The following is a 72,089-nucleotide window of genomic DNA, read 5'->3' as shown; positions in this document are numbered from 1 at the left end:
GGTTTAATTACAATGGCAAAAGAAGGATCCATCCCTACTAGCGGCACATCTGCAAAGTCACTGTTATCTTACACAGGGAAATTGCTGAGCAATTATGGCTTGTTGGTATTACATTGTAATGATACATCAGAATGGTGGATATTAGGGTTTGACTGCTCTGTCCAGTCACCATCAATGGGATCCACTAGTATGAAATATCGCATTTGCCAGAATAAGTTGGTGTGCTTCTATCCTATACATAACTTGTACCATAGGGCTCATTTACCAACTTGGAAAAAGATACAGGTTACAGGTGCAAAATGACACTGCCCACAATGCACCTTGTCCATACTCTTCTGACTTTGGGTTATTGGGTAGACAACAAGCCAGAAAATGCATTACAGTATCATAGCGAACATATACCTTCTCTATAACTGACTCTTTTGTGCCCCCTAGTCCTCCAGGACATTTCAACTACAGGTACAAAATATAGATTCATCCCTACTACTCTGTCAATTCTGTGAGCTGTAGTCAAACAACAGCTGAAGAGCTACAATTCTACAAAAAGTATATGTTCCCTTTAAAAAGTTACTTAAGGGACCCAAAAATTGGTTAAGAACAAGTGAGAACCCCCTAACCCTATCTCTACTCCTGTATTCAAAGAGACCAGCCCAAAAAAAACATGTGGATGCCATTTTTTGAGTCCTGACCAATATGTAAAAGAGCATCAGTCAACAGACTATATTTTGGGAAATTGGTCAATATATATATATATATATATATATATATATATATATATAATATCAAAACAGGGGGGTTGTGGGAGCACTCTAAAGGCTTTAAAGTATATATATAAGTATAATAAATGCTATTGCATATGTACCCAAAACAGGGGTTATTTTGTTACAAAGTTATGATCATAAAATTGATAAGCCACCATACCACGTCAAGGTAAACCCCGAATGGCGGTCCCTGACTTGTTTTATTTGTTATGTGCATTTTAGCATTACCTGTAATCAATGTCCATTGAACGCTGTTTTTTCACTGAGGGCTTAATCCACCCCAGCCAGCAATCAGGCTTTTAAAGGAGAGATATTCCCAAAACAAACGCCCAATTTTAAAAGCATAGGATCACCACTAGTTTAAAGGGGGGTATGGGGTGCTACAACCACTGAAGCTATGCCACAGCTTCCGGCTAAATATACAATATCAAAACAGGGGGGTTGTGGGAGCACTCTAAAGGCTTTAAAGTATATATATAAGTATAATAAATGCTATTGCATATGTACCCAAAACAGGGGTTATTTTGTTACAAAGTTATGACCATACCACGTCAAGGTAAACCCCGAATGGCGGTCCCTAACTTGTTTTATTTGTTATGTGCATTCTAGCATTACCTGTAATCAATGTCCATTGAACTCAGTGAAAAAACAGCGTTCAATGGACATTGATTACAGGTAATGCTAGAATGCACATAAAAAATAAATAAAACAAGTTAGGGACCGCCATTCGGGGTTTACCTTGACGTGGTATGGTGGCTTATCAATTTTATGATCATAACTTTGTAACAAAATAACCCCTGTTTTGGGTACATATGCAATAGCATTTATTATACTTATATATATACTTTAAAGCCTTTAGAGTGCTCCCACAACCCCCCTGTTTTGATATTATATATATATATATATATATATATATATATATATATATATATATATATATATATATTAAAGCAAATGGACCCGCACTCCTTAGTAATCGTTAAGAAATAGATTTGCTTAATCAACAATGCATTTCCAATGAATAAAGCACATCTTTTTCTTCACGATTACTAAGGAGTGCGGGTCCATTTGCTTTATTATATTGGAAAACGTGACCTACGCACCCATTTATGTATCTGAAATCTGGAAAGAGTGCGTTCACCTGTTTGGACATATATATATATATATATATATATATATATATATATATATATATATATATATTTTATAGGCATCCATGTTTAAACCAAATGCGGTAACAAATGCTTTATACGCCAAACTGCAGTAAACATTTAAAGAGTCAATGAAATAACCCCTTGTTACCATGGAAATGACACAATATGGGCAACAAAGATGACGTGATCTCTTTAAAACAAAAGGAGACCCAGACAAAATGTTTCTCTCCTAACAACCTGTATTGTAATGACAACACATGATTATTACCCTAAAATTATTAATATGTTAATCTGCCCCATAAACACTAAGGTGTGGTATAATAATAATACCTAGTTAAATTATATCCTTGGAAATTCTATGTTCCGTTGCATGTCATAAAATAAATTGGAGCCATTATTCAAACCCTGCGGGAGCAGCATGCCGTGCTCTTTGATCCATCCGATTTCCCTTATTTTAAAGAGGATGTAAACCCTGTTTGTGTAACCATATGTGACTGTAATACAAATCCCAGCATAAACTAACACTCAAAATTCGTGGTTTAGACATGTTGGGAGCTGTAGTCCAGCACCATCAGGGTTGTATGTTTAAGGCTATATTGCACAATACAACTTCCCCAGTTCTTCAGGGCCAGCAAGACATGTGTGGGAATAGGGTTGAATAGGTTCTTTTAGTTGGGTGCCTCTGGGCCTGGGAATCCCAAGCTTCACCCCAGTTCCTTCTGTGTGTTGTTGGTTATAGCAAGTTAGACTGTCCTGTGCAATTAATCAGGCTGCAGGCTGGGCTATACAAAAAAATTTGAGTATCACTCATTTATTATAAAGGATAGTGTACCCCCTTCTGTAAATGATAATGATATTAGAAGTCACTGAGGGGTTCTGTGATCATATAAAGGCACAAGGCTGCAGACTGAGTTATATAGGTCCCTGTGATTTTCACTCATGTATTATAAGGGATAATGTACCCCCCTCTTAAATGATAAGGATATTTGATGTCACCTAGGGGTTCTGTGACCATATAAAGGCACAAGGCTGCAGGCTTAGTTATACAGGGAATTCTGAGTACCACTTTTATTATAAGGGATAATATACCCCTACTTTAAATGATAAAGATATTGGAAGTCACTGAGGGGTTATGTGACCATATAAAGGCACATGGCTGCAGGCTGAGTTATATATGGAACTCTGAGTATCACTCATATATTATAGAGGATAATGTACCCCTACTGTAAATGATAAGGATATTACATGTCACTGAGGGGTTCTGTGACCATATAAAGGCACAGTTGAGTTATACAGGGAGCGCTTAATATAACTAATGTATTGTAAGGGATAATGTACCCCTATTGTAAATGATAAGGATATTAGAAGTCGCTAAGGGGTTCTGTGACCATATAAAGCACAAGGCTACAGGCTGAGTTATACAGGGGAATCTGAGCATCACTTATATATTTGCGATGATGTACCCCCTACTTTAAATTATAGGGATATCCGAAGTCACTGAAGCGTTGATGAAAATTTAATTGCCTGCTGAGGGGTTACCAGATTGGCACAAACTGTACCCAAGTTCTTTGATTTTTAAGACACATTTTCAAGTAGTTTTTTTTCCCAGACAATTATTGTTTTGCTGTTTCTCTGTTTACTATCACAGAATTGTGGTCTTCTCCAGTGACTGCTACTCGGTAAGAGGTTATGTTGCATCAGAGCACGGCTTCATGTATTTCTCTTTCTCCAGCTTGAGATCTTGGTTTGCCATGGCAGGAGGCAAATACTGCAAATTTAACAGCATGCCTAGGCTGATTTGTTTCAAATGTCCCCACTCTAATTGTATGATTACCATAATTATCATTAGAGATGTCGCGAACTGTTCGCCGGCGAACTTGTTCGCGCGAACATCGGGTGTTCGCGCTCGCCGGAAGTTCGCGAACGTCGCGCGACGTTCGCCATTTTGGGTTCGCCATTGTTGGCGCTTTTTTTTGCCCTCTCACCCCAGACCAGCAGGTACATGGCAGCCAATCAGGAAGCTCTCCCCTGGACCACTCCCCTTCCCTATAAAAACCGAAGCCCTGCAGCGTTTTTTCACTCTGCCTGTGTGTGCTGAAGAGATAGTGTAGGGAGAGAGCTGCTGCCTGTTAGTGATTTCAGGGACAGTTGAAAGTTTGCTGGCTAGTAATCGTTTTGATACTGCTCTGTTATTGTAGGGACAGAAGTCTGCAGGGGTTTGAGGGACATTTAAGCTTAGGTAGCTTTGCTGGCTAGTAATCTACCTTCTACTGCAGTGCTCTGTATGTAGCTGCAGTGGGCAGCTGTCCTGCTTCAGATCTCATCTGCTGACTGCTGCAATAACAGTAGTCCTTGTAAGGACTGCTTTTATTTATTTTTTTGTTGTTTTACTACTACTACTACTACTACTACTACTACTACTATAAGAGCCCAGTGCTATTAGTCTAGCAGTGTTGGGGAGTGGGACTGGTGTCCCTGAAATCACTAACAGCTCTCCCCCTACACTATCTCTTCCAAGCACACACAGGCAGATTTTTCAGATACATTTTTGCCCTTGATCCCCCTCTGGCATGCCACTGTCCAGGTCGTTGCACCCTTTAAACAACTTTAAAATCATTTTTCTGGCCAGAAATGTCTTTTCTAGATGTTAAAGTTCGCCTTCCCATTGAAGTCTATGGGGTTCGCGAACCGTTCGCGAACCGCTCGCATTTTTGCGCAAGTTCGCGAATATGTTCGCGAACTTTTTTTCCGACGTTCGCTACATCCCTAATTATCATTAATAATATTTATAAAGCAGATTCTACAGTGCTATGCAATAGAAGGGGAAACACATTAAATATAATTATTATTTACAAATACTGTCTGAAACAAGAGCTAAAAATGGTCCTGCTGAAAGCATATTATTAAGGTTTAAAGCATGATAAGAACTCTAGTCCATCAAACATAAGACCTGGATTATTAAAGGGGAACTATACCCCAACCATTAAGCTGTACCACTGTGCCCCCTAGTTCTCTATTAGAATATCTAAAGTATATCAATGTTATGTGCAGGTTGACCGCATGATTGGGCAAGTTCGGGTTGAAATTTGGGCAACCATTTCAGCTTAAGTTTGAGTGTGGCTCAGACTGGTGAAGTATACTTCTCCTCTGCTCCCCAAGATTCAGGCCTGGATTTGGACTTGGGCACCCCTAGGCCACTGGATATTAGCACCCAGCACCCTCGCTTCACCAAAATATTACGCACTGGAGGTGCACACAAACAGACCCAGCACTCCGGATAGGGGAAACAATAGTATACAGTGAGCTGTGCCCAGTTGAGGACACCCTAAGCTAAAGGCAAGCCCCCTGCTGCCCCTCCCCCATTTGCACCCAACTGCAGAACCAACCCCCTTTCTGCCTTCTGGAACGCAACAACTCACCATAAGAAGATCACATCCCCACTCGTCTGCTCACTAATTTACTGATGGCCAGACCAGAGTTACATAAAGGCCAGAACTAGGGGCCTATGACAAAGTGACCCATGTCGGCACAAAATGCATCAGGCTTCTTTACTCTTTGTTAGAGGTTAGTTGAACTTTTTAATGAACTAATGACAGCATCTACAGTTAAATCAGTTCTTTTCTTCAGCATATACAACAGAGGAGTCAGAGTTCTAGGCTCACTTCATAGCTGCACTGATGGCTCAGCTCAATCTAGTCAGTGGCTGACTCAGGATATGATTCAAAAAGCTTTACTAAAAACTAATGTGAACTAGTCTCCAGGGCCAGATGGAATACACCCTCAGGGTTCTTAGTTCAGTTTTAGACTGGCCCCTATTTATGATTTTCTTTCATCTGGTATGGTACCAATTAGCAATGAGCAAATTTTTTCGCCAGCCAAGGATTCACGTTGAAATTCCGCATTTTGCCATCTGCAGATCTTTTAGCAAAACTGTGGCAAAAGTTCACCACAGGAATTTTTTCCCCCTCTGAGGCAAATTGTTAAGGTTTAAGATGGGGTTTTTTGCCTTCCTCTAGATCAACTAGCAGGTTATATATAGACTTAAAAGGTTGAACTTGATGCATGTGTGTGTAATAAATAAAACTCACCCTGGTGGTCCAGTGGTGCGGCGGGGCCGCCCGCCGCGCCACTCCGTGTCCGGCGCCATCTTGTCTCCTTAAGGCGCGCCTCCGTGTTCTTTATAGGCGCAGGCGCGCTGGCGTACAAAAGCCCAGTTTAAACCACAGGACCTTGCCCGTGATAGGATTGTTATCCTGGTGCTTCCTGAGCCTTGTGCTTTCTGTCCCTGAACCTGTATCCTGTTTTGATTATCCGTGTTTGACCCTGCCTGTATCCTGACTATTCTGAATCCTGACCCAGCCTGAACTTTGACTACTCTCTTGCCTGATCCCATCTGTCTGTTTGATACCCGGTTTTGACCCTTGCCTGCCTGACTATTCTGATATCCGCTTGCCTCGACCCAGCCTGTCTGACCATCCGCTTGCCTTGTCCTTTTGTACCGTGACCTTCAGCCTAAAGACTCTGCTAACAGCTGTGCCCCTTTGCCAGCCAGAACATCTCACCTGGCACCCCTCGTTAAGTCCAGGTGGCACCCAAGTAAGCTGAGGGCTCCTCCCGCAGCCCAACGGTGGTCACACTACTGATGAAGCTGAGCCGAGACCAGGGTGCTTGGCACTTGTTCTGGTATTGGGTACCGGCCGTGACAATGTGTCTTTTTTTCAACATAAATTTCTATATTACTATGTAATTAGAACCTCACGGGGCCCCTTATACCTCCTACCTCCCCCTGCAGCCGCAGGGTCTGCTTCTTCTGTAGTTATGCCCCTGGTGGCACATGCATGCATATATTAAGCAAGGGTCCCAGCTTACTCAATATGCTCTTGGGCAGAGGTCCCCAACCAGTAGCCTCTGAGCAACATGTTGCTAACCAACCCCTTGGATGTTGCTCCCAGTGGCCTCAGAGCAGATGCTTATTTTTGAATTCCTGGCTTGAAGGCAAGTTTTGGTTACATAAAAACCAGGTGTACTGCCAAACAGAGACTCCTGTAGGCTACCAGTCCATATAGGGGCTATCACACAGCCAATAAAAGCCCTTATTTGACATCCCCATGGACTTTTTCATGCTTGTGTTGCTCCCCAACTATTTTTTACATTTAAATGTGACTCACGAGTGAAAAAGGTTGGGGACCCCTGCTTTTGGGAATGACAGAGAACTGGATAATGGGCATGCATGTATAGTCACCAGCACCAGGACTGCATCCCTGAGGAAAGCAGCAGTAATTTATTGGCATTGACAGTATTGGAATTGACCATATTGGCATTGACCATAAGCCAGTCATGTAAAAATACCCCAATACACTGTATGTAAAACTTAAAGAAATGAAAAGGTATAATAAGAAATAGAATCAGTTACCCATACCAAAACCACACCCTGCCAATATTACAGACATTCAGACTTTTTTTTTTACACTAAGTTTAGTGTTGAAAACTTTCAGGGCGTTTAAAACTATTAATTATTATAAGGCACTGAGTAATTGCAGACGCCACCTCTGATGAAGTGCCAGAACGAGGCATGAAACTCGTCAGGTGACTGCACATGTCATACGTTCAGTAGATAAGTCTCACAAATGATACCTGTTAACTGTTTTTAACATAAGCTTGGTAATAAAGTTTTTTCAATTTTAACTCGTGACCTAAGAAGACCCTTTGCTTATCCTTTGTCTCTTTTATTACACAGCTGCAACAAAACATATTTACCTGTACATATTTAAATTAAGAGTTCAGGAGGGTGTGAGGATAAACAAATAAAGAAAGGGCATTTTGGCTTCACATGCTGGGCCCATTGGGTGCCACTTCTCTTTGCCATTTCTGGAAGTAATGTTAAAGGGGTGCTTCACCTTTACGTTAACTTTTAGTATGTTATAGAATGGCCAATTCTAAGCAAATTTTCAATTGGTCTTCATTATTATTTTTTTTATCATTTTTGAATCATTTGCCTTTTTCTTCTGACTCTTTCTAGCTTTCAAATGGGGGTCACTGACCCCTTCTAAAAACAAAAGCTCTGTAAAGCTACACATTTATTGTTATTGCTACTTTTTATTACTCCTCTTTCTATTCAGGCCTCTCCTATTCATATTCCAGACTCTTATTGAAATCAATCAATGCATGGTTGCTAGGGTAATGTGGACCCTAGCAACCAGATTGCTGAAACAGCAAACTGGAGAGCTGCTGAATAAAAAATGAAAACCAATTGCAAATTGTCTCAGAATATCATACCTCCCAACTGTCCTGTTTTCAGCAGTACAGTTCTGCTTTAGACAGCTTAATTTATAGGGGTTGTTCACCTTCCAAACACTTTTTTCAATTCAGTTGTTTTTAGATTGTTCCCCAGAAATAAAGACTTTTTTCAATTACTTTCCATTATTTATTTTTAATTTTTTTCCAAAATCTAAGTGTAAAGTTGAATGTTGGTGTTTCTGGTGTTTGAGTCTTGCAGCTGAGTAATTCATGCGCAGACTCTAAACTGTTACAATTTTGCAATATTTAGTTGATACATTTCTCAGCAGCATCTCTGTAGTATTAGCAACTATTGTATCAAGTCTAACAGCTGCCTATAATGAAACCCAGAGATTCTGCTCAGCAGGGACAAAGATAAGAAATGTATCAACTAAATGTACACATTTAGAACAGTTTACAGGATCGGCGACCCCCCCTCCCAGAGCTGCTTTAGAAGGAGAGAAATGGCATTTACACTTCAATATTAGAAAAACCGTCACACATAGAAAATAGAAAGTAATTGGAAAAAGTCGTTATTTCTGGTGATCTATCTGAAACCAACTAGTTGTTTGAAGGTGAACCACCCCTTTAATTGGCTTTTGGCAGAGGGCCCAGAACAGCCACCAGATGCAACTACAATACTTTTGTAACAATTTTGAGATAAGTAATTGTAACAATTAAGATAAACAGGTCTCTTGGGAGAACTTAGGGGCAGATTTACTAAAGGGAGAAGTGGCTAACACTAATGACTTTTCAAAGCATTGCTGATTCACTAACAGGCGCAGACGACAATTGCCTAGTGTAAAAGACAGTCGCTAGTGTTGGTTTGCACTCTTTTGCCTGGCGACTTTTCGCTCAGGTGAATTGACGTTTCTCCGCATATTCACTAAAGTGCGGATTTTACTGAACCATACCTCTTTCGCCAGAGTTGCCTTCGCCACCTCAGACCAGACGAAGTGGTCTAAAATAGCTATATCTTCCTCAAACTTATGTTACTTACATCAAATCCTGTGTGCCAAAAATGCATTCAAAGTAGGGATGCACCGAATCCACCGAATCCTTCGCAAAAGATTTGGCTGAACCGAATCCAAATCCTAATTTGCATATGCAATTAGGGGTGGGAAGGGGAAAAATGTTTTACTTTAATTTTAGCTAGGCACAAATGAACGCTATTTTATTTCCAAAATGTTGGTAGGTATGGAATATCACTCTCTACATCATACTAAAAGTTAACTCAAAGGTGAACAACCCTTTTAAACACACCTGACAATTGGACAGGTGGCACCTCCGTAATGGGTGAAGCTGGGCATGTTGCTCTTGGTGCAGATGACATAACCTGAGTTCTTTATAAATCATGGAAATAAAAATGTCAGTGGTAAAATAAAATCTGTCCTTACATGAAAATTTGTGATGTAGCAATAAATTAATTTGTAATATTTTTTACAAGGAGTTTCATCACTGTCAAAATTTTGATTTTCACAGGCACCGTTCATCTCATTGCCAACCATCTAACCTTGAAGTTTATTTTTCCCTCTCACAATCGGCATTCCTCTTTATATTTCTACTAACCCCCCCCCCTTCCAAAAAATTGGAATTCTAAAATACCCTCCGAGCCTGCTGCCTTCTGACTTGCCAATATATGGAGATAAGAACAGGAAGTGTTGAAGGGATGATGCCATGGAGGGAGGCCAGAAAAACTAAATTATGATTATTATTATTATGATTATGTATTCAATTTTCCTCTTCCCTGGCCATGCCATGGTTGCATGTACACCTCAGGGGAAATCACCTAAGGAGACCAAATACAGGGAGGGATGTGTATCTTTATTACACACATTGCAGGATACAGATGCTTCTCTGGAAACCCAAATGATGAAGATGCATTTACTGATGTTAATTATATCTGTGGAATTGTCCTGCAATGCCATCCACGATTGGTTGGGTAATAAGAGCTTTAAAAGAAAATGTTAACACTGTTTGCTCAACCAAACTTTACCTAAATTTTCCCAGACTACAAAGCACGGTATCCATCAACATTTTATCAGTGGTTGAGGCATTCTGGGAGCTGTAGTCCAGCAAAGTTGGGGTTGTATTCTTAAGGCAACATTGCTCAATAATATTTTCCCAGCTCTACTGGTTAGTGTAACAATTTTTTTGAGCATTTTTTTTTATTGTCACGGCAGTTTTATGAATTTATTCGATTGCAGCGAAACGCGGAAATACACTGCAAATTCGTGTCTGTGATTTTATTCGCCCATCGCTACTTCTGGAGCCTCCACTCCATGGAATATATTTATCAAAGAGTGAAGTTAGAGATCACCACAGTCCACTATAGTGAAATTCCTCCACTCTCCATTATTTTCTATGGGATTTTGAAAGGCGTATTTATAAAAGGGTGAACTTTCACTTTCATCCATTGATAAATGCTCATTTAAAATCCCATAGAAATTGGAGAGTGGCGGAATTTCACTCTAGTGGACTGTGGTGATCTCTAACTTCACTCTTTGATAAATATACACCCATGTTCTTTGTTCCTGCATTTGGAGTTGGAAGCATTAAGCACAGTTTCCTAGCAATGAACATGTCTGTCCTTCCTCCCCATGTCGGATTCCATTGTAATATAATGGCCCCCAAAGAAGAAAAGTTTTTGTCATCTTCTATAGAGAACTAGGAGGCACAGGGTCAGTGTTACAGCTGGGTTTAGTGTTCCTTTAGGCTTTTGGTCTCATAAGTGAAATTTCTAGTAATATAATTCAATTTTTGGGTGTCTATGTTAGAGAACTAGGGGTTCTGCAATAAAAGGGACATAAACATTCTTAAAACTGTTCCACTAGCTTCCTCTAGCTCTCTACTATAGATATCAAAATCATTATTACAGGTTATCCCATGAGGATCATCCTTCTAACTCTATGGCAGTTATTAAAGGTACAATAAAATGTTAATGTGCTCTGTTGCTATTCATGGTAACCTGCTTCTGACCTAACCCTATCTATCTATCTATCATCTATCTACAGGGCTGGATTTACGTAGTTGGCGCACCTAGGCCCATTGTCGTTCGCCGCCATGTTCCCTCCCCTTTATTCGTGCATATTTTCCATCATCTGGACCGGAGCAATGGGGATTGGTGCATGGGAATTTAAAAAATTATTGTATCTCCAGCACATCCCCAGTGTTTTTAAACCAATGTGGGTGTAGTTGGGCAGCATGCCGCAGCCCCTAAATCCTGCCGCCCTAGGCCCGGGTGTAGATGACCTTTCCAAAAATCCAGGCCTGTCTATCTATCATCTATCTATCTATCTATCATCTATCTATCTATCTATCTATCGATCTATCCATACCTATCATCTATCCATCTATAGCTATCTATCCATATCTATTTCTATCTATCTATCTATCTATCTATCTATCTATCTATCTATCTATCTATCTATCTATTGATCCATCCATATCTATCCTCTATCTACAGCTATCTATCCATATCTATTTATATATATCTATCTCTATCTTTCTATCTACCTATCCATATCTATCTATCTATCTATCTATCCATATCTATCGATCCATTTATCTATCTATCTATCTATCTATCTATCTATCTACCCATATCTATCTTTCATCTATCTATCTATCGATCGATCGATCCATCGATCGATCGATCGATCTATCTATCTATCTATCTATCTATCTATCTATCTATCTATCTATCTATCTATCTATCGATCGATCTATCTATCTATCTATCTATCTATCTATCTATCTATCTATCTATCTATCTATCATCTATCTATCTATCTATCTATCTATCTATCATCATCATCATCATCATCATCATCTATCTATCTATCCATATTGATCTATTATCATCTATCTATCTATCTATCTATCCATCTATATCTATCTATTTACCTATCCATATCTACTATCTATCATCTATCTATCTATCTATCTATCTATCTATCTATCTATCTATCTATCTATCTCTCTTCTATCTGCACAGTCTGCGGAAAACTATGGGTATAAGGTCAAACCGTGCATAACTACTGACTGTATCTCGAAGTAGACATTCATTTTTGATAAAATATTGGATTATGCTGGCAGCTGTAGCCCTGAAGCATTTGGGTGGAGCCGCACTTCCATGGAAGATTTATTTCCACTGTTTAATTCTGTGTCTATGCTGGTATCATCCATGATCCGTAGGTCATCTGACAAACTCCTATAAGCATTCAGTTTCCATTGTGCTGACCCCTCTTTATCTGTCCCACTCCCTAACACCCATCACCCATTTTGTCACCCCTAGCCACTAACCATAAGTGTTAGACTGTTACTTGTAAGTCACCAGGAAACATTTTTACAGCCCACAAAAACAAGCATAAAGTACATAAAGCCTCCCAATGTGGTCAGACCTGCTCCTATTTAGATAAATGTGTTTGTAAGCCTTTATCTTGGCAGTGATCTTGCTCCTGTCTCCCCCCATTTATTCCTCCAATATTTCATATCCAAATATTCTATATTCCTTTTTCTCATCTCAGAAAATGATTGTTTTCTCTTTTTCTTTCCATTTCAAACCCCTATTTTTCACATTGCTGTCTGCTGCCACCCACTCCAAGTGTGAACTTCTCCCTCTCTCTCGTTCCATCTTCTCTCTCCTCCCGTCCTTCTCTTTCCTCCCTCTCTTACCACCGCTCTTCCTCTCCCTCTGGATTAGTGCCATATTCCCCAGTCTCTCGCGGTAAAGGATGCCAGTGGCACAAACCAAGTTTCTATATATAGAAGCTGAAGGTTTATGAATTAATAGCTGATTTCTTTACCCTGCAACAGAAATTAGTCACTTTAGAATGTCTCCCAGATTCTGAGAAGCAGACACGGATTTGGCCAGGATTCGGCAAAAAAAAAAGCTCTCTGAATGCATTACAGTGATGCTGGATCCAACACACAGAATAAATGGCAGGATAGCATAATGATCCGGTCCTGGTGTTTTACAAGCTTATTCCATGTTAACATTTCGTGGACCGTGCAGTAGGGTCATTATCTTCCTGATGACAAGGGGCAGTTGAGGTTTCTGCTAATGACAGAACTTACAAATACAAATTATTAATACAGAGCATTGCAGAGTAAATAATAGTAAATCTGTTAACTGTCTTAGCCATATCTTTCTCTTTCCAGGCAAGCATAAAATTGCAAATTTAAGCCATGTTTTCTTACCAGGCACAGATTTGCTATTCAGTGTGCAAGTTGAGATAGGTAATTTGTAGGTAATTTCCACCTAAATCCCAACTAAATCCCTACCATTGAAATACCTAGAAGTGTTGGCCAAATTTTTAGAGAGCTTTCAGGGTGTGGCCTGAATTAAATGGGGTGTGACCCGGGTGGGGCAGGGGTGGGGTTAAGTCATCCTGAAAAACATATGACATATATTTATAGTCCAAATTAAGCAGGGATCCATACCTACACTATATAGTGTTCAGACCTACTAATTACATAAAGCATCAAATACACAATTTAAAAGGTACATCAAACCTCTGACCCACAGAGCTCACAGTTTAAATATCATGGCTAAAAAACACTTATCAACCAGACAGAAAATGCCTTGCACAATTGCCTCCAATTAAGTGCAAGCACAATTGTGTTTAGACACCATGTCCCCTTGCCACTGTGATGATGCTGGAATTCTGGGGGAAAATGCTGCATTGTGGGAAAATATGGCTAACTGCGTTTGCAGATGAAAATATGCTCTAAAACGATTTCTTAAGAGATCATTAACGGCACTGGGGTGCAAGGCAGATGGGAGCCCTGGAAAAAAACAGATGGGCTTCAGCCTTCATGAGCCCCTGCCGACCCAGACCCTGCCCCTTGTGGGTGCTGCTGATGTTCCCTGCTCGCCCACAGGTGCAAGCTAAGCAATCGGAAAGAGGTGGGGCCCTTGACTGCACACTGTGCAAGAGCTGAATTTTGCACTGGGTAAAATCAGAGCCTTAGGGGGTGGCAAATAAGGGCAAGGGGTTCTGTACCCCAAAACACATATATAAGTGCTTCCCTTTTAATGCCATTCTCTTCGAAGACTTTCATCTAATGTAATACATTTGCCCCCCCCCAATTAAGTATCTGTGTTGCCTCAGCATCTCTATGGGCTGGAAATTCCCTCATCAAAAGATTCCTATGATACAGATCTTCCCTTTCGATTTACTGTGTGATCAAAGTTCTTTATCCGGCGGCAGCAAAAAACACAAGAGGATCAATTGGTCGAAATGGTTGAAGAATTCTGGATAAAATCTCCATGGTTGGGAGAACAGTTTCTTACAGTTTAACCACAGTATATAATTGGCTGGAAGGAAGCGTTTTCTTAAACAGAATTCTATGTAAAACTTTCCATACATTTCTCTGATCACCCCCCCCCCCAAAGAAAGGAAGAATCAGTAGCATTACGTCAGCCATCTTGCTATTATCTAACATAAGGAGATTACTGTGCAGTTTAGGAATGCTGATATTACAGTGAAATCAGACATCAGAAGGGCAGACATGGTGCTGTCATGGTGTTTCGTGCCAGAAATCAGTTTAATGAACAAAGAAAGAGGAGCCAGGTGTAGACATTGGTGATTATATAAGGGGGCTGGGGCAGTGACGTGGGGATTTGGGGGGCCGTTGCTATTGGCTGCAGGATAGGCTGGTGGTTGGACAGGTCAGGGGTAGAACAATTTGCAATTAAAAATTTAACAGCAAGTACATTCCTTGTAAATAATGGTCCAAGTCTTGTCTGGTATTACCGGCCAGGTACCAATCTTCTACACTGTTGTTGTTAGAACAAAATAAAACTAAGCCTATGGGGCATTGATTCAATTACATGGTGGTACTGATAACTTTTATTTTGTTACAGAATGGCTAAATGAATCAACTATTCCCTTGACCTTCATTTTCTCTTTTTTACAGTTCCTGAATGATTTGCCACCTTCTTCTGACTCTTTCCAGCTGTCAAACGGGGGTCACTGACCCATCTAAAAAACAAATACTCTGTAAGGCTAAAAATGTATTGCTGTTGCTACTTTTTATTGCACAGGCCCTGTTCTATTCATATTCCAGTCACTTATTGAAGTCAATGCATGGTTGCTAGGGTTATTTGGACCCTAGCAACTAGATTGCCAAAATTGCAAACTGGAGAGATGCTGAATAGAAAGTTAAATAACTCACAAACCACAAATAATAGCAAATGAAAACCAGTTGCAAATTGTCTCAGAATATCACTCACTACATCATACTAAAGGTTAATTTATAGGTGGCCAATCCCTTTAAAGGAGAAGAAAAGGCTAAAATACAGGAGAGTGCAGATGTTGGGCATCCCACAATAAGTCATATCCATAAACTTGTGTTTGGGTCCGATTGGCATCTTCCATAAACACTTTACAGGCCATGGTACTTTTTTGAAGAGTGCCGTGCTGACCAGAAAATAGTAGTGCAGGCACTCTAGTAAAGGCAATCTTCCACCAGGCAGTAGATATATGTAAAAAAGTTTATTATGTCACATATAGATACACAGCCTTCCATGTTTTGTGTTTCCAACACTTAGTAATAGGCTCATACCATACTAACCTACACATGAAACTTCCCAGTGCTTGCAGGGAATACTGGCAAAACTAGATCCAATATGGCTGACTGTCATTGTGCCACCTGCCCATTGTTTTAATCCGAATTCCTCCTGTGCAGAATTTTTTTACCTACGATTTTAAATCAGATAAAAGAGACACCCACATACATAGACAAAGTTATTCCGAAACACGTTTTCCAGTTTCTCCTATTGGCTCACTTTACAGTGGAAATCCCATGCTTTTTATTCATGTATTTAGTGTCTTTCAGTTGCAGCCGGTTCCATTGACTGACATACAGTCCCCATGGGATTTGTTTAGGCTTGGCCGTGTTTTCATAGGGATTTATCACTACAATGGAAAAATTTAAAGAATTGGCCCTATCTCCAGATCTGTGTCAGTGCAATACTAATTGTTTTAATCCCGAGTGATTGAAATTGAAACATATCCCTTCCTCACTACACCCCCCCTCCTCATTACATCACTCATCATTTGACATCATTCTAAGTTTTTGTCTAAGTGTGGGCTTGTGGTGTTAAACACGTATGTGAGACTGATTAGAAGACGATTATAACATCGTCCAACCAAGCATGGTAATATAGACTGACACAAACCCCTGCTAACGGCTTATTCAAATGTTACACAAGTCTGAACATCTTTCTTAAAGGCACTAACAGCCTAAAATTCAAGAGTCCTACAAGCCCATTGTGAAGAGCAGTTGGGAACGTGGAGATTCTGTGTAGGAGACCTTCTGCATAGCTAATGAATACTGCCGAAACTGGCAAGAAAAAAAAAGAAAGTTTAAAGGCATTATAAATCTGTCCAACTGCGTCCACTTGTTTTTATTGAAGCCCAAGCAAAAAATTATCTAAATTGCAAACGTGCAGAAATATCACACACAGTCCATCAAGGATGCAACAGACCAGTCTCAAAATAGATAGGGCCCCCAAAAAACCTCCATATCACCCAGCCATAAGGCCCACATTGAAACAGAGCCTTCAGGCTCTCCTCCATCAAAAGCCCCTTTATCCCTGAGCCCCCCCCATCCAAAAGACCCGCAGGGGGCACAAGGGTCTTTAGAACCCCTTTGCAGCAAGGCTAGGGGCTCCCTTTATCCACCAAGCTCCAGCTAAAAGGCACATATGGGTGGTAAGAAATTAGTTCCATCAAATTCCGCACCAACAGCAGGGCCAGGTTCAAGGGGGAAGGAGCCTAATGGCTACACTTACCCCCTCCCACTAAGATGAGTGCTGGGACCGTTAACAGATCTTTGCACCAGAACCTTGTAAAAAATTACATATAAAGTGAAAATGTTCTTTTAGGTAGATGACCAAACATATGACTAAAAGATTCAAAACAATACCCGGATGAGAGTGCTACTAACAAGCACTATGTCTCTTGTTTAGGGAGATTATTGCATAACTGTTGTGTAGTACACTGGAGTGTAATATATACTGCTGCTTAGTTGTTCTGTTCCTGTTGCAGGAACAATGATCTTGGAGCCAGTTTTACACAGATCAAGTGGAATTCTCCTTTGCATTTTAATTGGGCCACTGTAGAAAAGCCATGCTTAATTGGTGAACTGTTGATGTATACTGTGAGTTGCAGCCCTGCAACATTTGGGTAAACCTGGTTGAGCAAACCATGTTGTATTCCTTTTAAAGGTGTGTCTGTGGGCAAATGTTTACTGCCCCTGAAGCAACATTCTTCCTTTGATTGCAGATGATTGTGTGTGCCCCATGAGTACAGAGCTGCCCGTGATCAGCAGCTCTGTATTCATACCACCTCCTGCCACCCTGTGTCAATCAGACAATTGTAGGCTGCAATGGAGCCATGTACTGACTGCCTGCCCTATGGCTGGCAGTAAGGACAGGTTTGCCTTGGGTGCACCAGAACTGCACTCTGCCCCTATATCCATTTCCAGTCAGGTGCAGAGCACAGCCAGACCCTTAGTGCTTTAGCACCCGCAGCTATAGTCAGGGTTAGACTGGGGTGTACGAGGCCCACCACGAAGCAACATAGTAAGGCAGGCTGGGATCAAGTCTGGGTTGATGGGGCCCAAAGGGTTTTTTCCGGTCTCCCGCCAGCCCAGTCCAACCGTGGTTACTGTCCCCTCTTACTGACCACTCTTATGATCTAAGGATGCTTTTACTGTTCTTTGAAGGACTTTTTGTCTTAAAGACCACCTGAAACATTTATTCTCTTAAACCAACGGTCTAGATGACTAATTTTATTTTAAAAAGTGATGCAGTTCAGTACTAATTACAGTATGTTTCAGCAATAATTGTGTTTTGCAAATCTAAGAAGAAAGAATAGCTCATACTTTAAAAATGAACAGAATTTGGGTTTTTGTATTGTGATGCTTACTAGGCTGACATTCAAGGCGAGGTCGTTGTTTGGAAAGTCCTTGTAACCAATGCTGGGGCTCAATCCCGGGGTTTGAGCAGTAACACAGATTAATAATTAATCTTTCACTCTTTTTCCTACATCTCAATGGGTTAGGGCTTGGAGAAAGGCAAAGAAAGCCTTTATCCCGATGACAATTTGTTAGTGAAACTATTATGGCATGGGCATCCATCTTGTGTGAGTCATATACTTTGATTATTTTCTGTATGGGATCATATTTTGTTAGTGGAACAATTATGGCATGGGGTGGCCATCTTGCATGAGTCATTGAATTTTGATTATTTATGCATGGAAGCATAATTTTGTTATTGAAACTATTATGGGTAACTTGGTGATATGTTGCTAAGTTAACATCACACCCAAACAAAACCAAGTACATATTTGAATTCAATATCTAGGATACACTGGGGGTAACACATTTGGGTACACAGCTCTGGATGTTTTACAGGCAGGGTTGGACTGTCCTACCAAAATTTCAGAAGATACTTTTCCCTGTTGGGTCCCAGCCTTGAAGAATACGCATCAGCCTGTCAATATTTCCATCATTATAATATATAAAAATATATACAATTTGGCAAAGCCATCCTTGGGAATCCACTTCTCTGAAATCCACGAATTGAAAAAAAAAAGAGGGGACTTTTCACTGATGGAAACTCAGAATGGAGGGAGTGGGTACCATTAGGGGTCCCTGAGCAACTACGAACTGCCATGTCATTTGACTTTATTTATATCTGGTTGGGTTTTCTGGTGGGCCATAGGTGGACCCGTCCAACACTGTTTACTCAACTAACAACAGTTAATTATTTGATGGATTCTCTTGTATCTATCCTTCTCTTGTATCTATACTTGTTTTTGTTCGATAGAATTCTCATTTTTAAATTGTTTTCCATGTGTAATTAAATGTGTTGTCAATCTTTAGATGGCTGGGTTTGATGTCCGCCACAAAAAAAACCAAGCAGAGGAATGAACGGGAAAGGTGGTTGATTCTTTAAGTTCTATAGGAAATTATAAATTTGTAAATCTAAGGGTGAGTGCTTGGACTATAGATGGAACATTTCTTCAATGTATTAACAATGTAGAGCAGGAATAAGAGGTTAAAAAATATTGTGCTGATAATTAGGATTATTTAAATAACCCCAGAAAGCCATGAGCTTTTTCCATCTGCTGTTTTTTTCACCATTTGATAAATCTGGCCCTTGGATTCAATGCATAAAAGAATTGGCTTGCATTGTTGGCACTGCAAAACCTCTTTTCCTAGATTTCCAACTAAGCCTTGTTAAAGGCCAAGTAAGTAATTGACAAAGCATAGGAAAAGACAATTCATGCTTTCACGTTATTGTTTATGTGTTTGGGGGGAGGGTCTGGTTCGTTTGTACCCAAAGACCTAATGCCATGGTGCCAATTAACATTAATTAAAAGTAAACTTTTAATAGAAAAAAGATTAACAGTTTGTGCCCGTTCAGTGACTGACCTCAAACCGCAATAAAAGTTAGCCAAACGCAGTCGTACTATGACAGGAAATGAGCTTCTGGCACACCGAGAGAGAGGACAGGAAAGGAAATATGTCACTTGGTACAATATGAAGTGTTAGCCAGTACCCGTGGAGCATTTGACCTGTATGCGGCCCAAATGAACCAAGTCCAGCCCTGTAAATACTTTTAATTCCTTGCTGGTACATTGGCTGAAGTTTTATGAAAATGACTTTGTGCTACAAGATGAGTGTAGGCTTATATGGCAGAGAACAGTTTCTGCAGTGCCCAAGCAGTGCCAATATAAAATGAGGTGGCCTGGACATATGAGAGGTGCCATATTGGAATGAATTTGACAAACTAATTTTGGCCAATAGAAGGAGCCTTAACTTTGAGCCCTGAGTTAGAAAGAAACAGCCACCAGCAGTCCATTTCTTTTTCCATTTCTAATACACAGACAGGCTCGGTGACGTTGGGACATGATCCTCCAAGCATATTACAATTCTGCATGCTGTCCAGACCCCTGAGCACCAGCAACTGAGAATTGAAACTTGCAATCTACATCATAACTTTGTGCTTCATAGGGAATCAAAATGTGACCAGAATAAAAGGGGTGCAATCTACATTATACATTAGTGCAGGAGAACAGGATAAATACAGCACAAATTTCATGCATAATACCCCAGAAAACACAGCAAAATAAATACAGGCCCAATTTCATGTATACCCTAGAACACACAGTAGGATAAATACAGTGTCAATTACATGTATAATACCCCAGAAGACATGGCAGGATAAATACAGTGCCACTTCCACGTATAATACACCAGAAGACATGGCAGGATAAATACAGTGCCAATTCCATGTATAATACTCCAGAATACATGGTAGGATAAATACAGTGCCAATTCCATGTATAATACCCCAGAACACATGGCAGGATAAATACAGTGCCAATTCCATGTATAATGCCCCAGCACACATGGCAGGATAAATACAGTGCTAGTTTCATGTATAATATTCATTGGTGTTGGTTTAGAGAGACAGCCATCCAAAGCCTTTATTAAAATCTGCTTGTTTAGCGTTGGTCAGTTTTTGGCAATTTACAGTGGTCAAGAGGCAATAACCCATGTGCTGCAACCTTTATGCTTGCACATCTGCATGGTTCACTGCTTTCTGTAGATAAAAATGCACCCCTTGGTTATTTCTGGTCCTGCTTCAGCTTTATTTTTAAAGAGACGTCAGCATCCCTTTATTGCTATTGTAAGCAGCTCTTGACATTGCCATATTTTTTTTTCTATGTTTGATTTGGCCTTGTTTTTTGCCAATCTCTGTGTCTGGGATGCTAAGGAAGCCTCATGTCTGAGGTTTGCTGGTGGTCGGAAATGCAAGGATGGGAGGTTTTGAGGAAAGGTTTCTTTGAATGTGTCATGTTATGTTATTACAGACTGCAGGTCTTTAATTAGTTGTGTTTGCATTTCTTCGTCACGGGGCCCCTAGCAGGACAAGAGCACAAGAAGGCTCCTGCTTTTATTGCTAGAGGAGAATGTGTCAAGCATGGCCCTAGGCATGGCGTTTATATGTTGTTGCATTCGCTTGGTGAACTGCAACTGTTCTATGGAGATGATTCATTTCAAGCCTAGAAATCTAGTTTCCAGCATACAGGCATTTTTGTGGTGTCTGACAGCTTAGCAGTTTGAAATGTCTCTTTCGCAGGAGTGGGTTAGGCTCCAGATACGCACAGATAAACACAGCTGACATGCTTTTATCTATAAGGGTGTTGTGGGTCTTTAAGGACAACTCTGCTAATTTATGTTTTCATTCTAATCCATCATGAAATATAATAATTTTAAGAGTGAGAACCAGTAGTTAAGGAAGACACAAGAAAAAACTTTTTTCATAGTAATGACATTTACAATATAAAAAACATTAAAATATTGATAATGTCTATTGGATAGTTGCCTCGAATTAGGCTATGCAAATAATTAAAAGGCATGTTAGGTGAGTTCCCCTTTACTCTTTACACAACTGGCAGCTATAGACCCTACAATAAAATACTTTAAATACATCAAGTAATGAATGCATTTTAAATCTTTTCTGACATAGCCATTACATCAAATGTTTCTAAATGTACACCAAATGAGCTTATTAAAGGGTATATATTTGCACAAAAGGAGAAATAATGGTAAGTATCATAGCTATATTAGCTTGCAGGACTAAGCAAGTTAAATAGCTCTTCCCTCAATTATTATTATTTTCAAACAAAAATCCTTCAATTGCTTAACTTTGTCCCTGTTTATAGTAATGGTTATTGACATTTATACATGATATTCCTGTTGGGAGTTTTTCCATAGTCATGCACTGTCAACAAATTCTATGCTCGAACTGCATATGTCTGATGTCAACAGTTGGGGGGGGGGGCGGTGCCAATTTAATATAAAATAAATAAGCAGGCCAGAGGCTAACATAACTGAGCTGGGGGTGTGGCAATGGAGAAAGGGATGTCACTGATGGGGGGGGCATTGTATTAAACTAGGGCAAGAAGTAATCCACGACCCACAGGATAAAATATTGGTCGGTCTGAACCCTCCCAACCTGGGGGTTTAGGGACTGCTCATGCATCATAATTCTCCTGTGCTACAGACTGCCTAGAAGATTCCTGCATGATCCTCCTGTTGGGATCCTGTATGAGCTCTCTCGTATTACAGGCTGCCTAGAAGATTCCTACATGCCCCCCCCCCTTGGGATCATGCATGACTTCTCTTGTACTACAGACTGCCTGGAAGATGCCTACATACTAGAGCGCATTTATCAAAACTGGGCAAATTTGCCCATGGGCAGTTACTTGTAGCAACCAATCATTGATTACCTTTTTAAAGCCAGCTGCAAATAGAACAATGAATGCAGTAATTTGATATATTCCAACCAAGCTGGCCTGAATTATTTGTGAGGTCCCTTCCAAATGATTTCTCTGAGAAAACTGAATGGGAATGAAACTGGCAGGTGATTTTGCCAATTTTGGACTTTCAGAAATCCTCTCCTTTGGTAGTTAATTATTTGGTTATGAAAAGAGCTTAAGTACACGTTGTTCTGATATGAAAGGTTGCTTTGTGGACACCTCATGTATATGTGTAAAGTTTCCATAATTCAACACAATTTAAGATACATGATATTATCTATGCTGTTTTTGAGCAAGCTGGATGAAATCAACATTTCCTGAGTGGTTTTTTTCTCTGCCAGATAACTCCCTGGCACCAGAACGAGAAAATAATCATTCAGATCTTAGATCTGAGTTGTACTTGGATGGGACTTGTCACCTGTATTGGGTTATTTTTCCATTCATGCCCCTAGAAGTTCAAGATAAGTTAACCAGTTTTCTGTAAAAACTGTAAATACAGCTTAATTACATAACTAGGGCTCTTTACCACCAGGAAGGCAGGGTGCAAAGTACAGGCACAATGCCCCATATTTGCCTTCCTCCCTTGATCTCAGTACCTTGATTAAGTACCTTGACTGAAGTGTCCATAGTAAATTATCTCCTACACCACCCACAGGGGAAAACAGTCACTAAACTGGGATAGGACCCCAAAGAAGTGATAAAAGAATCCAGTTGTTGACACCAAATCAGCAGGCAAAACCAGGGTCAATATGGCACAGGGTTAGCAGGGTCAGCTGAGTCTCAAGATTCAAAATGTCTGTCCGAAGTCAACACACACAAAAGTAAATATTTAATGGCACATGCACTAAGTCGTCTGTGACTACAAACATGCATAAAAACATACCAATGCTTCCACCAAACCATAAGCAGCTAAGGACTCGAAGTGGAGGATACCTGACAAAACCTGCCTGTCCAACACCCCATTGCCAAACCACGGGGATAAATATGAAGTTGCTCCCCCTTTTGCTGCTTTAACAGCCTCTACTCTTCTGGGAAGGTTCACCCTAGAAGATGTTGGAATATTATTGGTGGGATTTCCTTCCATGTTGCCACAAGATGATTAATGAGCTTGGGCACTGATGCTAGGGATTTGGGTGGCTCAAAGTCGGGGTTCCAATTCATCCCAGAGCTCTGGTCAGACCAGACAAGTTCTTCTTCGCCCAACTAATTCTGTATGGACTTTACTTTGTGCTTTGGGATAATAATTCAGTGATAAAACAGGAATAAGGATCTTCCCCAAACGTTTGCCAAAAATTAGGAAGCACAGAATTGTCAAGAATGTAATTGTATGATGTAGTAGCACCTGTGTCAGTAATGATGGGTGTATCTTAAGAACATACTTTTGGCGATACCATCAGATGTCACCACAGTCCAGAATTAGATATCTGTTGGTGCCCTTTAACCAAACCCAAATCACTGAATTATATAAAGATTTATGGGGTCAACTACAGAAATAACTTTTACTTGTTCTGCACAATGTATTTCCAAAAGCTTCCATAAATTCCAAACCTTCTCTGTGTCTGCAAGGAAAAAGTCAAACAAACAGCAACAAATATCAGATTTCTTTTTTTTTTGTTTGTGCATCCAAGCCAAAAATATCATTTCACACAACACACCCCTAATGCTTCTGGCTCAGACAGACCTTAATTAGTTTTATCTAGTTTGAACACCAAGTCACTGGCAAAGAGAAGGCCACTTGTTCCTACTGCAAATTCTGTAACACACCCGTTCAATGGAGTGAGCATGTCCCTTCCTTGTAGACTAACCACATCATTAAATTCTTTATGTTGGCTTCATTTACTGAAATCTGTCAGGTCTAAGGTAAAGTGGTGGTTTCCAGCTACATTATATGGCCAAACTTACTCTGTGTAGCTAGAAAAATGTGGACACCCCTTCTAATTATTGAAGTTGACTACCTGAGCCACAGCTATCCTACGATGCCATTTCTGAAAATGTGGTTCTTCCTACTGTGGCAACAGTTTAGAGTAGGTTATTTCCTTTTTCAGCTGGATACAAACAGAGCTCTGACTTCAACCCAACTCAACACCTGTGGGAGTAATTGGAAGAAAGTCCTGATCCAACCTCTTACTTATGAATAGATAATTCCACCAGCAATGTTCCAACATCTACTGGAAAGCCTTCTTAAAAGATTAGAGGACCACTTTCAAATGAATACCCTTGGTTTTGGAATGTGATATTGGCCAGTCAAGGGTACACATACTTTTCAACATTTAATGTATGTGCTGCATTTTTAGATTTGTAGGAACTCTTAGCCATTGGGTGTTGACAACCTTTTTGTCTGGAAGTAGTGGATTAAGTAGATTTAGCAGTTATGGCCTTTTGATGCTAAAAGGTGGAACATATGATGTCAGGAGCATAAGCGAGCCAACACACATGTACCAGTCATCATTCAGTTGAATTCTCTTGATCAACCTGGACAACCTGGTAGATGCTTTTGTATAATGTTAACGCAAAGCATAGCATTTGCTTAAAGCCAACCATCATGTGTCTGTAGATTCAGACTTCTTATCTTCCCCATATCCAACACTGATGTCATGTCTAGAGAGCATAAACACTACCACGAGCCAATAGAAATGTTTGTCTTTCAACGGCCCCAACCTACTTTGGATTAAAGCAAGGGCATTTGTAAGCTAGGGCTTCATTCCAAAACTAAATAAGGGCAACCGCTAACATAGACCTCAACGCCAATTTCTGTTTTGTTTTTGAACCTGCTTTAGAAGTGGAATGTAGGAACATGCATGGCACATTTGCATTATGTACACAAACACCAGTCTCACGAGGGGTTGGCGTGTGAAGGAGTTTATTTTGTTATGGAGAAAGCAGATATCGGATACTGGGCTAGCGCTTAGCTTCAACAAAGAGCATGGGTTTAGAGTCTTTCCAAGAATATAGTTTCACTAGACAGGTGGCTTAGTAACCAGTAACAAGGCTAGAAAAAGATTGTGTTTAATTTAAAGAAGAAAAAAAAAGCTTTTCTATTTAAATATGTGATATGTTACTCTCAGTTTCACCTTACAAAGGCACCTAATATCTGTGGTTATATACTGTAGGTGTAATTGTATACATACCTATAGACAGAGGGGGATTTTTGTGTTTGGGGAGGCTAATTAAAGATATTCTATTCCATAGCCAATTCAGTGTAAAATACCCCAGACAGGGTCAGACCGGGCTGGCGAGACACAGGGAAAACATGAGCCTCATGGGTCCTGAGCCACCTGCCCTCCACTGTCGCTCCCACTGACCTCTCTCTGCCATCGCTCCCTGCTGCCCACCCAACCCCAATCGCAATAAAAGTAAATATAAGGTTCCCATGGGGGGGAGGGGCTGGCAGTGGGTGAGTGGGCAGGAGGGAGCCCAAGAGAGGGTGTGGGGACTCTAGCATAGCAGCCCCAGTCATGCACACCCTAGTCCGACCTTGACCCTAGAACACATGAAGAGGGATACAGCACCTATTTCCTTTAGAACAGTAGGGGGGGGCACTGAAGCCCAAATAAGGTAAAAACGGGATTTTTTTTACAGCATGAGGAGCTGGTAGGAAGGGGCCTGGGTGCACATCCTGCACCCAAGATTGAGCTACATTAGTTACAATACTAAGCACATGGCAGGACAAAGGCAGTTCCAATTCAAGGTATAATGCCCCTAGAACACATGGCAGGATAAATACAATGCTAATTCAAGATAAAAAAACAAGCCCCCCAGTACACATGTCAGGATAAATACAGTTCCAATTCAAGATATAATGCTCCCAGTACATACTGTATGTACCAGTTCCACATATTATATGTATCACGACAGTGAGGCAAAACTCTAAGGAGGAGGACAGCTGTAGTGAGTCTCTCCTGTAAGTAGAAGAGCCCCTGTAAGTACAGGTCCTCTGAGCCACCATCAAGGTTGGTACAGGGGGTACTGCAGTTGAGGGGCCCCATGGCAAAGGGGCCCCTAAGGTGTGGTACTTTCAGAGAGTGGGTAGGGTTACTAGAGGCGATCGGAGGCAGCGCAGGCCATAGGCGGGTGCAGGTCCTAGACAGGTTTTTGGGATTACTACTGCATATTTGAGTGTGACTGGGGTGGATCAGGGGTGCAGTCATGCATCCAAGAACCTTTTTTATATTGGGACACATTATACATGTTGGCAGGGCCTTCCCCAGCTGACCAATGGATTAGTCATCGGGACCCCAGGGGGGAACTGTTCTACTAACTAATTGGTACCCCTGATTCATAATGGCAACACTGAAAGTCTTGACCAGTGCCTTTTTGGCACCCTGTAACTCTCTGCTCTGCTACCAGCAAGCTCTCCAATGAGAATCCTCCCTCTGCTTTGTACTCCCAGTTCCCTCTTCTGAAGATTGATTACAGTGTAATATTAGCTGCTACTCAGTGATCTCCCTATTTAAATGGCTGAAAAGTAGGAATTGCTTTTATAAAGCCACTTGCACCTGTAATTAAAGGGGTTGTTCACCTTTAAATTAACTTTTAGTATGATGCAAAGAGTGACATTCTGGGACAACTTGCAATTGGTTTTAATTTTTTATTATTTGTAATTTTTGTGGGATTTAGCTTTTTATTCAGCAGCTCTCCAGTTTCAGTAATCTGTTTTACGTGCTCTAAATTACCCTAGCAACCATGCACCGATTTGAATAAGAGACTGGTTTATGAATAGGAGATGTCTGAATAGAAAGATGAGTAATAAAAAGTAGCAATAACAACAGAAACGGAACTAGAGGGGGGCGGGCCCTGGCACAGGACGCGCAGCCGGGCCCCCGCCCCCCTCCGTACACCCGGAACTGGCCCGGGAATATGCGCCGCTAAGCGGCGCGCGGACTGCCGGGGGGCCCTGAGGGGGTGCGGGCCCTGGCCCGCTCGCACCCCCTGCTCCCCCGGTAGTTACGCCCCTGAATAACAATACATTTGTAGCCTTAATGAGTATTTGTTTTTAGATGAGGTCAGTGACCCCCATTCAGTGGCGTAACTAGTTGTTACTGGCCCCATAGCAAATTCAATTTAGGGCCCCAAAATATTTATAAGTTGGCCTATTTTACCAAGATATATTAAAATTGCTAATTAATTAGGGTCTCGCTGGGCCCCCTACACTCCTGGGCCCCCCTGCAACCGCAGGGTCTGCTTTCTCTATAGTTACGCCCCTGCCCCCATTTGAAAGCTGGAAACAGAAGAAGGTGGCAAACAATTAAAAAACTATAAAAAATAAAGGCTAATTGAAAAGTTGCTTAAAATTAGACATTCTATAACTTACTAAAAGTTCCACCCCTTTAAATTTAGTACATCAGTTTTGGAGAACTGTGCTCATTTATCTTACACAGTCACAAGGCCAGAAAAGGTATAAAAAGGGTTTTACGTACCTTGCAACTGCACCACGAGTTCCCAGCCGAATGTTTGGAATAGCACTTTAGACCCCACATGGCCTATATTGCCCCTTTAAAGTGAAATTTATGTAAATCTATCCCAAAACACTAACAGGCTATATTTCCTATTTACGGTGTATAGACGAGCAACTTCTCCCTCCTGCAAACCAACGCATTTCAGAGCTATAATATCTATTTGTAATTCACATTAATCCTTGTGCGATGGTTCCTTTTACAAATGAAAAGCATTTCAGCATGTCAACTTAATGAGATGCGCGTGTGTGGTTCACTTACCATGCCCTTATATATATATTTATATGGAGATAACTAGCCAGTTAACATTTGGCCACTTGAGTGTTTGCATGCATTTATCACTGATTTAATAGGATACATGAATGTGTTTCTTTTATGTTCACTTCTTTCTCTTTAAAGCTTATCCAGCTTTTTCTCAAATAAACTACTTTCTGCTTTATATGTATAACTGATTTCTTTTTAAAGGCATCACTCTAACAAAATTCATACTTCCTAGTGACATGTTAAAGGGGAAATAAACCTTCCATTTAATGCTCCCATCTTCATCCCTAGTTCTAAAGAATAACAAATGAAAGAAGTCAAATGTAATTATAAAAGCAAGAGCATTATCCAATGATATTCTAGCAATCATTTGGCTTTTATAGTATAGATTAACGTGCACATATAACACCGTAATCAAACAATATAATGGGTGTTAGGTAGGTTTTCTGAGCTAGAAAAATAGTGGAGGGGGTGTAATGCCTCGAGCCTCAACATTATGAATAAAAATAGGGATCCATGTGTATTCATGTGCATGTGAATGCATTATCATTGGAGAATCCTCTGGGATTAAGTGGAAATAAGGAGGATTGCTGAATAGGTTGTTATTTTAAGAATCTATCTCTGATAGTGCTGAAATACAGTTCCCTCTATGACAGAGTCCTGCACAGGCCTAAAAAAGTCCAATCCTATGGTTTGACCGAGCTGACAGTACACCACGTAAAAACCTGATGGGCCTGCTGACCATTACCCACACCCATCGACTGCCCGCATGGGCCCATGTTTTCCCCCCTGATTACTGCCCCCAGCCCCAATCGTGACTGCAACTAGAACACAGGTGCTGGGGTGGGATGCCTGGAGGGGGTTGCAGCTGCTGTGGGGGAACAGACCCTCCAATCCGATGCTGCCTGTGCCCAACTAGACCCACTACCTGTCCCTACCCGCAAAGGGTCAACTTTTATCCCAAACCAAGAAAACCAGCAAAGCCAAGTTGAACCAGTGACATCACAATGGGCAGGAAGTGATGCTGCTAGAGGTGGTTGAGCCTTAGGAAGGAATTGAGGTCAAATTCCCCCGATTAGATCCCACACTTTAGAGACCACCTAAATGGTCAAGAAATCAAGGATTTTCTCCCTTTAACCAGGTATTCTGCAGGTACCCAATCCATTGCAGGACTTTCCAGTTTTTCCAGGAGTTACTCATTTTCAACCCCTTCCCCTCAGCTTCCTTTAGAACTCCCCGTCTAATTTAGAATCGTGCATGTGCAGTGAGTATGCACAGGCACATGCTCAGTGATGTCATTGGGGCAGTCCTCCAACAAGCCACACTCACAATTTTCAGTGCCACAAATTCCTCTGTTATCTATTGATGTCTCTGCTTTACACCATGCCTTAAACTTATTTAATATGTTATTAAGGGGATACAGGCCAGGAATATAGCTGACAAAGCAACACTGTTGTAAAAATGTTATGTCCCCTTTAAATAATTTGCATGACATACAGTACACAGTAGGTGGTGGCATTTGAGGGGGGAAGGGTAAGTGCAAACTGTGGAAAGAGTACTTACTTGATTCAAGAATAAAAAGATAAGCTGTATGGATGTGGCTGTTGCACGCACAAACACAAGAGCACAAAAGCAAGCGTCTGCATTGTTGTGGTCACATCTGGCCAGATTGAACAGGAATGAATATCTCACCAGTATATATGGAAACAGCATCCCAGGGAATCCAGCATCACAGGCTGGGAGAAGAGCAACATTCAAAGTAGTGCAGAATCCTGGGACAATACCTGGGACCCCAAAAATGATATTATTAATCTTCAAATTTATAAGGGTCGCAACTTGTATGTTTCAAGGAGATATTTGATTGTCACCCTGGCAAGGTGTGTTTTGTTGAGTCAGCAGGAAGACATTTTGGGTTCTCTGCAGCCTGAAGTGTAAACATCCATTAGAATAGATTAAAAGGGAAGTATTGCCCACTGTTACTGATATCTTCAGTATGCAAAAGCAATAGTCTAAGTGGATATTATTTGTGCTCCCATCACAGGATAAATTACCCTTTATCTAAAGGTTGTTATTTAAAAAAGAAAATGTTTCTTGTAGTGGGACTTACGGTATGCCCTGATTATGCCAGTTATATACATAAGGCTGACTGGCAAGTAATACGAGAATGTTGGTGTGTGTGGACCCAAACTTACAAACACATTAGTGGGGTCCTTAAAGTTAACAGGAGCAGAATAGAAGAGTGCAGAAAACAGAACAGGGTCCTTAAGGGTTGTAGGGGTTATCCTCTTGGATAGTGATTCCCAAATTGTGGGCCTGGAGCAGTGGCTGGGGGGGGGGTGCCAGACCGATGACATTTAATATGAAAATTGAGGAAATGCTTATCTGATCTATCAGCTCAGCTTAAAGGACAGTTCAAGAGAAGTTAGGTTAGATAAAGATTTGGGGAGACATGCAATGCCTGGGGCTGTGCTGTGTGCCACAGCCTTAAGACATTATATAGAGGCAATCTACTTGAATGTATTTTTGTTACATGGGAATGGCAAGAATGCAGAGAGGGCTGGTTTCCGTGATACCTGGCAGCCCTTTCCCAATGGCCACCTAGTGGCAGAATCTGTTAGTGTTTCAATACTGGTTATTGTTTATTTAAATATATACACACAGGTAGGAACAGCTCTAAATAGTATGAACAATAGAATAAAGAAATATCAGTGGAAAATAAGCTGACAACATCCAAGTATACTTTACTATATATAACTTGTGGAACCCTTCTTCAGGAATGTAACTATAGAGTAAGGAACCCCTGCAACTGCTGGGGGGACTCTGAATTTCAACTTTTGTTTTTAGAAAATGTCTGTTCCCAATGTATTTTCCTAAAATGATTTTGCTATAGAGCCCGGTAACTTCTATTTGTGCCGCTGTCCTTATTGTCAGATAAATGTTTTAACTAGGAGTCAGGCAACCAGGGAGCCTCAACCTTAGGCACAAGTTCAGGGTCTCCAGCATCTTACATCCCCCAGGCTTGCCAAGCTTCCCAAGGTTCCAGGGGTCACCCATTTGCCAGCCACCTCATGCCCCCTCTGTATGCCGTGCTGGGGAACACAGCCATAGTGAGGTTCATCTCTGTTCTTGGAAACCAAAGAGTTGTGCCCTGAGATGCCACATGCAAGCCTCCGTAGACATATGTCTTTGCTGCCCACTCATAGTTCCCAGTCCTGACCCAAGTGGTCTGAATGAATGAGCAGGATGGGTTGATGGTGAGCAAGCAGGGTAGCGTGCCTGGTCCAGCTCTGCCTTTGGGCAATGTGCAAAACCCAAGGAGCCCTTGCTGTATTTGATGTAAATGAGCCCCAAAGTGTCTACCTACCTCCTTGCTATTGCCTAGGTGCATAACTTCTGTATGATATTCCTAACCCGAGTTTATAAATACAATAATCTGTCAATGTTACAACATGCACTTTAACATACATGCATACCTGGGAATTTAGAACTTGCCCTGGAGTCTCCAATTTTAGGTGTATTTGAGCAAGAGGATTGTTTTCCCTGGCTAGGGCCCAAAGAGGCCACGCTAACCCAACTGACCCGGCTGCACCACTCCCACACCACACTTGTTTTTACCCAAGCTACGAAGTGTCATTTGCCAGTCTTTATGCAAATCACATTGTTCCATCTTCCTGCACAGACCCACGTGTATAGGATAATCCCAAATGTACAGAGAGCAATTGTTTTCCTTAGGAATCAGCATTACTAAAGGCAGCATTCAGTTTGCATTGTATTATTTAATTGACCTATTTTAGCCAGTGTTGCAAGTATACAAAGTTGCTCTCACCGCCCACAGGTTTCTGCATGTAGTCATTGTTTTATATATATATATATATTTATATATATATATATATATATATATTTGCATGCATACAGGGTAACCAGCTACAAGCCTATATGCATGCTTCATTTGCAATTACAGCCCTATGCTGCTGCCAAGTGCAGCCTACAGAGGGTCAGTGCTGCCATCTGTGTTGCACAAGTAGAAAAAAATGGACTCTTGTTCCTTTAAGCTATTTTTCCTGCAGCCGACAATGGAAAAGGCACAGGTACAAGCACTGGTAAAACAGGCTCTTTATAAGGGTACAAACATAACACATAAGGCAGGTACCAGGAAATCTAGGCATGGGAGGCAGGTTTAGCACTGACTGCAGCCAAGGAAGGCAAAGTTCAGAAAATAAACAAGTGTCTTACAACAGGTATCCAGGAACACACAGGATCAGGGCACTGGTTCAGTAAATGGGTAATGATACCACTAGGCGCAGTGATTCTGCTGCAATGTGCCTTTATTAACAAAACGACATTTTTCGAGCTCAACAGCTCTTTATCAACTTGATAAAGAGCTATTGAGTTTGAAACATGTCGTTTTGCTAATAAAGGCACCTTGCAGCAGAATCACTGCGCCTAGTGGTATCATTACCCATTTACTGAATTTTTGATTACATTGCCCTGGATGGAGGCAAGGGTTCTTGATACCTGAACAATACAAAGAAGGGTAAATATACCGGTGTACATTGACTTTGGATCAGGGCACTGGGAGGTCCCTAGCAATGAGCTGCACCAACTGGATACTGCAGTGCAACTAATTCCAGATTAACAGAACTGTATGCATGGAGTACATTGATAGGTTTTCTACATGGGCTTTCTATATGGAAAAAGCACCAAAGCAAGGGAAATCTTGGGTTCAACGTGCAATGAATGGGGAGTGCAATTGAAGATTTTGAAAGAAGTAGGGTTGCCACCAGGATAAACTTGGACCAAGGAGAAGGAGCAAGGATGTTGAGGACACAACTGAGTAGATTTCTGCCTGATTTTCGGAATGTTACAAGTTTTGAAACAGACATCCCCCTGAAAAAACAGCCTGCCCGGCCAAAACTGCCCTCTGCGCCTTTTGCCTACATTAGATGATAAGTAAGGGCTCCATTAAGCTGGTTCTCTGGTGCTCCTGCCTTGTTTGTACCAGCTGACAAACAAGGTAGGGACATGCCAAGGTATGCCTACCTCCTGCCAATCTTTCATTCAGTGTCTGAGGAACGTTGTGTCCTGTTATCAGCTTGCAGCTCAAGATAAGGTTATGCCTGGAAAATGTGGGTTAGTGATATAATTAACAGTTTCAAGCAAAGGTATAAAGACTGGTGAGGTTAGGGCGTGTGCCATATTGTTAGGGTGGAGTTACTGGAAGTACTTACATCTGAAATTACGAGAAGCAGTTAGGTAAGACTCCTGTGCTATGGTTAGGACAGCATTTAGGGGAGAAGAACTAATGATAATTTAGGTGTGGTTTTTAGTAATCAGTGAAGTGAGGAACAAGGAGAGATGATGAAAATATCAGCAAGGGGGTTAGAGAAAGGGCGGAATGGAATATAAACCTTCCTTAGCAGTGTTGCTCAACCCGTAAAGTTGCTTGACTAGTTCTTGTATTCTTCAGAAGTTTATCAGGGGTTAACGCCTTACTTGAAAGTCAAACTTTTGGCCAGGGCTCACCTTGAAGGTCCAAACTTTGGTCTTTGTTCCCTTTCAATTATGGAATGAGTACAGATAAAGGAGAATATCAATGTATCTGTCATCCCACCATAGGGATAAAAATATCTACATGTTCACCCCAAATCTCACCTTTATTGACCTACAAGCTGGGCTTTTATGTGTTTCTAGGAAAACAAATAGCTATTCTCTCTAATTATCATCGGAACTGGCCTTCAGGTTGAGTATCTCCCACCACTACTTCAAGCCCCGCCAAGGGGATGGCGGTGGCAGCACCAAAGTTTGGGAATAAATAGTTTAAAGAATGGTAGGAACTGTAGCCCAGTAATCATACAGATAGATTCTTCTTAATAGCAATAACCTTAACAGCAACCCTGGACAACTGAATTTATCTGCATTGTTTACACTCTTTTCTTGGTTTCATATAATCATCTCCAAAGTCGGCATTTTATTGATCCATGTATTGGTTTCTGAAGGTTTCTTGCCTGGCTGAAAATTGGCCAGATATCTATAGAGCAGGTTTGGAAATCCATGTACTCCCAAAGTATGAGTCAATCATTGGTTTTGATCATTGACCCCAAGAGAAGAGCTGTTTTTACGCGGATTAAAAGGGCTCAACTCTTGGAGGAGCCACACAGAACACCAACTGTAGGCTATAGCAACACAATAGTGTCACCCAACCTGCAGGCCTTGTAGACAATAAAAAAGTACAGCTTCCAACAAATAAGTGAAAAATTGGAGCAGGCCACTTCATATTGATATCAGTGGAAAGCTAATAGGTCAGCATGTAGAAAATGAAAGCAAAAATCTGTTCCTATGGGCAACTGAACTGGCACTGCATTTTAGTATATCACCTTTATTGAGGATAATGTGGAAGACAAAGTGCCTTTACAGGAGGAAGTATTTTTAGTGATTAGTAGAGGAGGAGTTGGATCATTTAGTGACGAATTTTGAGTTGTATACATAATTATTTAATACATTCCATGAAGGGAAGTAAAGGGAATGTTTAGACTGATCGTAATTTTCTACACAGGCTTGTGGAGAGTAGATGGCAAGAGTATGAGGAAAGTACAGAGAGTTATTTGGTCCTTGAACTCACTCAAGTTGGAAAAGGAGCAAAGCTGATAATGGGGCAAATATTATTGTGAGTGGTGACCAATGGGTTTTTTAAAGGGCACCTATCATGGAAGACTTGTATCCACCACCAGAGGTTAGGGCTAATAAAGCCAGGACTTCAACTGGGGGAACAATAGTATTTTGGCAAGAAAACTTCTTTGGTGAGGGGCACATGTATGTGCATAATGAGTGGGAGATGGTTCCCCCAATCCTACTGGGGCAATCACTCATATATATGTGTGCCCCTCGTGTGCACCTCTGGGGAGGGAAACCATTTTTGCCTTAACTGGAATTGGGGAAGATGCAATCATTTGTCTTACACATTGGAGTGGGAGCTGCCATATTGTTTGCATCTGCAGAGGCATCCTTCATATAAAGACAAATGGCAACAGAGTTCTGTAGAAATGATGAAATAACATTTCTGATGCTGATATTTTATCCATTATTTATAGCACCAATATATTGTACAACATTTCACAGAGATGATACCTCAAATCCCTGCTATTGAGGAGTTTACAATCTAAGATCCTAATCACATTCCAACAGACACTGTTGATTTTATTAGGATCCAGTGAGGGTCATACCAATCAGTATCATGTATTTTGCTCTTTGGAGAACTTTCCTGACTGAATTCAGCAGCTCTGTATTCATGAGATGTGGGTGAGGGGACATGCATTCAGACATGCATTAGGGGGCGCCAGTGGGTACAGGCCACAATATACTTACTGCCGCCATAAGGACTGGACTGCCAAGCAGAGATGCAGAGAGCCAGATCTGGGGTACAATGAGAAGTTGGGGGCAGTCAGTGGCATTTTGTGCAAATTTAGTAAATGAGCACCACTCTTCCTCTGGGTATCCACAAAAACCCGTATGGTAAAGAATGTGTAACACCACTGCAGCTATAGTAACATAGTAAGTAAGGTTGAAAAAAGACACATGTCCATCAAGCTCAACGTTTTAGTTTTTTGGGTTTTTTTAATCTGCCTAACTGCTAGATGAAGCCTCTCCTATTTGCCTCAGAGGGGGAAAAAATTCCTTCCTGACTCCAAAATGACAATCGGACTAGTCCCTGGATCAACTTGTACTATGAGCTATAGGCACGGAAAGAATTATGTCCAGTCCTCAACATTTTTTTTAAAAACACCCTGTCAATTAAACGCAGCTGCTTTGCGTCATAACGACTTCATTTTCATCTCAGCACTGAAAATTCCTGCCTGCGGAGTCAAGGAAACTCAAGCCTGGTGGGGTGACATAGTGGAAAAAATGGTCAGGGGCAGGTGATTTATGTGAGTGGGAAATAAATATTTGCCTGGTGGTCTTATATGGCAAAAATCTCTTTGTTTTACCCTTTCAGCAGCCTTTTATATATCCCTATAGGGCAGAGGTCCTAGATTAAATTTAGGGGGCACCCTGGAGTAGACAGCGAATTAACTCCACATTCATTAATAGGATACTAAAGCATATGGGGCCCATAGGTTAAATGTTCTGCCACAGCTGCTGGTGCTCCTGTCGGAAGGATTTCTCCTAGTACAGGGTTCGGCTGTTTGAAGTAGTGTGGTGGAGTGGTTAGATTATTGGTCTTAAAAATACAAGTTTGTGGTCCAAGCCTACCCTCAGCCACTTAGCCTGTGTCTGACCACCCCTGTGCCACAACGTGCAGAGCTTGGTTCTCTAGAAGCCTTACCTCATTTAACACCCCTATTACCCTGTTAATAAGGTGGGTGTGAAAGTGACAGGTGAGTCCTCCCAGTGTGTGTGTAAGTGTGTGTGAGTGTGTGCAGTGTGCATGTACAGTATAAGGGGCTGGTCACATGTCATGGTATCAATGAACCTACATGTAGTAGGGAATGTAGCTTATGATGTCAGACAGTTTTGTCTTTATTAAGAGCTCAGGCAGAAGGAATCCAGTTCCCCTCACATTGAGCCAAAGGACACATCTCCTTCCTGGAGTCCTGCTCTGCTTCATCACAGGAGCATTGGGATTATTACACACACAGACACACACTCCAGACAGAACTGCAACAGCCCCGGGAGCAGCAGCAACAGGAGCCCAGGACTACAAGTAAGAGCAACTTTTATTGTGCAGCCCATTGTGCTCAGCAATCCACATGCTCACCCCAGGGTGCAGGGACCTCTCCCTACCTGAAAAGGTGCACATTTTGCTTTATTCATTTAATAAGCACCTTTAGCTGGAAACTTGTCTTTTTTCAATACATAAATATAATCAGGTTTAGGTGGGGTTATAATGCACTTTTTAATCCACTTTTTTTCTCTAGACAGCTTTATTATTATTATTATTATTATTATTATTATAATTATTATTATAACAGTTTTGCTAAGTGCTTTCAGAACTCTGATTCAGCTAGAAAGTTTAATAAGGGCTTGTTTTATTATTATTATTGTTATTATTATAGTTTTATAAATATTTTTTCTAATGATCCACAAAAAGGCTCAACAGAAGAAGGAAGAAAAATGTATATTTTATTTATTTAAATTATACATGACTGCACAGGGCGTTGTTTATTCTGTTTATAATGAAGTGGCTTTTATATATGCATGTGTTAATTATGCACATTTTATTTCAAATTAAGATACACAATTAATTTTTTCATTCTAATCCACTATCAGATAGTTTGCATGTATTTATAATCTATATATATATATATATATATATATATATATATATATATATATATATATATATATATATATATATATATATATATACTATTGGAATGTATATTTAGTTAGAACCTTTAAATTATATAAGTAAGGGGTACATAATGCCCATATGTAATGCAAATAGAAACTTTTTTTGGGGGGTGTGTGATCAGTAATACAGTACAGGGAATGTGTCATGTGTTTAATGTGTGTGTTTTAGTCCTTCTGTCAGTCTCTATTATAATGTTTTAACTAATCTGCTGGTAGGTCTTTAAATATATCCCATACCTATATATATAGTCACATGTGCCTATTTATACACACTAATGATAGATCTTGCTGTATTAATACATAAGCTCCGAGCGAGAAAGGCTCATTAGGTGTCATATATGATGGGTGTCCCCGTGTGTATGTGTGATCTGTTAGGGGGTTACAAAAATCCATGGAACACAAGCAAACTTCTGCCGGATTCTGTTGCAAATGTACAGTATAGGGCATCCAAGATATTCCTGTTTTCCAAGTGAAAATAATTTGTTTTACAAGCAGAGATAACTGAAATATTCAGCTTTATTTCCCCCCCCCAGTGTTTCTCAGTATAAAGTTGCACCGCTGAAGGGTCAGAAATTTTATATCCTAATTAATGGGGGGGGATACGTTAACATTGCACATCGGGTGCTTCTACGGCGATACATTTCTGCTAATTGTACACGCTTGTTTATTTGTTCTTCCAAAACTTTTAGCTACTGAATGGAAAAGCCATTTTCTTTGCGCAGTATCATCTGATCTGGCCAGCAGCCTTTTTCAGGGTAAAGGTTGGGAATTAGGGGGGTTTATTTGGAGATCATTTATAATGTAATAGGATAATGTTGCCTCGAGTGAATGAAAAATATCTGAAAGTTTTTCTAAGTGCAATAATCTTTGGTGGTCGGAGGCAATAGTGAGACCCCCTATGCAGGAAGGAATGTCCATAGAGCAACACACTGGCATTCCAGGGGCAGCTTGGGGTGGCAGCAGACAAAGCGGATTAATGGAAGGGAGAGACAGCATAGCATTCTGCCAGGCAGGTGCAGACACCTAGGAAGAGCTGTACCAATATAGGCAGGATAGGACATGGATAGCATTTGAAGGCATCAAGACTCGAGAGATTCCACCGGAGCAGACTGTGGGAATGAAGCTGTCTTTGTTCCCAGTGCTTGTCTGTGGGTGGCACAAGCATGCTGCAAGGGCGCCCCCTGTGGGTACACTTTTAAACTTAGAACAGGCTAGATAGCTTAGATATAATGACCATATACCGAACTATACACAGCATAGACAGTTGGCAGACAGCCCTCTTTAACAAAATACCCCAACTAAACTTAAAATACCCATGATTCCCAGGATGGTGGTGCTTTCATTTGCCTTGAGAAAGAGAGAATTAGGCAACATTTGCTTGTTTTATTAATGGAGAAACCCATATAGATAGAAGAAAATAATAATCACATTTAACCTTCCATTTATTAACATTTCAGTGCTGCGGGGCAACATTTCCCAGTAGCCTCAGTGCTGATTTATCGCAGATTTCTAAAAGAAGCACTTTATTTTGTACCGCATTCTTTACTCTAGAACTGTCAGATTTCACAATATTATGAAAGTTGAACAACTGGGACAATGACACTGACATTTCAAAATCCTTTTTTTTCTTTTAACTCCGTGTCTTCCAGGGTCATCATATTCATTGTTTATAAATACAGAAAGCAGAAATCGCACAGATCAGATTCGCCGGGGAGAATACAGTAGGCAAGTGTCTTTTCCTTTATAAGTCCAAAGACATCTAATTCCCTCTGCTAGACTTCCCCTCCTCCGTGTACTCTTCTGGCTCCAGCGGCTGATTTGGATGGTCTCCTGTGTCGGTGGTTCTAATGGAATTCTGTTTCTGGTTAAAATACTTTTCAGTGTTTGATAGATTTCTAAATTCTCTCTCTGGCTATAATGTGTTATAACTCTGTCTGGGGCGAGACTGATGTTTTCTAAAGTTGGCTCTAATGTGATTGGGTTCAGCCGTTAGTTTTTTTGGTGGCCCTCAAATTTTGATCTTGATTTTCTGGTCTGATTTGATGCCAGTGGATTCAGATAAGACTCTAATTTGATAATGAATTGTTTTTCCCCTTATTATACAAGCATTTATTTGCTTGGTCCCTCGGGTAGCTGTTGACACTACACACCTACGGCAGTGGAGCCATGGCACAGGGGGCTCAGTGTGAAGGCCATTAGGTTGAGAACTAGGGGAGATGGTCATTTGCCTTGCTTAGATACTCTTCAAAGCACTGCTTGAAGGTCAGTTAAGATAAGATTTTGGTTGGGAACATATATGTGGTGCCCTCAATAGTCTTATAACCATAGCTGAATGATTGATACACCACTATTTTCCTATAGCAATAATCATCTCATGAACTAAGGAAGGTCCTGACCAAGCACAGGGCCTTCAAAGTAGGGCTTGAACTGAAAAGGTTTGAAAAGCACTGCACTAGAGTTTAACTGCAGCATGATCAATAGTCTGGTAGGTGATCTATGTCAGTGGTTCCAAAACTGTCCCCCCCCCTCCAAGGGATGGGCTGAGCAGTGTAAATTGGTGGGCCAACCGAATAGCCATATAGAGTAAAATTTAAGGTTCAATGTATATTTAACATGCTGGGTATCCCTGCACCAATGGGGAGTGACTGTGATAACCATGGTTTCACATACTCTATCTGTAACCTTGTTATGAGCTATTTGGGTTCAATCAAAAGTTTAACTGAAAATTGGAACCTGAACCTAAAAAGTCTGAAGACTCTGGTATAGTAGGTGTAGTAGGTATCTCATCATTTGACTTGGGTTGCAATTCAATGTACATTCAGACAATTCAATCCATTTTATGCCATTGGACACAACCTCAATCATTGTGAGCGTAGCCTACACAATTGTTTTGCCCATTGTTTAGTTGCTGGATAACATTATGCCCATTCCCTAATGATACAGGAATTGGTGAACCAGGTTGTGGTATATCTTTAGGCAATCCGATATCCAATTCCCAGACTTTATGTCCTAATATAAAGTAAAGTTGCAATAAAATATAATGAATTTGGGAATGGATACTCCAACGCAGAAACTGTGCTGCTACTTTCTTTATTAACATGACATGTTTCGAGCATGTTTCTCAAGTGTTAATAAAGTAAGTAGCAGCAGCACAGTTTCTGAGTTGGAGTATCCATTCCCAAATTCATTATATGTTATTATGCCCAATCCCTATTGGTCTTTGGTCTCTCCAGCTCTTACCCTCTGAAGGTCCTCCTGACAAAACATACAATGATAATTTCTAGAGCTTGTTCAGAAGAACTTGTAGATGTTAGATAATATTTTATTGGTGGGGTGGACCTCTATAAGGTTGGTTTCAAAAGTAGGCATCCCTTCTTTTTGTATCTATAACTGTTCTTATCTTGTCCTTGTCCATGTTGGCATAAAGATCAACTCTATTTCTTCCCACTTAGGTCCATGTGTATCTGGTAACGAAGAGCTTTGCTCAGACTCTTTCTCTTAGATGATGAATGAGCATTAAGATATTGCTGAACTATAGTCTACAGTTTTCCTAGACCTCGTAGAGGAACTCTACATAAATGGCTGGAGGCTGCTCGGCCCCAATCTAAGACAAAGAGACTCTCAATCACTTTGTCTGCATATGGTCCTTGGGTTCCTCTTGCATTTACTCCGTCCTCTTGTGTTTTCTCTGGCTCTGATGGAGATTACTAAATTCCATTTCTTCTCTTTGAAGTGGTTACAATCTGTTGTTGTAAATTTTATGTGACCCTACATTCAGTGCTATTTTCTCTCTATTAATCTGGTGAGCCCGTGGTCCTGGTGGAGATGTAATTATTCTGTTTCTTTCATTCTGTTTTACTTCTGATAAACCTTGTTTTTTTTTTAGTTCCAAACCTGGGCTAATGGTCCTTGAATTAATGCTGGGTTCTGAATGTGCTTTGTCTATATATGATCCTTAAAGGACAAGGTTAGGCTAGTTCACTGGGGATGGTGCACCTTTTCCATAAAAAGCACTGCCTGGTGGACTTGATTCCTTCTCTCCTAAAGCTCAAGTTAAGATGCCCTAAAGGTGACCCATAAAAAACATAATTGTAGGCATCTTGGCACTGGAAAATGCTCAAAAAAGAATTTTAGTGTTTCTACATAACAAGGGGTGCAGAAAGTCTTATATTCAGCTTTATTTAGACTTTAGCCCCATGGGAAGTTGTGGTTGACGGATCTTTCATTTACTTATCTGCAGGTACCTTCCCAAGATGTTTCGAACACTATTCCCACATTGCAGTTTGGCCATGTTCATCCTTAGCTGTTCGTTGCCAGTCCATGGGAGACCAGCACAGGGGATCAACGGCAGAGTGTAAGAGAGTTGCTCCATCCTCACTAACATATACGTATATGTGTATATATACATATGTGTGCGTTTTGGTTCGCTCAGGTGTGAAGATGAACACCAGATTGTGCATGTGTAACAGCTCCTTGGATATTTGTGCCTACTTCCGTTTGTGTGAGTGCAAGTGAGTGGGGATGGATATGTAAGTACACGTCCTGTGCTTGATACATCTCAAACAGTCAAGCTTGGAGACTTAATATTAGACATAGTTATTTGAAGAATCAAGTTTCCACCCACATAGCAGGATTAATCTGTTTCTTAGGAGACACTTACATTAAATATAGAAGGAAATAAGACGGATGGGGGCAGAAGGTACAAGGCAGGAATCAAGTGCTCACACGCAGCCCATGCGGGAGACATGTAATTATATCTGCACGGGAGAGAGCGTCTCGCTGACTTTACGTGTATGTTGTGTCCTGGGGCCAACTGAATCGTGGGCTTAAAGGGACACAATCATTCAATAATCAAGGAATGTTTTTTGCATGATTTAGCTCAGTGTAACCCCAGAAAAATTGGATTTATATGCGGGTGAATATAAGATGCTGACTCTGCCCCTCCAGACTGAGTTGGCAGCTTAATGGCCTGCCATGGAGTCTGTGCACTAACGCCTACGGCACCAAAGCAGTCACAATTTACATTCTTTGGCAGTCAAGCGGTTAATGAGTGCTGACAGCGCTGGTTCAAACACAGCAAATGGACCCAACATGTCGACTAATTAGGCGCCCACTTGAAGTCGGCAGTCGGACACAGCAAGTGCACTGCATGCCCATATTAATCCCATGCAACACATTCAGCACCCAGACCTTTAACACCCACTGAATGCTAATTTCTGAGCAGGCATAACCTTGAAGCCAGGGAGATTTATTGTGTCTGCTCCGTTAGCATTAAGACATTGCAGCTAAATTCTTTGGGATAGGCTCGTGCCCTGGGGAGACGTTTTACTCATGAGTGGGTTTTACAAATGACACACCACGTCCCATGCTGTGCTGCTATTCCAGTATGCAGCTCCTCCCTTGGCTTATGTGGCCTCCAGCCAGACCTGTATTTATTAAACTGTATCAACCAGGCATGGCAAACTTGCAACCCTCCAGCTGTTAGGAACAATGACTTCCAGCATCCCCTGCCAGACATCAGCAGAGGAGTTTGTAGCTTTGGGACAGAAAGTCAAAGTTGCCTGTACCTGTGACTTATTAGTTATAGAAAGCTTGTTGCTTCCATCTTCTCCCATGATCCTCCCTGCAGGTTTATTATATAGGGGGTCCCTGACAAAGGCAGGGGTTCCCATCCATTCCTATTAGGGATGTTCAACCAGCAAACTTCCAACTGAGAAAAAATATTATAAAATGTCTTAATGATATGATCCCTCCCAAGTGGCCCCTGTAATGCTGGGGTGCTCCTTTCTGCCCCACTCTAATAACAGCCCTGTTAATTTCCCCACAGACGGAGGGCAGTATCGGAGCACCAGTATCTCCATGATAAAGGCCGGGCAATCCAAGAGCTGCGGCGCAGGATATTCCTCCAGAACCTAATGGGCAGAGTGAACACGGCGGGACTGCAAGCGACTCCGGACGAGGCCTTACTCCCTGCCACCAGTGTGAAGAACTACAACACCCTACGTGTGGTGGGAGAAGAAGAGGGCGTCACAACACATCTGACTCAGGAGACACAAAAATCACTGAGCTACAAGGAGCCCTCACTGAAAATCCATGGCAAGAAGAAAAAAGGGAAGCCTGGAAAGCGCAAAGACCAGGATAAGAGGAAGAGACAGGAACGTTCTGCGCTAGAGAGTCTGCAAGACCCGCCGGGATCAGCTTTTTGGTTGGAAGAGTTAGATTACAGGTCAGTAGTTTTCAGACACCCAATAAATAACCTAACCATGTTCTTGGACTGTTGTAGCTGGGGGTGGTTTGTTTCTTAGTCCTATCTACAATAATTGAACTATCCTTGGGCAGGCCTTGGTGTAGAATTTGCAACTGGGCCCCGTTCTAAGGTCACCAATTGTTTTCTTTCCTTCTGAGCCTCCAGTGGGCCCTAAGGGGGTGCACACCTAATAGTTACACCACATCCTAGCTAGTAGGGTTGCCACCTATCTGGATTTCACCCGTACAGGCCGGTTTTGTAAGGGCTGCCTACCCCTAGTTTAGGCCCTGGCTGCCAGTTCAATTTTGAACCGGACAGCCTGGTTTTTGGAAGTGGCTATTCAGATGAAATCCAGACAGGCCATTTTAAAATTGTTAGACCCCTCCCAATAACTCTTATGTCTAGTCCAAACACTGCACCAATTTCTTCCTTAATTTTCATTTTCTCCCTTAGGGTTAGTGGTACGTGGCCCACAGTGCTCTGGGATTTTATCCAAAGTGTGACCGGATTTTTTATGTCCAGCCTACAAACAATGTATTCCTATCTCTTTAAATGCATTAGGGAAATATTTCCAAAACATGGGAAGAGAGTAAAATAAGATCTTTTTCTGTAACAATGCTTATACCTTAGCGCCACCTGCTGGCAGATGAAAGATCGTAGAATATTCATAAATACACACAAATACATATTGCCATATTAAATACACTTATTTACTAAGGTTTGAATTATTTTTTTTTTGTCAAAACTCACAAATCCAAACTTAAAACCACCAACTCGAATTTGAATTTGAATGTGAGATTTATTGCATCTAGACCTAAATAATTCTAATTTGACTATTCTTCACCTATTCTTCACCTTAATAGTCAATAGCAGAGGTCCCTTGAACCATTTGAAGATGTTAATAGTAGTGACGAGACAAATTTATGCCAAGTTTTGCTTCAAAAATGACGTCCCATAGACTCCAATAGGAGAAAAAATGTTGACACTCAAAAGTCAAGTTTTTTTTTCTGAAAAAAAAAACACAATCCGATTCAAGATTTCGGGACTATTTGATCGAATTTTAGATGATAGAAATTCAAATTGTGAATAAAATTTCATTTATTAGACTTAAAAAAAATTCACATTACTCTAAAATTCAACCTTTGATAAATAACCCCCTAAATATGAAAATCCAAAAATTCATTTTTTGACAGTTAATGCAGATCAAAAGATCATCATTTTTTGCAAAAGAGAAACACATTGCCATTCTTGGGCATGGCAAAATTGTTTTTCTCCCCCCCCCCAAAAAAAGTAAATTCAATTGCCATTCAAATTTACAAATCTCATTTTTAAATATTTTATTTCAACCTGTTTTTAAAAGCCACAAGGGAAAAATTTTTGAAATTATAAAATGTGCAGGTTTTGCTTACTGCCTCCGTGGATTCGGTGAAACTGACGCCTTTTCTTCTCGTTCTCTCTGAGCAGGATGCAGTGAACATTTGACTGGAGAATACTTGTATTTTGGAGAAAATCTGAAAGAAAAAAAAAAGACGTGCGTCAGAGAATATTCTGGAGCCGTACATATGAGCTGTATTTATTATCATCCACGTGCGCTGACCCTTCCTGCCATTTGTAAAACTGCACAGTCGCATTTCAGCGGCACAACCCCTCCCTCCCCCGTCTCTTATTTATTGGTTGAATTATGTATTTATTGTTTGACCCTTGTGCTGCTGCCCTCCTTTTTATAAACGTTGCACTTTACGTTCAGAAACTCGCAGAAAATCCTTGATTTTTTTTTCTATTTTTTGATATTGAAACTGATATAACATTTTGTGCATGTATAAAAATGTGGTATAATTTGTACAGAATTGTGTAATAAATCCAGTGTAAAAACCAAAAAAAAAAAAATGAAACATTATCCCGTTTGATTTCGGACGCCCAGTGACATTCCAGTAGCCCGATATGACTTCTAGTCAGCTTTGCCATATCTGAGATTGAAACATCTGGATACAGTGGCCTCTGTCCTATAAATAAAGTTCTTTGTTGTCGGGCCCCTATGTTGCTTTGTTTTGGTTTTTTTTTTGTTCTAATTTACCTTGAAATAAAGCTACATCCCCAGGACTGTGTTCCTCCTATGCCACAGTTTCATTTTTATTTAAAGGGGTAGTTCACCTTTACATGAACTTTTAGGGGGTATTTACTAAAACTTGAATTTACTCATTTTTTTTACTAAAACAACCTAACTCCCATTTGCAAATTTAACTCATTTATCAATAATTGACACTCCACTCCGACTTTATTGGACAAAACCAGCTCAGATCATGATGTCAAGAAACATCTTCAGGGACATCAGCTATTGACTTCAACAAGATTTCGACAGGTTTGAGATGGAGTATTTACGGATTCGGGTTTTTAGCAGCTTTAGGTTTTAATAAATCTCTAAAAATGCAAGGTTTTTTTTTTTGTTTTCCCCAATTTGAGGTTTAATAAACAGGCCCCTAAGTGTGTTAAAGAATGATTATTTCTAAGCAACTTTTCAATTGGTGTTTATTTTTTTTTATAGTTTTTGAATTCTTTGCCGTTTTCTTCTGACTCTTTCCAGCTTTCAAATGGAGGTCACCGACCCCATCGAAAAAACAAATGTTCTGTAAGGCTACAAATGTATTGTCATTGCTACTTTTTATTACTTATCTTTCTATTCAGGCCTCTCCTATTCATATTCCAGTCACTTATTCAAATCAGTGCATGGTTGTAATTTGGACCCTAGCAACCAGATTGGTGAAATTGCAAACTGGAGAGCTACTGAATAAAAAGCCAAATAACTCAAAAACTACAAATAATCAAAAATGAAACCCAATTGCCAATTGACTCAGAATCTCATTCTTTACATTATACTAACAGTTAATTTAAAGGTGAACAACCCCTTTAAGACACATCCTACTATATGAGTGGCCTGTCCCTAGTCTGAGCTACAAGCAGGGCAGCTTCTGGGGCAAGTCAGCCAAAGCAGTAGTGAAATATAATAAAGGTGTCAATTTGTTAGGCACACCATCCCCTTTTTACCTCAGGTCAGAACGCCTCTTTTTAAAAAAATAAAACAAAAACCTACAATTGCCCCTCCATTAGCTTAAATGTAGGACAGAGTAGGACAGGCAAATATTATTACACATACAGGGAGCATAGGGAAGGCAGAACAGAGCAGAGCAGGAGACAGTTTCCACAGATCAAGACCACTCTAAGATTTACTACATACAGTGACACAGTGCTGGTGCCCCATTAGCATTTTATATAAAGCATACCTCCCAACATTTTGTAAATAAAAAGAGGGACAAAAAAGTTGCCACGCGTAGCGTGGGGGAATTTTTTTGACTGTGCCCATTTTCGTGGCCCCCCAAATGAAGGTGAATTGCCCTTTAAACTGCGAGTCTAACTTTTCCCAAGGGACCTGTTATCCTATATTGTTACAGTTACTTATTTGCTTATCCAGATACATTTGAATTGTTAAGAATGTATCTTATCTTCTGTTGGGGCTGTCTGTGCTCTCTGCCAATTAAGTTAGACACTGTTTCTTTTTCCGGCTGTTCAGTGCAGAGAAAAACAGGACTTTCCAGTACAAAAGAGGGACTGAAGGTTGAGCTGTCAAAAGAGGGACTGTCCCTCTAAAAACTGGACAGTTAGGGTAGGTATGTATAAAGTGTGAACAGGTGAACAATGTGGGCAGTTTCAGTCTGAGTCTCAGGTGTGAACAGAACAGGGCTTTAGGGGTGTGAACAATAGATGTGTCACAAGTTTAACAATGCAGGGGGAACACACGTGTGAAAAATACAGGGGATTAGTCTGAATTTGAGGTTTAAACAATGCAGGGGCCAGTTAATCTCTGTAGTGATACCTTTCAAAATTTACACATGGTAAGCAGACACAGCAGTCAGACTTTGATGTGGGGGGCCACACAAGGGGGGGGGCACCAGTTAGACAGCTCTGAAAAACACAATAAATTAGGTATGGTTTCACCAGTACATAATATTACATAACTCCCCCCCCCCCCGTATCCATATCAATTGTCATGGAAAATTCCAAAAGTCACGGGTGCCAGCCTGGTATTTATGGGCCGTGCGAATAGACACAAAAATGCTCAGGAGAAAAATAAATGTTTGTGGACAAGGGCAGAGAGTTCTATCCCTGGCAGAAGAAAAGCAGGTCCTGGGAAATGCCAGGGGCTCGGCGCTCATCGAGGAAACGTCTGTAAGATAAACAGTTGCTCGTGCTTGGCGGTGCCCACGTGCCAACCTAAGGGTTCCACATGACTCACACGGTCGAAGGCACAACGTATCCCCCAACTATGTAACAATGCAGTACCACCAACAACAGAGAAGATGAAATTGCTATCATTAGTATTCCTTATTTCCCCCATTATAAGAAGGTACTGGCAGTGGAATATGGGTCAATACCTGTGACCACTAGATGCACGGGCACAGGATTAAATGCTTTGTTCCCTCCCTCAAGTAGAGGACACTTTTGTCCCTTTAGATGGGCAGGTAATGTAAGTACAGGTATGGGATCCGTTATGGGGAAACCCGTTATCCAGAAAGCTCTGTATTACCAAAAGGCCGTCTCCCATAGACCCCATTTTATACAAATAATCAAAATTTTTAAAAATTATTTCCTTTTTCTCTGTAATAATAAAACAGTACCTTGTACTTATTTCCAAATAAGATATAATTAAGCCTTATTGGAAGCAAACCCAGCCTATTGGATTTATTTAATGTTAACCAGATTTTCTAATAGACAATGTATAAAGATCCAAATTATGGAAAGATCCATTACCCGGAAAACCCCAGGACCTGAGCATGCTGGATAACAGGTCCTATATCTGTATATACTATCAGATTGTCTCTTACTTGTAAGAATCAGAGGCATATCTTGCCTTCATAGTTACATAGTTAAATCGGGTTGAAAAAAGACAAAGTCCATCAAGTTCAACTCCTCCAAATGAAAACCCAGCATCCATACACACACCCCTCCCTACTTTCACATAAATTATATTTACCCATATCTATACTAACTATTGAATTTAGTATCAAAAATAGGGATGCACCGAATCCAGGATTCGGTTCGGGATTCGGTTCGGGATTCGACCTTTTTCAGCAGGATTCGGCCGAATCCTTCTGCCCAGCCAAACCCGAATCCTAATTTGCATATGCAAATTAGGGGCGGGAGGGAAATTGCATGACTTTTTGTCAGAAAACAAGGAAGTAAAAAATGTTTTCCCCTTACCACCCCTAATTTGCATATGCAAATTAGGGTTCGGGTTCGGTATTCGGCCGAATCTTTCACGAAGGATTCGGGGGTTCGGCCGAATCCAAAAAAGTGGATTCGGTGCATCCCTAATCAAAAATAGGGTTGCCATCTGACCGGTATTTTACCATCCTGGCCGGTAAAAATTATGCTTGATGCCAATGTTATTAATAGGGAAAAACAGCAAGAATATAGGAAGGCCAGTATTTTTTTCCAGAAAAGGTTGCAACCCTAATCACAATAGCATTTGATTTTATGTCTATCCAATAAATCATCCAAGCCATTCTTAAAGGCATTAACAGAATCAGCCATCACAACATCACCCTGCAGTGCATTCCACAACCTCACTGTCCTCACTGTGAAGAACCCCCTACGTTGCTTCAAATGAAATTGCTTTTCTTCTAGTCTGAAGGGGTGGCCTCTGGTACGGTGATCCACTTTATGGGTAAAAAGGTCCCCTGCTATTTGTCTATAATGTCCTCTAATGTACTTGTAAAGTGTAATCATGTCCCCTCGCAAGTGCCTTTTTTCCAGAGAAAACAACCCCAACCTTGACAGTCTACCTCATAATTTAAGTCTTCTATCCCTCTAACCAGTTTAGTTGCATGTCTCTGCACTCTCTCCAGCGTATTTATATCCCTCTTAAGGACTGGAGTCCAAAACTGCACTGCATACTCCAGATGAGGCCAGCAACATAACTAGAAGGGGGCGGGGGGACATGATTACACTTTACAAGTAGATTAGAGGACATTATAGACAAATAGCAGGGGACCTTTTTACCCATAAATTGGATCACCGTACCAGAGGCCACCCCTTTTGAATAGAAGAAAAGAACTTTCATTTGAAGCAACGTAGGGGGTTCTTCACAGTCAGGACAGTGAGGTTATGGAATGTCGCGTCATGTTGTGATGGCTGATTCAGTTAATGCCTTTAAGAATGGCTTGGATGACATAATATCAAAGGCTATTGTGATACTAAGCTCTATAGTTAGTATAGGTATGGGTATATATAATTTATATGAAAGTAGGGAGGGGTGTGTGTATGGATGCTGGGTTTTTTATTTGGATGGGGTGGAACTTGATGGACTGTCTGTTTTCAACCCAATTTAACTATGTATGGGGTCAGTGACCCCCATGTGAAAGAGGAAAAGGGTCAGAAGAAGAAGACGACAAATAATTCAAAAACTATAAAAAAAATATGAAGGCTGATTGAAAAGTTGCTTAGAAATAGCCATTCTACACCACTGCTGAGAGCTGAGTTGATAAACATCAGAGATAGAGTCTTAAAGCGGCACCACTAGATACTACTTCTGGATGCTGTACATACAACCAGACCCTTGTTCTTTGCTCATGGGATTGTTGCTGGTGGAGTTATAAAATTAAACTGGTAGCTACACAGACTTATACCTACCCTCCCGTTAACCTTAATAGGAACCAGTCCCTGGTTAAATGAACCTACCCTATAATTTATTGAAGTATAGAATGTGGTGCATCTTGGCCACGCCTGCAAACTCCCAGCTTCACCCCATTTTTCTGTGTTTCCTGCTGATGACGATGCATTTACGGGTAACTTATATTTTCAGCCACTTTGCCCCCCCCCTTTTTGCATGACATCCCATGGCAGCACAAAATATAGTGGAGCAGTCAAAGTGCCAGCAAAAAAGAGATAGTCCAGACGGACTAGGGGTAGATCTAGAACCCCTGATATAATCAAACATATCTAGTACCATTTGCATAATCACCTGCACCTTTTGGCAATACCAAACGATCAGATCTAGAACACATAACATATGCAACATATACATCTAGAACCATACCCCAAATCAGATAGCAGCTCTAGAACCATGTACACAATCAAATAACCAGATCCAGAACATTGAGCTCAATCAAGTACACATATTTAGAACCCTGGGCACAATCAGGCACATAGATCTAGAACCCTGGGCACCTAAGGGCATCAAGCATCCCTTATACATACAAGGACACAGGACACTGGGAAAATACAGAACAGTCCAATATTCCTAACAACCCCAAATCACAATGAAGGGCTTTCTGAGTCAATAGAAATAGCTCTAGAAAAAAAACAAAACCCTCCAATGAGGAATGGCTGCCCAAGCAGAATGGACCGGTAATGGCCCAGTCAGCTAAGCGCACTGCACTGCACTCACAGCTATACAACAAAGCCCACAGTTACAGAGCCCATCATTCAGCGCATTGTGTCAGCAGCACTCCAGCCCCATTGGCTGCTTCTATTGTCCCTCAGGCTGCCCCGGCCCCCTTTTCCTTCTTCCCCTTGCCCAGTCTCCCCATTTCCCAACGACACAGCGAGAGAGAACGCCAGTCACTTCCCCAAACAAACTGACCATCCGGCATCCAGCAATTTCACTTCCGGATAGCTCCAGCCGCTTGAAAAAAATGCGGTCTTCTCTATATTGGCTCCACCTCCTGAGCGGAAGGGACCGCCCCTCAAACACACAAGAACAAACAAGCCTCCTACAATGACACGCCCCTCACATACACGCGAAAGACCCTCCCCTTCTGCCAGATACACCTCCTTCCTACAGAGGACACGCTGCAGAACGCACACCTTCATGGACACGCCCTCCTCTGCCTATAGGCTTCTTCTCTCCTTCATAGAAAAAAGCCTTCTATGTGCATCGGTTCTGCTGAGATCCCATCTCGTTGCGCCGGACACATCCCCAGTGGCGCCGTAGTTAAAAATCACTGGGCCCCTACAACAGTTTTTTTCGGGACGGACCTCCGCACGGACCTCCCGCCCACCCGCCGGCCCACCCGGCCATCCGTGGACCCGCCGGGACCTGCCCACCCTGGCCCCAAGGTCCTCCTCAGATCCCGCCCACTCCACATCACAGTTAAAAGACCACACAGACATCAGCGCTAAAAAAGTTATAAAAAGCTATTGGGGACCAGGAGCCCCCTATAAGTTAAAAAAAAATATTGGCTCCAGGGCCCCCCCCATAAAAGTTTTTTTAAAAAGCATTGGTGCCAGGGCCCTCCTTACTTAACTTAAAAAAAATTGGGGCCCTAAAGAATATTTTTTAAAAAAACATTGGTGCCAGGGCCCCCTTTACAAGTTAAAAAAAAAATTGGAGCCCCAAAGAATATTTTTTTAAAAAACATTGGTGGCAAGGGCCTATAGAGTATTAAAATAATACATTGGTGGCCACGGGATTAAAAAAAACACACTTTGATATTCAGAGGAATTGATCTTGTGGCTTCAGGACTTTGACTTCGCCTCCTTTCATGATTTTGGGTCTTTTCTCCGCTTCAGGACTTCAGTTTCGGCTGTTTCCGTGACTTCAATCTTTTCGCCACTTGAGGACTTCAATTTCGGCTGTTTCCGTGACTTCGGGTCTTTTCGGAGCTTCAGGACTTCAATTTCGGCTGTTTCCATGTCTTTGGGTCTTTTCGCCGCTTCAGGGCTTCAGTTTTGACTGTTTCCGTGACTTTGGGTCTTTTCGCCGCTTCAGGACTTCAATTCTGACTGACAAATTCGGCTGTTTTCGTGACTTTAGGTCTTTTCGCCGCTTTGGGACTTCGACTATTTTCATGGCTTTGGGTTTTTTCGCAACTTCGGGACCTCGGCAGTTCGGCTTTGTCTGCACTTCCGCATTTCAACTGTTCAGGACTTCAGAAGGGGGACCGGACTCTTTTGAAAAGTTCAGCACTGCTGGCTGACCCCTCAGGACCTGGCCCGGTACACTTGTACCCCCTGTGCCCCCCTGATGGCAGCCCTGCACATCCCCAAAAGCACAGCCTTCAGATTCACTGCTCAATACAAGTGCAAGGAAACAGGCAGCGCTACCAGACCAGTAGAGTCGCTACTAACTCCCATCTAAAAACACACGAGGCTACACTTTTATAGACAGTGTGCTAACTTGTATTATTCATCCTTCTATTCAGCCCCTTTCCTATTCATATTCCAGTCTCTTATTCAAATCAGTGCATGGTTGCTAGGGTAATTTAGACCCTAGCAACCAGATTGCTGAAATTGCAAAGTGGACAGCTGCTGGATAATAAGCTGAATAACTTAAAATAAAATAATAAAAACTAATAGCAAATAGTCTAAGAATATTACTCTCTACATCATACTTAAAGTGAATTTAAAGACACACAACCCCTTTAACACCAGACAGTGTCAGTACATACTTGCTCCTTGTGGCCAAAGGTTTCCTAACCCTAACCTGCACATCTTGACATGCAAACTAATGGGCATTCCGGGTTCCAGAGGTAACCAGGCACGAACTGTGGGTTCTGGCAAATGCCAGAGAGGCTGCTGTCAGATGCCATAGACAGTCACTATTTGGTGGGCTGATGGGGGGCTGTTTGGGCCTCTGGGTAGTTGAAATACCAGGGCCTATTTCAGTGCCGGACCAAGCCGACTGGGCGCCCTTGGCGACCCAGCTGGCTACCGCTCTCCCCTTTGTGCTCGCATGCATGCGCGCGCTCCCCTCCGTGCACCCACCAATGTAGCGTGCGCAAACATGCGCAGAGCGATGGAGGGGAGGGCAGAGGGAGGGGAAAAAACTGAAGGGGAGAGCTCCGGAATTGAGAGGGAGGAGAGGGCAGGGGAGATCGCCAGAGGGAAGGGGGAATAGCCAGAGGGCAGAGGAATGGGAAAAAGCAGAATGGGAGGGGAGAGCGCTGGAAGGGAATAAAGAGGAAGGGGAAAGCACTGAACATGGACTAGGGGTAAGCAGAAGATAGATACCTGCCCAGCGCCCCCCTTTCGTTGCTCCCTAGGCAGGTGCCTCTTCTGCCTACCCCTAGTTCCGGCCCTGGCCTATTTTGAATCCCAGTCCAGACCTGGTGGTAACCCACCACCTGCTTCCTCAGAGGTCAGTGGCACACTGGAAGATTTGTCGCCCGCTAATTTTTATGTGTGGCTGCAGGCAACAAATCTCCCGAAAATGAATTTACTTTACTGACGGTATGCCCAACATTTCACTAAATCTTCCTGTGTGTCACAACCATGCAACCATGTGAAAAAAAAACGGTGGGCCCCTGGGTCTTGTGGACCCCGCCAGCCCAGATCCACTCCCAGATCCCAGTTCCGGTGGCTTCTTTAGACAAAGTGGGGGTTAGTTATAAACACTGGGCAAATTTGCACCTGGGCAATAACCAACGGCAACCAATCAGATGATTGCTTTTGGTGTTCAACCTGCAGCTGGCTGAAAAAAAAGCTAATCACTGGTTGGTTGCTATGGGTTACTGCCCAGGGGCAAATTTGCCCAGTGTTTATATAAAGCCCCAGTGTGTGCGTACATGCGCACACTCATGGTGACGCACAAGCACGGAAGTGCAGCGGAGGGGGGCCCTGGGACAGCAGCCCCAGTGGGCCCCGGGCCCCCCAGTCCGACCCTGCAACCATGAATGCAGCCTGGCTCTTTGCACCTTAGGGTGCAACCCACATTGTCCCTGGCAGGCCTTTAAGGGAGAAGTAAAGTGTAACTGAAGAAGTAGGCTAGAAATGTTGTACATTATGTTTTGGGCTTCTGTACCAGCCCTTGGCAACCACAGCCCTAAAGCAGTAAAGATCTGTGTCTCAAAGATGACCCAGTAGCTCCCCATCTTCTTTTCTGCTGATTCACTGCACATGCTCTGTGCTGCTGTCACTTATTGAGCTTAGGGACCCACTCACAATATACAGTACACATAGAATAGAAATGTCACAATATAAGGCTGATTAGTAATTAATACAGATACTACATGGCAGCACAGAAACCAGTACAATTAGCATCATAATTTAATAATCAGCCCTGTAGCATCAGCTTATATTACAGACAAAACTCATTTTCTGCTTGACGACCCCTAAGCTTAGCTTCTCAACAGCTGCTCAGAGCCCACTGAGCATGTGAGTGTCGCAGACACTTTCCAAGATGGTGACCCCCTGTGACAAGTCCAGGATCATTGCTGCTATCGAGAAGCTGAAACTTTAGACTGGTGCAATAATTTCATTATATAAAATATGCAATTTTTAGTAATATTCATGTTAAGGGTTTAGTTCTCCTTTAATACACTGCTTTTCAAATTGTAGAGGTAGTGGGGCCCACAAGAGAACCTCACTTTAAGGACCCCCTTATATACTCAGACTACTAGTCTGGCCTGATTGTGCCAGTGTTCCCTCAAGGCTAAGTAGCGACTTGTAAACGGGCAAAACAAAACCTTTCTTTTTAGAGCACTCCTTGCACCACAAGAGGGAGGCACAATTTGCACCCCTATGCATCTGGCACCAAATCTGCTGTGAGAACGAGGGGTGCTGGGGTATTTTAGATCTTTACCAGGCTCCCCCTATCATTACACCACTGGGAGTCAGGGTTATACTGTTGCCTCTCACATACACAGCCCCATTGTTATGAGCCGGGAAGGTCTCGGCTGAGCGAGTAGCAGAATCCTAATTGTTGCGCATCTTGCAGAGTGTGGGAACAGAGAGCATCTGGTGCCCTGTCAGTGTCACAAAGTGTAACCTTATCAGATGCAGGGCCCTAGGGACCCAGCAACAAGCACGCAGGACAAGAGACGTATCGTATTGGAGCTTCAAGCTATTCAGCGTTATATCAGTTGGGATATGTACTTGTACATTGGCTGGGTTCTAAGGCTGACAGGGAGCCAAATCCATGTAGACTACAACTCCCAGCATACTCTAGCATTTTACCAAGGATTAAAGCATGCTGTAGTGCAGCACTATAAAGGATTAGTATTTTAAGTTTATGTCAAGCTCTGCAAGGCCCCATCTAGGGGTAATCTGAAGAGGGGCACAATGGTGTTAGGAAGCACTAGGCATGTGCTAAACAAATTAGACACCACCCCAAGCACACAGATTGTGGGGCTACTGGCTATGCCATTGTCTTACTTCTACTCACAATGTGCCATGAATCCCCAACATATTCTGCATGGCTGTGTACTATAAGTGTGAATATATCCCACATCCAAGTGACATACAAATACTGATACCAGAGTTAAAGGTGAGGCTGCTTGTTATAGAGCTAATGAATCCTCTATTAAATGGGAAGAAACAAAAAGAGAAGTGGTCAGAAGAGGTATATGGGGGCAAATCGGTTAGACGAAGCCTGGTGGTTACTCAGAATGCTATCCGAATTGAGTGTCCAGCCATGTACCCCATATTACCTCAAATTGTCCAGGATAGCCGCTGGCTGGAAGAGGGGACCCAGTAGACATTAGCAGAGGGGGTGGTTAGTGAGAGGAGAACATGTGAACCATGCAAAAGGGTGGGCAGTAGGATTGCCACTTGGCCTAGACAGTAAGATACAAGTCAAGGCTTGGGCTGGTATTACAAATTTACTTACAATTTGTCCTGCCTCTGACCCAGCCTTAATCTACCCATATTCCCTTTCCCACTGCCCCTCTATCCCCACCACTCTACAACCTTGCCCACCACCCCTAAAATCCACTCCTGCTCCACTCCTTTACATTACGGCCCCACCACTTACATCACCACCCAATCTTTTTTTTTTAACTGGTCAGTATATTTTTGTACAAATGGGAACTTTATCCTATTGAGGATCCAATCTGTGCATTACTATAGGTTATTGGGATCTGTTTCTTTTTGTTAGGGGAGCCAGGAAAGATGCACCCTGAATACTTGCATTTATGCATGCCTTTCCATTGTTTTAGACAATTTAAGAATAACTAAAGGGGAAGTATCATCCATAAAACTCTCATTTGCATCCCATAGTATTCCAAAGAATCCCAAACTTCATTACATATGCAAGAACATTCACCAATGCATGTTTGCCTACCCATGAGAGGGTTAAAGGAACAGTTCAGTGTGAAAATAAAAACTGTGTAATAGATAGGCTGTGTAAAAAATGTTTCTAATATAGTTAGTTAGCCAAAAATGTAATGTTTAAAGGTTGGTGTGACTGTATGTCTGATATAATAGCCAGAACACTACTTCCTGCTTTTCAGCTCTATAACTCTGAGCTAGTCAGCAACTTGGGGGCCCACATGGGACATAACTGTTCAATGAGTTTGCAATTGATCCTCAGCATTCAGTTTAGATTCAAAAGCAACAGATATGACCCATGTGCCCCCCCCTCAAGTCTCTGATTGGTTACTGCCTGGTAACCAAGTGGTGGCAGTACCTTTCATTTCCTGATGCTATAAGTGTAAAACATCACTATAAAATATGTGTTTTTCTACACTCACATGGGATTGACCCTGCGTCTGCTTCAATGATCCTGGAGTCAAAATAACAGAAACATTGATTTTTGTGTTCAGGGTCAAAATCTGAGAAAATAGCCGAAGTGAGGAGGAGAGGCTTTATTACATGTAAAGAAGAGCATGATGGCCACATGGTTGTACATTTTCAGTCCAGCAGCTCCTATGTATCTGAGTGGGTACACAAAGGAAACTGGTACCTCAATGGGCACTGGAATGGCCCCCTGTTCTTACTTTATTTTGTGCCAGCAGGGGTTTTCATTTCCTTATCCCTTTGCTGGGCCGTATTACTGGTGCCATAGGATCCTTGTAACCCTCTGTCCTATTGCTAACATGGCACGATCACTGAACTGGGTTTGTTCCCTGTGCCAACTGCTTGGCATTTCACTGTACCTCAGACATCAAACTCAGGTAGGCATTTCCGTGGGGCAGGGGTTCGACATGAATGAGAAAGTCAGTGGCACAATGATAGCAGCAACTGTTGGCTGCATGATTTTGGAACACCCTACTTCAACCTACTGCTGCATTCCTCCCAACTGTCCTGTTTTTCCCAGGACAGTCCCGATTTTGACAGCTCAGCCCATAGTCCCAGATTGTTACTGAAATATCCCTAGTTTCTGCTTGATCTCCTGCACTGACGCCAGAAAAAGAAACAAAAGTTCCCTCTTTTGTCTCCCCCCCCCTTTCGTATTTTGCCGTATGCTTCATCATTCTGTATGTCACCTGACTTCTTTCAGGACATGGCAAAGCCTATACTACTAAACAAACTGGGCACCCAGGATTGAAATCCAGAGCTGGCTGGAGCTTCCAGTTCCAGTTGCTTAAAGTGGTGTTCACCTTTAAGTGCGCTTTTAGTATGTTATAGAATGGCCAATTCCAAGAAACTTTTCAATTGGTCCTCATTTTATATTTTGTATAGTATTTTTAATTATTTGCCTTTTCTTCTGACTACTTCCAGCTTTCAAATGGGGGGTCACTGACCCCATCTAAAAACAAATGCTCTTTAAGGCTACAAATGTATTGTTATTGCTACTCATCTTTCTTCTCAGCTCATCTCCTTCATATTTCAGTCTCTTATTAAAATCAATGCAAGGTTGCTAGGGTAATTTGGATCCTAGCAACCAGATTGCTGAAATTACAAAGTGGAGAGCTGCTAAATAAAAAGCTAAATAACTCAAAAACCACAAATTATATAACATTAAATACAATTGCAAATTGTCTCAGATCATCACTCTCTACATCATACTAAAATTGAATTTAAAGGTGAACAAATCCTTCAAAACAATGCAGTATGGGGGAACTAAGTATGAGCCTGATGGCCACTTGGCATCCCTGGGGGCAACAGTGAAACAACATGGTAACTGCATGCAAGGTCATGCCAATGATCTGCCCAAGACAGGCCCTCACCTTTCCAAAATGCCCCCACAAATCTGCCCGAGATTCTTTCAGCAAGCCCTGCCGAAGCATGTCCCACCAATATGACCTCTTGACGGCTTTTACAGGCCCGGATTTATTGCTATTGAAATGCTGCTGGAGTTGCCATACAGCCAAACACAGTTTGTGCAAAGTGAAAGGGAAAATTACCCTGCTGTTTAAAACTATTCCTTATGTTGGACCGACGGATTAGGCCAACGGTCTCATGGAAACAAAGGGTGGATAGCCTTGCCTGCCAACAACATTGCAGCAGCACTCCAGGTGATGCCAATGATCTGCCAAAGACATGCTCTCATCTTCCCAACCTTGCAATTAGAGGATGAGGCTTGGTCAGCATTTGGGGGCTTTACCTTCCCGAAATGACGTTGCCATGCTTGTATTGGAGTCGGAACTTTGATGGAACTGCCATACAACCAAACACATTCTTTTGCATAATGGAAAGACTGGGAAAAACAACCTGTTGCTTAAACCAATTCTAAATGGGATGGGGGGCATTCCTCCCAACTGTCCTTTTTTTCCCAGGATAGTGCAGATTTTGACAGCTCAACCCACAGACCCAGGTGAGCCGACTTCTCCTGCACTGAACGCCAGAAAAAAAAATACAAAGTTTCTAAAACCTAATTGGCTTTTGGCAGAGAGCCCAGAATACGTGACAGGTGCACTTAGATACATTTGTAAAAATTTAAGACAAGCAAAGAAACAATTGCAACAATTTAAGATAAGCAAATAAACAATTGTAACAATTTAAGATAAGCAGGTCTCTTGGGGAAACTTTGACTTGCAGCTTAAAGGCCAATTTGCCTTCATTGGCAAATCTGTCATAACACATAAAAACCACAGAAATGTCTTCAAATTGTCATAACAAACAAGGGAAAGTTGTGCTCACCACTATTTTTTAAAACCATTAGGCGGGGGTGCCTAATGTCATAATCCAGGGATCCCCAACCTTTTGAACCCGTGAGCAACATTCAGAAGTAAAAGGAGTTGGGGAGCAACACTACCATGTAAAATGTTCTTGGGCTGCCAAATAAGTGCTGTGATTGGCCATTTAGTAGCCCCTATGTGGATTGTCAACCTACATTGAGGCTCTGTTTGGCAGTGCACCTGGTTTTTATACAACCAAAACTTGCCTCCAAGCCTGGAATTCAAAAATAATCACCTGTTTTGAGGCCACTGGGAGCAACATCCAAGGGGTTGGAGAGCAACATGTTGCTCACGAGCTACTGGGTGGGGATCACTGTCATAACCTGATACATTTTGTTAAATGAACATGGTAATTAGGGGGTGTTGCCACAAAAATGGACATGGTCAAAAAAACACCTCACGTTGTGTGGCAATTCTTTTTGTCCCTCTTTCTATTTCCAAAATGTTGCGAGGTATGGGGGTAACCTGGGCCCCATCGGTGGAGAGCCCTGCCGATCAATACCATGATGCATCACTGGAAAAATATTGCCCCGCATTCAATATTATTCCAATGATCAACTGTAGAAAAGACAGTCATCTTCCCAAAATACCACCCCTGGTTTGTATTTGCAGGTAAGGGATCCATTATTGGGGAAAGATCCCTTATCGGGAAAAGTTAACTTTTACTATGTTATAGAATAGCCAATTCTACGCAACTTCAATTGGTCTTCATTATTTATTTTTAATAGTTTTTGAATTACTTGCCTTCTTCTTCTGACTTTCTACAGCTTTCAAATGGGGTCACACTGACCCCATCTTAAAAAAAGGCTACAAATGTATTGTTATTGCTACTTTTAATTACTGATCCTTCTATTCAGTCCCTCTGATATTCATATTCCAGTCAATGTGTGGTTGCTAGGGTAATTTGGACCCTAGCAACCAAATCGCTGAAATTGCAAACTGGAGAGCTGCTGAATAAATAGTTAAATAACTCAACAACCACAAATAATAAAAAATTAAAACCAGTTGTAAATTGTCTCAGAATATAACTAGAAGTAACCCCAAACACTTAAAAAAAAATAAAAAAGATGAACAACACGTTTAACCTTTTCCCTGCCACTGATCGTAAAATTTACGAACTGTCAGTGGTATACGTAACAATCCACACCACATCCGGTTTTGGAACCTGACTGACACCCTTGCAGCCAATGGGGACCAGTAGCCAGACTGTAATCAAGCGGAGCTTTGCGAGACTGCAATTTCCCTATATAAAGCTCTGCTCACGTGCCACTCCCTCACTCCTTGCTGCACCCTCTGCATCTTGGAGCCCTCCTGCTGCCTCCCAGCGGCCTTCTTGCATCTCTGGAAGACGATACCGATTGACTGACTGACTGCCCGCCTGGATCCGGTTTTATCACCACTGCACACAGACCCACACACCCTCCATTTTGTGATTGTGCGGTATCGGTTTTTTTTTTTTTTTGGTTGTTCTTTGCTTGGGGGGAGGGGGGGGAGATTACCAAAAGGCTACGCAAGGCTGCAGAGGCCTCAAGCTCGACGGAATTTAGCGATTATGATTCAGACTATGTGCCGAGTGACCTAGAATCTGACTCATCTACCCATGCGTCGGAAGGTAGCGGTAGCACTCTGAGCGCCCCAGAAGTTCCCTTGGAGACAGACGAGGTGGAGGAGGAGAAGGCAGAGGAGTCTGCTGCAGCTGGCGGAGAGCCTGCATGTGGGCCTCCTGGTAACTCTGCCTCCCAAATCACCCCTTTTACTGGAGTCCCTGGAGTTAAGGCCGATACGGCTAACTTTGACCTTCTCGATTTCTTTGTGACAGAGGCCATCCTAGAGGAAATGGTTCTCTACACCAATTTATATGCTGAGCAGGCTGCATAAAGTGAGGCCCCTTATCAATAACCCGTCCCAGTGCTTCACTTTACACCCCCTCCCAAAACATCTGCATAGAGTCCCTAATGCTTTTCAAAGTGTGCCTCTGTGAAAGCAGCAACGGGTACACCCAAGGTTTTTTCATTTATGAAGGCAAGGACTCCAGTTTAGACCCCCTCAGGTTGTTGGATTGACTGTAAGTGGCAAAATTGTATGGGAGCTCATTACCCAACTGCTCGGCCAAGGTTACCACTTATTCGTGGATAACTTTTATACCAGTATAGCCTTGTTTAGAGCCCTTCACTCTTGGCACCGTGGCACCCCAGCCTGCGGCACAGTCAGGCGTAAACGAAAAGGCTTGCCCGGGGAACTAGTGAACAAAAAACTAAAGTGTGGGGATACATATGCTCTAAGAAGCAATGAGCTCCTGGCAATCAAATATCACAACACCAAAAATGTGCTGATGCTTACTACCATCCATGACGACAGCATCGTTGGACAACACAGAAGCGGCAGTAGGCCTCCTAAATTTAAGCCGCTGTGTAGCCAACAGTACAGCAAACATATGGGTGGCGTGGATAAAACAGATCAAATGCAACACTATTATAATGCCACGCGAAAAACAAAGTCCTGGTATAAAAAAACTGCAATTTACATGATCCAAATGGCCCTTTACAATTCATACGTTGTCTACAAGGCAACAGCACCAGGCGCCGAATTGTTATAACTACCAGCTGCTCCCTGCCCTGCTGTTTGGAGATATGGAGGAGGCTGCTAGTGAGAATGTTGCTGGCTGACGGGGAAACATTTTATTCATAACATCCCAACCACACCCAATAAGCAGTATCCCCAGAGAGCCTGCAAGGTGTGCCGGAGGGGGTTAGACGAGATGTACGCTACTACTGCCCCAAGTGCCCCAGCCAGCCGGCCTTATGCTTCAAGCTGTGCTTTGAGCTGTACCACACACGGGTCCACTACGAGAAGGATTGAGGCTAGTTATACATGGTTGGTTTTTTTTCCCCTCCCATGTCCACTAGGAGCCACCTGGAAAGGAGTGTCGGAAGCCTAGCAGAGACACACAGCGAGCCGCCTGACTACCCGCAGAGCTCCAGGGAGTCACCATTATGCCCCGGCCGCAGAGCTCCAGGGAGTGACCATTAAGCCCCGGGAGTGACCATTAAGTACCGGCTGCAGAGCTCCCGGGAGCGACCATTAAGCCTCGGCCGCAGAGCTCCAGGGAGCGACCATTAAGTCCCGTCCGCTGAGCTCCAGGGAGCGACCATTAGGCTCCGGGAGCAAACATTAAGCCCCTGGATGAAAATACAGGTCCCCTCCTGTTCTACAGAGGCTAGCAAGGCCCTCCATGCAGAGATTCCTAACCACCAAATTGTACAAGTCGTTATGGTCTGCTTGTATTTGGAGGATGTTCGTCCACCGGGCTTGGCGGCTGGGCTTGGAGTCCCCCGTGACTACTTGCATGGTGGATGCACTCTATTTCTCCACGTGCACTACACACCGAATGGCCCCTGCGTGCTGGGTTCATTCAATTGTCACTACATGAAATTACATAACTGGAAATTACATAACAAGTCCCTCTGGGGGGAAAGAAAAATGGTTCAGGGGAAGACACATTCAACCCCCAAACATTGATGGAATCACTCAACCAGGCACCCACCTCTTCCCCCGCTCAAAGGGAGAGGAGGGAAAGAACATGGGACCCCTGGGAATGGTTCCTAACGCTATTGCCAGGGTGGAAAAACCCTCTGCCAGGCACACACCACACACACACCTCTTCCTTACCACTCCCCCCAACAGAAAGGAAGAGCATAAGGGTAAAGCATGAGCCCCCAGTACAGGGTTCCACTCACCTCAAACAAACTGCGCCGGCTCATCACCATGGGGGAATGCCACTCGGCCTACCTGGGAACAGTGCACCCGTGGCTGGGCACCATTGGCACCATGCCCCCCGGGGGAGTCATGGAAGTGGCACCCCCGGTGCACTTCCCGGTGAACTGCGCCTGCTAATAACCAGGGGGGAAAGCCGCTCTGCCTATCTGGGAACAGTGCACCCACGGCCGGGCACCAGCCCCTGGAATTGTTGCTGCATCTGAATATGCATATTCATTCTCATGCAGACTTCCGGGATATGACATCACTGTCCCTCTCCGCAAAGACAGCATGGCTGTGCCTCTTCTGGGGGTTGGGCCTGGAAGTGTCACATCCACCCGGAAGAGCCAGTAGTATTTGGCAGTAACAGGGTTAAGCTAACGTCTATGGCAGCACAGATTTCGATTCTCTTTAACTTGAACATCCAGTTCTGCTAGCAAACAGCGTAACCTGAAGCTTGGCCAGTGCTTATCGCTCTCAGAATCTGGGCAGATGGAGGTGGTACGCGGGTTGTAAGTAGCTGGCACGGACCCTGCAAGCACGTTACGTCTAGACTGAATTGCAAGGAATTCCTCTAAAATGGCAACACTTGCCACACAGTTCAGTCCCAAACAGGTGGCTGCAGGCAGAGTCACCGGGCCCATTGTGGTGCCTGCTCGCTGCTGATATTTAAACAGTGCAAATATGCCGGGCAGGTCACCGGCGTTGATTTCCCCCTCATCGCCTTATTTTACAGTAAAACACAAAAATCTAATTCTTCCTCCAGAGAAGGAAGCCTCAGGCAACCCAACTGGGATCGGGCCGTCTGCTCATTTCACCATCATGTAAGGTGGATAATTAGTGGTGGTGCTTTTCGGTCGACCCCACTGCAAACTCTCTGTCTGTCTATTCTTGCACCAAGCTAATGTGCCTACTGCATAAATAATGCCACTGGGCCAAACCAGGCTCAAGCCACCATCTGGTTCCACACCAACAAATGGATCCCATTGGTGCCCTGTGCAGACTCATAGGAACAGCCAATGGCTGATTAATGGCATGTGGGGCCCCTAGGCTATATCCATACAGGTCCCGTTTCAGGCTACTTTTGGGTCCGGATGTGTGCAGGTCCAGGCATGCGTGCACCATAGCTTTATGTTGGGTTTGGTACATGCCAGTGACATCACTGAATCTGCACAAATCCAGACACTGTCCCAGCAGTGCAAATGAAAATAAATATTAATAGAAAAAAAATTGAAATAATAATTGAAAAAAAAAAACCCTGATCACACTGGGCCCATAAGCTATAGCCTGTGCATTAATCTGCCCCTGGGAACAGGATAATATCCAGAGCCCAATGATGTCCTTACTCATTGGACCTCCAGCTTCCTATTTGATATGTGAACAAGTCAGTCAGAAATTGTTTGGGCACAAAACAGATTTTATTACTCAGTCAACAGAATCGGATCAGCCTAAAGACTAGTGAAAAGCCATGGCCCAGATACACAAACTAAAGAATGTTTCTGGCAGTGGATAGTGTCAGGCTGAAGTACTGTGGGCCCACCTAGAACCCAGTCTCATTTTTCAATAGTTTTTATAATAATAAGAAGTATAAGCCACCAGATTAACAAACCCAGTCTCTAAGACCCTGTACTGATCACCGCAGAGCCCCCCACTGCTCACTGAACATGTTATCCAAGGCCCCTGGTGCCAGGTAGCAGAAATGCAGTGAAACTAGATTGGAATGGGGGCGGTTAACAGAACCAGAACCCCAGGGATTCCAGGTATCCCAGTCAGCCAATCTGACCCTGACAGTGGATATCCATCCAGCCTGAACCAGTGGACTATAATCAAATTGTGTCTGTCTAATTGTCATTGTATTAACACATATGAAGCTACTATGAACGGTGCATTTGGCGCACACACAGCCACACCCTTTTCCCCAGTGAACGGAATGGTGAGCAGGATGCACCATCCAAGCCAGATGCATTGGTTGTTGCGCCACCCTATGTACATGCCAATTGGGAAATGCAGCCTACTGGTACCAGACCAGGCGCATGTATAGGTGCAAAAGCATATGCTTATGATGTTTGAATATCTGCAAAATGATTTGGCACTTTGCACTTGATGTTGAGTTCATTAATGTACATCACTGTATCGAAAAGAATGTGCAGCCAACATCTTGTTGCGAGCCACCTCCTCACATCCCAAACATATTTTAAGAAATATACCAATGGAGCAATTTCTGCGCCATAGACGACTATTTTCCGATTTTCATACTTTTGTAACAGAAGCATGCCATCTAAGAGATAGACTATTGTTTAGGAGATACAATATGAGTTTGTTTATAGAAGCGTTTAAGAAAGCACTTGCAACCCCTAAAAATTCTCTCCTTCAGAAACATATTTCCAAATCCTGTGGGTCTTCAAGGTCACCATCCAATATGGATGTACCACTATGTATACTTACCTACAGTCCACAATACCCCATGATTAAATGCATAATCGGAAAAAAAAATTCTATTTTAAGGACAGATGAAAAACTAAATGATATTCTGAGCTCAAGGTGTAAATTCATCACTAGAAACGTAATATGTTATCACCAAGTATGGTAAACACCAAAAAAGAGCAAAATTCCACTTGGTTAATGACAAAGGGGAACTTCACATGTGGCGAAAAAAGGTGTGTGATCTGCCCAAATATGAAAAAAAAGTGATACCTTTATGCACCAACCTGAGGGCAGAACTCACAAAATCAAACAATACATTAATTGTAATACCAAAAATGTGGTATACCTCATCACATGTTTAAAATGTCAAAGTCAATATGTAGGAAAAACCTTGCGTAAATTGAAGGAGAGAATTTGAGAGCATCTTTCTGATATTAACACACAGAAAGATACTAATGTTTCCAAGCATTTCCATTGCATTTATGCAATTCTGGGAACCTGGACTGCTTTAGTATTCAGGGTATAGAGAAAGTATATCTCAACAACTGGGGAGGTGACGTCGAAAATTCTCTCTAGGAGAGAAGTCTATTGAATGTTCAATCTTAAAACTAGGATACCTTCTGGCATGAACTCTGAATTCGATACAACATGCTATTACTCTTGATATGTTGTTTATACTCCCTCTTTCCATTTACAATAAGACTTAATGAAAAGAAATTCTTCTGACTGATCATGTACTTCATTTATTTACATCTGGTGCATTCTCTGCTGTTATTATTCATGTTCATATATTATTTTTTATGATATATCTATTGTATAACTCTACTAAACACTTTGTAGATTTTTGTATATTTTTTAGAAACTAATTTTCTCTGGTCCTGTGGATCCTGTTTCTTCTTTGCCGAGTTCATCAATGAGCCTGGCTCAACGTGTTCCTGATGCACCCGGCACCTTGCTAAATGCAACTGTTTCTCCTTCTGTCAGAACTGTTAATTCTTCACTTTTCCTCTATTATATTATTATTAAAATATTGAAATAACCCCCTCCCTTCCCTGTAGTGTTTCACCCACTTCCCAAGAGGAGGAGGAGACAAGGGGTGGGGTGCTGAAGGCAGAAAGAGAGAGGGCAGATTGCTCCATCTCAGTAACATCATGACACAGGACAGAGAACAATCACTTGGTGTGCAGGTGAGTTTGTATTGTTCAACCACTCAGCATGGGACTAAGCGATGGGTGAGTGTTTACTTTCACCTGCTAGATACACAGGTAAGAGTATACATACCTCCTTCACCTTCTCCCTCTTGCCAGCAAGTAATAGCTCATGTGCGGTCCGGCAGTGCAGTGCGATGTGCGTATACGCGTCAATGACGTCACTGATGTGGTTGGGTGTCAGAGAGAGGCAGAGAGCTGGTGGCATGCTTGGTGTATGTTTGCTGTTGCTGCTGGGCTGGGCGCTGGCACAGGTATATAAATACTTGGGGGTAATATGATGTTATCAGATTTATTTTTGGCTGCTGCTGGCACAGGTAAAGATTGGGGGCAATATAAGTGGCTGCTGGAGGACTGTATGATGGATGGCTGCTGGCACAGGTATGGGGGGCAGTATGATGGTTTGCTACTGGCACAGGTAAGGGGGCAGTATAATGGATGGCTACTGGCACAGGTATAGGGGGGCAGTATAATGGATGGCTACTGGCACAGGTATAGGGGGGCAGTATAATGGATGGCTACTGGCACAGGTACAGGGGGCTGTATTATGGATGGCTACTGGGCTTGCTGGTACAGGTACAGGGGGCAGTAATATAAATGAAAAAGTGTTGTATATTTTCTTGCTTTCTTTATTTAAATACCATCATGGTAAGGAGGTAAATGGTAATGCAGGACAGGGGGGGGCGCTGATTGAAGCTCTTGCCTAGGGTGCCAAACTACCTTGGCCCGGAACCAGCAGGGATGCCACTCATATGCGAAAAAAGTTAAGTTATATTAAAAAATACCCTTAAATCCATATGCCTCCTCCTCCTCCCCTGTGTATAATACAGTACCCCAGTATATAATTAAACACCTTAGGGGCCCCTAACAATAATTTTCACATGCTAACAACCCCCCAGAACAAATACCAGGCTTATGTTCCATTGGGGTCATAGGTCAGGCAGAATATGGCAAACACAGGGTGCAAAGAGCAGGCAAAGTATGACACACACAGGGAGCATAGGGAAGACAGAACAGAGCAGGAGACAGGAAAATCAGGACCACTCTAATATGTACTACATACAGTGACACAGTGCTGGTACCCCATTAGCATTAAAGTGTGAATTTGAGGTTTAAACTATGCAGGGGCCAGTTAATCTCTGTAGTGATACCTTTTAAGGTTTACAAATGGTAAACAGACACAGCAGGCAGACTTTGTGGAGGGCCGCCAGTTGGACAGCCCTGATCTATATTATACAGAGGTAACAGTATATCTATATTAAACACAGGTGACAGTATATCTGCCTGATACACAGGTGACAGTATACTATATTATACACAGGTGACAGTATATCTGCCTGATACACAGGTGACAGTATACTATATTATACACAGGTGACAGTATACTATATTATACACAGGGGACAGTGCTTTTTATATTTTGTGGGTGCAGCAGGAGTACTTTTTTATATTGTTTTCTCATGGAGTAGATTCCATACAGAGTAGCATTCATTGTCTCTATGAGGGTGCCATTGAGTGCAGTACTGTACAGGTGCTACAGTCTCTGTATTAGGGTGACTTTGAGCACTATAAATCTGGTGTTGGATGCATGTCAGTAAGACTCTCCTCTCTGCACAGGGAATCCCTTCATTTCCCTTAGGTTCATGGCAATGGCTTTAAGTGTGGGATGTGCTGGCTTCCTTCTCCTCACTCTTCTGTATGTACCAAAGACTCTTGGCAGACCCAGCACCCTCTGCCCTCAAACTTACTTCTACCATGACTGCTGGATCCGACGCTTCCCTGGGCTCTTTCTTAACCTCCCTGTGTCAGAGCAACATGGGGCCCAGTTGCTGCAAACAGAGATGGAGCCATCAGCCCAGCGATGCAGCCGAAAGTGCTGTGATCAAGGTGAGTGTCTAGTCAATTTCTTTTCAAAGTTCTTTTCTTTCTGCTATTGGCTGAAATATAATTGGTGCTGAAATGAGTAATTTGAGTAATTAAATATGACTTATTAGGCATCCTCTGCTACCTTCTCTCAGCACCACCCTGCAACCTGGCAGTATCTTTTCTGGATAACCGCCAAGGAAGAGTTAGTTGCCACTTGGTCCACTGCCCCCACCCAGAGAGCTGCATCCTGCACCAAAAAGACAGTGCCATCCTCTATACCATCACAGCTGGTGAGTGGAAGGGAGGAGGACCAGGGGGCCCTTTCTTTCTTGAATTCCTTTCTTCACTTCTGCCCCAGCTGTTCTGTACTTTCGTTTTAAAGGGGAATTACCCCCCCCACACACACACACACTTTTCTGCATGAGTTCAATGAATAGGGCTTGTGCCAAACATACTTTTTTATGCCTTTTTTATTGCCTCCATTTGCCCTCTGTTCCATCCTTTTGCCTATTTCTTTGTTATTACTTATCACTCTTCACTGCACAACTTTCATACCTTTTTCTTAAACTCTCTGTTGTGTTATTTTTCTAATCCCACTTTCCCATTGTTCCCTATAATCGAACCTTATGCCCAATGCTTTCTGGAGCAGTTTTGTGTTTGCATCCCCTTTTCTTTTGCCTCCACTCTCTCACGCCTTGTCAATGTTCTGCTCAGCCCCTTTCTTCTTATTTATAGACTACTTCCACTACATTCTCCCCCTTTATTCTGTTCTATATGCATTATTATTAGTATTATCGAGTTTTTCTATTTCCCTTTTCTCCATCCACTCTTCCATCCTTAAAAACTGCTTCACTACTTTCCCATCCCCTTGCCCTCCACTCTATTTTCACTCTTCCTTTCCTTCTCTTCAAACTATAATTTTTTCTTGCACCATTTTTCAAGACAGTTCCTTATTGCTTTACTGTTTCCTCCATGCACACCCTGAGTTTTCATTCTGCTATTCTGTTCCTCTCCATTTCCATTAATGTGCCAGGTTGCTGCTTCTTTTTACTCCACCTTTCCTTTCTACCTAAGCAAATAAGACACTTTTGGCCCAATTGCCTTATTTGTCTGTTTCTGTAGACTTCACAGTAACCACGAGACCCCTCCAATGTGATGATGGCTTTAAAGATAACATTATTATGAGAGTCTTATTAAATACAGTCTCTTTCCTCAGGTATTGACCCTGATCTGTTGGTGTTTGAGAAACTGGGACATATTGATTTGAACCCAAGATCATCTTTGAAATTGCATCGCTTAAACACATCAGGTGCAGTTGCCCCCCCTGTTCCTCTTCCCCAGTCATTTCTTCCTTCTCAAGATCTTCAACCAGCTCAGCAATCATCTGCACTACCCAAATCCCCTACAGAGTCATCACCTCCCCCTACCTCCTCTCATCCCTCTCTCCCTACCTCTTCTCATGACTCTCTCCCTCATCCACCTTGTCCAGGGGATTCTTCTCTTCGTTCTTTTCCTCCTACCAAGTCATCACTATCTACACCACCCTATGTCTCTGAAACAAACTCTGTCTCCCAATCGAAGACCAGTTCTCTGGCCGATACAGCTCACAGCGAAGACCCTCTAACTACGTTGGCACCAGTGGGACAACCCATACCCAACCTGCACAGTCCAGCTCATCTTGACAGCAATAAACAGCATGTCAATGATACCAAAGGTCACAGTGGGAAGAACCAGAGTTCTAGTGCAGAGGTGGAGGATGCATCTGGTACCTGGCTGGGTCTATGGTTATTCCCTGGCTTGGTCGGCTCTTCAGTTGCATTATTGTGTTGCTGTTCAGGCATTATGATGCTTGGATGCTGCAGGGGAAGGAAGAGGGGCAGATACAGACCAGGGCAGGTAGCTGATGATAGAAGGGGTAGTTTGATCAGGTTCGCATTACTTAAGGAAAAGGAGTGATCTTGAAGTCAAGAATGGAGAGTATCTAAACAATGCATAAACAAAGTCAAGACGACTTCTGCTCAGATTGATCACCAAGGACCCCCTGCAGCATGCAACCAGAGGTAGTGGAAGGCATGTGGTAGATGGGGCATCTGCAAGATATCGCATAGGAAGCTCAAGATGGCAATCAATTCAAGTTGTGATCTTTGCTCAAGTATAAGGTGGAGTACAACAAATGGGAACATACACAAACACCACCCAAAGTGTTTTTCTCTTATTCACTAAGGAAAGGTTTTGTTGCCAACCAAATTCATTGTTTTGTGTTTTTAAATTGCACAGATGGATTCTATTGCAACAATTTTGTTGTGCTCTGCTGCTTAATTTATATTCAGGAGGTTGCTTCCTGGCTTAGCATCACATGCTGTAAAGATAATGTCTATGCTACGATTCTGGTGCAATTAAAGAATATTTTTAGTGTTTTTACATAGATCAAAATAGTCTATTTACCTTTGTTTAAAAATTATTTTTGTAACTTTAGAATTGGTATTTTCCTTTAATCTAATAGCACACAGGTCAAGTCTGGACATTGTTTTTAGCCAGTAAGCAATGACAAATCACTCAGAATCCATATGTGTGCCATTGCCCTTAGGATAGTGGTTGTCAATATTTCCAAGAACATCTAGGGCAGAAAATGGGCATTCTTCCCAGTTCTTAACCTAACTGGTTTTACAGCTAAGCTTTCAAGTGCATTTAAGAGAACAAATTGCCATTCTCTCCAATTCTTACCCTAGCTGGCCTTCAGGTTTACCTTTCAGGTGCATCTAGGAGAGCAAATGTCCATTCATCCATATCATTACCCTAACTGGTCATCAAGCTAAGCTTTTGGGTGTATCCAGGAGAGTAAATGGCCATTCTTCTCAATTCTTACCCTAACTGGCCTTTAAATCTAGTTTTCAGGTGTATCCAGGAGAGTAAATGGCCATTATTCCCAATTCTCACCCTAACTGGTTTTCATGCTGAGCTTTTAGGCATATTTGAGTCTTCATAGCACCGCACCAAACCCCTCCAGTGAACCACCCCTACAGTTTGGGAAACATTGCCTTAGGATATTGTCACATCTCTGCACGGTTGTATTTCTGATGGCAGAGAAGACCATAACTACCTGTGCAGTTCAATAATAACCATCTGCCCCCAATGGTACAGGCCAATGGAGAAA

General features: G+C 42.2%; 2 protein-coding genes and 1 long non-coding RNA gene across 3 annotated transcripts; 2 read left to right on the top strand and 1 right to left on the bottom strand.

The window, feature by feature from the left end:
• The first annotated feature begins 33,478 nt into the window (after positions 1 to 33,478).
• On the top strand, positions 33,479 to 45,884 carry pthlh.L (parathyroid hormone-like hormone L homeolog). The gene is made up of 6 exons (XM_018251905.2): positions 33,479 to 33,506; positions 36,760 to 36,951; positions 39,251 to 39,326; positions 41,842 to 41,955; positions 43,429 to 43,827; positions 45,313 to 45,884. The coding sequence occupies exons 4-6, from the start codon at positions 41,855 to 41,857 to the stop codon at positions 45,320 to 45,322; spliced, it is 510 nt and encodes a 169-aa protein (XP_018107394.1). The 5' UTR covers positions 33,479 to 33,506; positions 36,760 to 36,951; positions 39,251 to 39,326; positions 41,842 to 41,854; the 3' UTR covers positions 45,323 to 45,884.
• Positions 45,171 to 51,904, bottom strand: LOC121401405. The gene is made up of 2 exons (XR_005966211.1): positions 51,485 to 51,904; positions 45,171 to 45,359 (listed from the first exon to the last, which is right to left on the bottom strand). It is a non-coding gene; the product is annotated as an uncharacterized LOC121401405 (long non-coding RNA).
• Positions 51,905 to 66,765: 14,861 nt separating this feature from the next.
• On the top strand, positions 66,766 to 71,355 carry LOC108710742 (MANSC domain-containing protein 4). Its single transcript, XM_018251904.2, has 4 exons — positions 66,766 to 67,048; positions 68,687 to 68,956; positions 69,088 to 69,225; positions 70,152 to 71,355. The coding sequence occupies exons 2-4, from the start codon at positions 68,713 to 68,715 to the stop codon at positions 70,889 to 70,891; spliced, it is 1,122 nt and encodes a 373-aa protein (XP_018107393.1). The 5' UTR covers positions 66,766 to 67,048; positions 68,687 to 68,712; the 3' UTR covers positions 70,892 to 71,355.
• Positions 71,356 to 72,089: the final 734 nt, after the last annotated feature.

This window comes from Xenopus laevis, chromosome 3L (genome assembly GCF_017654675.1).
Source record: "Xenopus laevis strain J_2021 chromosome 3L, Xenopus_laevis_v10.1, whole genome shotgun sequence".
NCBI classification, from domain to species: domain Eukaryota; kingdom Metazoa; phylum Chordata; class Amphibia; order Anura; family Pipidae; genus Xenopus; species Xenopus laevis.
Note: the sequence above shows the minus strand (reverse complement) of the source record. Positions and strands in the feature narration are given on the sequence as shown.

What these genes read in the sequence shown, in the direction of transcription:
- pthlh.L (XM_018251905.2), top strand. Translation starts at nt 41,855, where the DNA reads ATGTTTCGAACACTATTCCCACATTGCAGTTTGGCCATGTTCATCCTT. An exon ending in CAGGGGATCAACGGCAGAGT is followed by an intron (nt 41,956 to 43,428) that starts GTAAGAGAGTTG and finishes ATTTCCCCACAG; the next exon opens with ACGGAGGGCAGTATCGGAGC.
- LOC108710742 (XM_018251904.2), top strand. Translation starts at nt 68,713, where the DNA reads ATGGCAATGGCTTTAAGTGTGGGATGTGCTGGCTTCCTTCTCCTCACT. An exon ending in CCGAAAGTGCTGTGATCAAG is followed by an intron (nt 68,957 to 69,087) that starts GTGAGTGTCTAG and finishes ACCTTCTCTCAG; the next exon opens with CACCACCCTGCAACCTGGCA. An exon ending in CCTCTATACCATCACAGCTG is followed by an intron (nt 69,226 to 70,151) that starts GTGAGTGGAAGG and finishes CTCTTTCCTCAG; the next exon opens with GTATTGACCCTGATCTGTTG.